Here is a 72,089-nt window from a genome sequence, read left to right as displayed (position 1 = left end):
CAGAAGAGACTTGGAGGAGGTCTCACCACACTGCCCTTAGAGACACACACAACCACCCCCACCCCCCTCCAGGCCAGGGCTGGGGGAAAGGAGTGGGACAGAAGGTCCTTCAAAAAGCCCAGGCAGAGGGTTAGGGAGACCCTCTGGGAGACAAATGCCTGAGGGAGAAGGTGGTTTATAGGGGTGAAGACCCTGGACAGCCACAGGCTAGGCTTCCTGATGCTCACCTTGGGGTTCAAGGCAACCGAAGCTGGCAGTCAGGGCACAGCACCAGTCAGCTGCTCCCTAAAGGGCAAGGAGCCAAAGGGGGTACCATGCCAGCAGGGTCCTTGTCAGTCAAGGCAAGCGGGCTGGGCAAGGGCAGCAATGTTCACTGAGAGCCTGGATCTCTAGGTGAGTTTGCAGTGATGAGATAGGCATAAGATCAAGCCAGGAAGCTAACCTGCAGGCCATGGTCACATCCTGTGAGAGCAACCACCAGCAGAGTCTATAGGAAGGTACAGCTGAGCCAGAGGCTACAGCTCCTGCTGAAGGCCCCAGACTGAGTTTAAATAGGGGTGGGGTTGGGTGTACGGGTGGAGACCCCGGTGACGGTGACGCTGTTCAGGGCCATTAAGACCTATCAGTAGCCTCAGGCCCCTGACACCTGTGAACAGAGCTGTAGGTGTACTTCGGTATTCACTTGATAATGCCCTCTAAATAGGATAGAGCTACTTATTATCTGCCCTTCTTTGCTTCTACTCATCTTTCTGTGAGATGAAGAAGTTACTTGGGATTCTGTATCATGGAGACCATCTCTGGGGAACTTGTGGTCTAACCAGTCTTCTGATTTCAAGCCTGCTGTTCTGTTCTCTATCTGTCCTACTGCACTGGACTTTTACCAGGGACTTCCTTTACCTCTTGCAAGCAGACCCAGCATAAGTAAGTAAATTGAAGGTCCAGAGGCTCAATAGCTTCCAAGTCCATTGCACAATATCCAGAATCATACTTGTGAGCACTGGGCACTAAAATAACTGTGCCAGCTTTTTGCTCGTTCAGTACAACAACCAGGACAAAACACAGTCATGTAAATAAAACCATGGTGAGGAGCCACCACAGCTAATTTCCGGCAGCTCTACTTCTGAAAGCACAGAACTGAACTCATGGCTAAAACAAGTTACTGGTTGTCACCCACCAGCCAAAAATACATTTAACAAAGACTTATGATGTGGGAAAAACAGGGAAAACTTGCTCGCTCTCCAGTATCCAAACCATTAGTTAAAAATGCTCATGTTATCATATAGAGCTAAATCTAGGCCTTACAGAAAAAGATGGGAATTTGGAGCAGCATTTCACTAGGACAGTTATTGGTGAGAGTACCTCTTTGGTCAAGGAAATCTAACACTTCATTTGTAATTAGTAAGAAGGTTTCAAGCAAAAAATTCAGGGGATTAAATATGTTGGTAAGAGGGATTTATTTGTGCTACAGAGCAGAGAAGGGATGCGCTTGAAGGTTTTTAATCATTACAAAGGGACTGAACAGATTTTATTAAGTGTCTCTGGAGAAGTAGACCTAGGATGAAAAATATCACATTGTTGTATCACTAAAATTGAGGAAGAGCATGGTACTAGCACTGTGGGATGCTTTTGAGCTTGTACAAAGAGCTGTATAGGAGTTATGGTATCTGAGAGATTCTACTTGCTTACCAAAACAGAAAAGCAGAAAATATATTGTTTCCCATTAACTGAGACAAAACAAAACCCTATTAATGGAGAAACAAATTTCCTAGCAATTCAGAATAAACCAAGCTTCTGAGTTCAAAATCTAGATTAGTTCACCCAAACAAATACAGAATTACCCTCATTACAGACCTTTTTTTCTTACCATTTCCCCTGTTAGGCTGCATTAAGGACCAGTGATTCATATTTAAGATAGCTGTGAAATTAATTGGTCTTTGTCCATTGACACTCCCTTTGGTATACCATAGCAGGTCACCAGAGTCCCACTCTTACAACTTTCATGAGGTGTGACATATAACTTCGCCTAAAACTTTGAGTGGCATTCTTCCTGTAGATTTCTATGGACTTTTTATGTAGCCAAAGTTCGTTTATTTTAAACAGACTTCAGTTATTTGGTTTTGGCCTGTTCCTTGGGGTTTTTTTGCCTCCAATTACATTTTAGAAATATTTTGAACTTTAAGAATTTGACCCAATGAGAATTGATGCTGGATTATCAGATGGAATGCAGAAAGCAAAACAGAGAAAGGGGAAGAAATAAGCCATTTATGGGTTTAACTGAGTGTCATCTGGCTAGTAATACAAGAGAATACTGTGTGACTAGAAAAGTCACACAAGCTGTAACATAGTAGGGTATGCCAGCTACAGAACAGTTGAGAACTATCCTCTGGATTAAGCTGTTCCAAAATTAATTTGCTTAGTCAGAATATCCAAAAACCTGGCATGCATGGAAGGGTTTTTATTCCAAATCTGGGACAAATAAGCCAAATATTCTTAAAATATAAAAATACAACAGCAGCATTTTTTAAAAATCGGCAAATTCTCTTTATTTTTATTTTTTTTTAACAAACCTTGGGATCAGAGTGATCATTGCACAATTCCACTAGCATTGGCATTGGGGGAGAAAGGCAGAATCACAGGATCACAATGGTAGGGATTGGAAAGGACCTTCGAGGATGATCTAGTCCAACCCCCCTGCCAAAGCAGGTTCACCTACAGCAGGTTGGACAGGAACGCATCCAGGTGGGTTTTGAATATCTCCAGAGAAGGAGACTCCACCACCTCGCTGGGCAGCCTGTTCCAGTGCTCTGTCACCCTCAAAGCAAAGAAGTTTTTCCTCATGTTGAGATGGAATTTCCCGTGTTCCAGTTTGTGCCCATTGCCCCTTGTCCAGTCACCAGGCACCACTGGCCCCATCCTCTTGACACCCGCCCTTTAGATATTTAAAAGCATTGATGAGATCCCCTCTCAGTCTTCTCATCTCCAGGCTGAACAGACCCAGGCCTTTCCTCATAAGAGAGTCCCTTGATCATCTAATGAAATAAGAGCTGTAAACAATTGTTACTCCCATTCTGGGCTGCATTCTCTGTGGTTGTTGCCATTCATCTAAGAAACCTCATCGCACCTGAAGAATATGGTAAATAGCAATGATTTTGGTAAGTCTATAAAATTCGTGGTTTAATAAGTATATAAAATCCATGAATGGAGAATACCAGTGAGCCAAGCAAGTAAAGGCCTGCTAGAATAATTTCTGTTTAGAAGGTTTTAGGAGAACAAATAATTTCCCCCTTTTCCATTTATCTCCAAAATTTCAGCATGCATTAATAGCTTATCAGAGGTAGACATTCTCAGTCTAACATGCTTATGCCTTTCTTTGTTAGAGTATCATGGGTCTGGACGTTGATAAGAACAATTGCAGAGAACCTAGGAATATTAAGAAATAATCCCATTGTCCACATTGCCATAGACTGCTTCAGCTGTCCTTACTACCATCTCAACCACTGCCCGGGGAGCAACAGCAGCAACCATGCAGCTGATGCTTGGATATGAGGGAGTCTGAAATACTTGAGGGTTTTTTTTCCAACTCCCAGAAGAGACCTTAGAAGTCCTGTCCTTTGGTAAGCTAATGATTTTTTTAGATTAATAAAGCAAACCACATTCATCTGGCTTCTAGCAGAGCATGTGATAACAGAGGAATTTGGGATAAGTACAAGAACTGAGAAGGCAGCTGCAGAGGCAACAATAACAGGTTGGGCTGAAGTGGAAATAGGTTGGAGGACTCAATGAGCCACCAGCATGCTGCAGACATTAAGAAAGCAAAATTGACCTCATTGAGCAAGTTATTCTTAGTAAAGGTGGGAAGTAATGCTGCTCTGCAAGGCATATTCATGTTCAAATAGGAAAGGCACCAACAGAAGAAGGTCCAAAAAAAGGGCTTGTGAAAGATGGCAGCCCTTCTGCAGCTGCTTTGGGCAGGCACTGAGGCAAACTGGGGTCTGACCGCACATATCAACTCTGGTGAGTTGCACATGGGAAGAATGGTGAGTTTGGTAATGGAGCATTAGGACCTGGCTGATAAAGGCGGATGACTTTGTTCACTGCTATTTTATTTTATTTTCATTTTTTTGCATTGATGCAAAAACATACATGTGCAAAACAGAAGGCACTCAAAAGTAAGCAGCTTTCAGGGCTGTTTATATCTTTTAAAGTGTGGAAGAAAGGAGTGTGAACTCTAAAGGAGAGAGGCAGGGCAAAAATGACACTCATTGTAGGGGCAGATGAAGACCATTTTCTCTCGTGCTTAACATTAATCCAAAATGAAAATAATGAATAGTAGCAACTTTTTTAAAAAATGCATAGTTTTAGGATAGGCTATGTTTCTGTTTTCTCCTAATAGTTGTATTAGCAACTACATACTTCAAGCATTTTATAACATGATTATAATCCCAATTCTGCTCTAAACTGTGGTATCAGGACAAGGGAATTTGGGAATCACATTTAATACTTTACCTATCTGCAAATTTTGATCATAATAAATACTAGATAAACGATATTTAAGAAATGCAGTGATAGAAAACATAAGTAATACAGTTGCCTGGTAGTGCGTATCTCCTGAGCTTCCAGAATCTGTAGCTCAGAAGCAAAAGTTTCTGAAAACTAAGAAATGAGAAGTTATCTTCTACTCAACTGCAATTTCAAACTCCAACTGATGTCCAAACACACATATTATCCTGAACCTTTGAACCATCTTAGTGAGAGATGCTGATGCCTGCCTGAATTTCAATCAAAACACCTACTCTCTACAGTCTGTCACAGCCCCTTTACCCTCCACTGTGTGATATCAACTAATACCACATGACACTCTTGACACATCATTAATGCGACAGACCACACTTGTCTTCTAGCCCTAACTGCTGATAAACAACCACGAGAAGACAATTACCTACAGACAGATCCACACAATATAATACAGAGCTGACGCACACCAGATCTTTCAGGAGAAGCATCTCTCTTCAGGTTCACAAGGGTCTGATCTACCCTTTCTATAGGTGGGTGATCCAGCTGGATTTCTCACTGTGTAACTGCAAATGGTGTGCCTTCGTGGCTCAGTGTTCACGCAATGAGCACATAAGGAGGTTTTGCAAATTCCCCAGGACAGCTTCTGGCTCTGGACAGTCAGAATTAAGTTTGGTTTGGGTCATTCATTGCAATTTCTGGTTTGGGTAAGTCTGCATCTCAGGAAAGGTACCAATAAGGCAAACTTAAAACTTAAATGAGTTAAGATTTTGTCCCTCAAAAATAGATACAAGGGAAAACTACACAGAGCAAGAAGAGAAATAGATCATCGTGGAGGAGAACAGGAGATACTGAGAAGCCACTTAATGCACACCGATTGAAGTACGAGGAACAGGGAGCATTCAGAAGTGTTTAGGAATGAAGAAGAATATAACCAACAGTATCCCTCCCCCAAAACTGTCCTTCATATTAAAAAACATGACTTGAAATCATTTGGAGAAGACATTCTCTCTCTAAATCAGAACTTTAAGTGAAATATTTCTGAAATGAAAAGCTGTATGTTTATTTAATTGAGGTAATTCTATCCGAAGCAGCCCCAGATCATTGCAAATCCCCAGATCATCACAGACAAGGGGAAGCGATGAGAAACTATTAATTGTAGTGACACATTTTTCCACAAAAATGCAATCTCGCTTGAGAGGATTCTTTTCCTTTTATCTTAAATTTAAAAAATCACATCAATCACGGTAAAAGCAAACAATGACATCTCATCTCATATTTGAGTATTATTTTAATTTTGACTGCTGTTGAAGTAGCTGCCACATTCTTCTGCATGTTAGAATTTGAAAGCTTAAATTAGGCTTTGTAGAGTGGACAAGAAAGGAAATTTAGAAGTATATACAATTCTAATATACAGTCCTTGCATTCCCATATCTAGATTTTGATCTCAGTTGCACATTACCAATGAGTACCTGTAATGTGAAGGAAATTGATTTTCATCCTCCCCACTGCTACAAGCACTGGTAGCATCTAATCATAATTAAAAGATAAGCTGTGGCTCTTCAAAAGTTTTATGAGATTTCCTATCTTGCTTGCAAATTGGGAAGCACCGATGTGTTCAGCCATTTCAGAGTTAAAACACATTGCTGTTCTCTACTTGCATTTTTCAACAATTTGGAGACCAGAGGCAAAACAAGGCAGCTATCTTTAACAATCTATAGTGAAAACATAAAATCAAGAGAGACAGAAACACTCTTTCCACCAGATACTGAAAGATTTAAAATATTCCTTTCTTTATCATTTCCAAAAACTCACCGGTTGCCTCACACGGCAGAGCCAATTCTTCCAAAACAGAGCCTTGAACTGGTGTAGAGCATGCCCCATATCGTTTTTTCTTTCCTTCATCCACTTGCAGAGTGGCTTCTTAAGGACTTTCTAGCTCAGAATCATCTCACCAAGCAGTCTGAACGTATTATTCAGTAGCTGATTAATCCCAGCACTGCAGAATAATGCAAAAGATTTGCCTGCTTGCTGAGAAAAAAAGAGATTATGTTTCTGCCTCTTGTTTTGCATTCGTTGAGGAATCTCATCTTTCCATTTGCTTAGTGCAATGAACAGTAAGGGGATGGGTTTGTATAAATGCCTCCAGGGTGCTTTACTCCACACTATATGTTCTGCACTTGTTTCTACTTTTCTGGCATAAAAATGAATGCAAACAACAGGAAAAAAAAAGATATGTAACACACATTTGTCTTTTCCCAGAGTTTGGTGACTTACTGTCAACTGCAGTGTTAATGTCATTTTGCATGCATATGCTTAGATTTTTGAAAAAAAATATAGTAAGAAAATAAGTACACTGTTTAACCACGTAGCCCTATAAATGTCTGTATACTTCTAGAACACCCTTATAAGTACACATCTAGCATTGTGGTGGTCCCATTGCATCACCATATGACTATTTAATTTTGTCTTGTGTGTGTGTGTGTGTGTGTTCGACATTTCATTCTCCTTTTCCATTACATACGTAAAGGTGGAATATTTTGACGAGTCAGAAAACTGTGTTAATTAATTGCCACATGCCACCCAGGATGAAAATCAGCCTTCCAGCACTTCCTTCAGCAAAGAAGAAGGAGGGCAATGCCTGGAGTTGTGCCGGGGGTGGGGGGCTCTGCAGGAGGGGACCCTGCACATACCTGTGGCAGCAGGGCCACCTGGAGATGCGGCTGGTGTCTGGCAGTGCAGAGCTGTGCTGCTTTACTGGGGGGTGAGGATGGCTGCCCTACCGATCAGGAATGCCACCTTCAGCAGAAGGGTAAACTTTGTGTATGTTTTGTTCTACCCAAATGAATTGCCTGAGATAGAATCTGATCCCTAAAAGCTCTCTCTATGGTCAATGGAGACACATAACACAGCCATTATAGGAGGTGATTCAAACCATCTAAAATCTGAATTAGGACAGTGTGATGCCCGAACAAATATTCTTTATTTCTCATTATTGCTGAGTAAATGGCATCATTACACTTTCTACAAAATTTGTTACTAATGAATGAAAGAGACATCCGAACAATCATGGCTATTTTCCTACATTAAGAATAAAATCCCCCAAAATCTAAAAACTTTTTGGATACAGAAGTCACTAGTGAGGAATCCAATTTCCACTAGACTTGAGCTAAGGCAGGAATCTAAAACATTAATAAGTTTGATACTACTGCAATGAGCAGCTGCACATCTGCAGGTCTACAGAGCTCTGCCAGTTGCCGTGGGATGAGGTTCAGTCTTATGCCCAGTGCCTGAGCTTCCCTTTCCCAAATTTTGGATTTGGGTCACCCAGCTGCAGTTTGGCCTTCCAGAGCATGTTGTGAAGCTTAGTCACTCCAGTGGCACCAGGGAGGTTTAGGATGGATATTAGGAAAAAGTTCTTCACAGAAAGGGTTGTCAAGCATTGGAATGGGCTGCCCAGGGAAGTGGTGGAGTCTCCATCCGTAGAGGTATTTAAAAGACGTGTAGATGTGATGCTTAGGGGCATGGTTTAGTGGTGGACTTGGCAATGTTGTTTAACAGTTGGACTTGATGATCTTAAAGGTCTTTTCCAACCTAAACAATTCTATGATTCTATGATTTAGCTTCAAATAGAAATGTGAAAATCCTCAGGACGTACCAAAAACCAAAGTAGCTCAGTGTTTACCTGAATGATGTTAAGCACATTTGTACCTTTAAGGCAGGATTAATTAAGTTATGTATGAAGGTGGGTCCACTGAGCACATCTTCTGTTCTTCCATTAACCCGTTTCCCACTCCACTCCTCTGTCATGGTACGGGCAAGGTGCGCGCCTCCAGTGGCCATCAAGCACCTTACCATCTTTCTGCTTCCTCTGGTGCTGAAGAGCAGCCCCCATGCCATGCAGCAGAGACAGCAGACCTCACCTCTCCCATCGTCCCCGGCTCATGGCATGCCCTGTGGTGACAGGGTGTATGTGGGCAAACAACCAAAAAGGAAGAACATACCTCACCAAGGAGCTCCATTTCACAGCTGGCTGGCACCTGCATAAGGGATGTTTCTGCTTTTAGTCAAGCAATGCTAAAATCCCTGCTGTTTCAGAGTATATACAGTAATTTTTCTCACCAGGACCAAAGATGAAATTCTGAGACAGCTGAGATGAAAATTCTATGCATGGACAAAGTATGCATTTTTAAACAAATATTTGTCAATAATTGAATATTGTGAATCTATGTATGGGTTCACACAGCTATTTTGGAAAACTGGGGAGCAGAATCTATAGTGTGTGATTTGTAGGAAACGATAAACTAATCAGTCAGCATAATGAATTACAAGCAGTTATCAAAGCAGCTGATACAGAAGGCAGTTCCGGATTAGTATGTAAACTAAAACAGCTCACATAAACCATTTGCCAAATTATTTTGAACAAGTAATTCTGCAAAATCTCTGCTCATCCAAGTGTGTGATGTGCCTAATTTATTATGCTCTATATAATTACATACTCATAAATGTTGCATTCCATTTTTTAATGCTAAACCCCTTTTCATGGACGCATGTCATGGTTTAAATGCGTGGTTTAACTATTTTGTAAGCAATTAGTATTCAGGACTAATGAACTACTGACTCCTCATTTTACTGGATAAGACACCCAGTAGACAAACACCTTTCACCAGCAAGTTCTGTTAACTTCATTTGCCCCTGTACATCATTGTCCTTTCCTAGAGAAATTCATTCTTGCCTAGTATGGTGTTCTCCAGTAGTAGAGCTGCTTTTTCAACAAAATATATGAAAGTAAAAGATACCTCATAAACGTTAAACCATGAACAATCCCTGCAGTGACGTTCTGGGAAATTACTTCTAAAAGTAATTTTAGAAGAAACAGGATGTATGAGCTTGATTGTATTATTTGCAATGTTATAGAAATATGAGAAATATGAAATCAACCACCCACCACCACCCCCTGCAACAAACCCTTGGCACAAAAGAGACAATAATATTGAAAATTAAGCACACAGGCAGGAAAAGCAAATAAGTTCTGAATATTTTTCGAAAGACGAATCAGCTGTATTGCTGCCATCCTGGAAGCTCTTTTGAGTGACCTGGGTTTCATCAGTACCTTGTCAAGCAGTGTGCTGTGCAAGTACCAGCCTTAAATAGCAACTTTATTTAGGAGTTGCACGTACAAAGAGCTTAAAAAGGTTCAAACACAGCACAGTTGCTGGTAGGATAAATAAACTATATGCTTTTAGGGCACCTTAACAGGGTGGCTGCAGTCAACAGCAACATGTTGAATATTGCATGGAGAATTAGAAGGTCGTATATTTCATCATGTGCTCCACTCATTCCTTCTGGAATGGAAAACAAGTATGCTCAGAATTGGGTGAGGAGAAGATAGTGACTTGCCCTTTTCTGCTTCTGCTTAGCTTAACAGGCTTTGTCTCAGTTTTAACTTAAAAGTTTACTCTTATCAATATGCAAGATATCCAAAACCACTGGGGCAGAAAAGGCAGAGAACCTTCTTCCAGCATCCATCTCTGGTTTTGAAACTTGGCTGCTTTATAATATGACACCATCAACACGCCACGTCTAGCCTACAGTTTTAATACAGGCTAATTAGCGTAGGTTGGCAAGCATGTTCAAAGACACATAGTTTTATATGTTAAATAGTTTAAAGCCCAGGAGCCAAAAATACTTTTTGGTAGACAGGAATGCAGTCAAACCATGTGAGAATATGGCTGGGAATCTGGTAAACTAGCATATTTTCCTACCACCACCCACAATTTCTTTCACAAGGTTTACTGTGTGATCACAAGGCTTTCCTTTTAATAGTATTAGCAGTGCTACTTGTAAATATTTACATGGCACAGACCTGGTCTGCAGACAAAGCGCCTGCAGGATGACATCAATTAGTAGCATCCTTCCTGGGAGACATTTCCAGTGTGCAAAGTTAGGATACGATGAAAAATGCTAGTTATGGGCAAGGTTAAATAATAGGGTTAATTAAAATAGAGCTACACATTAAACAAATAAAACAGACCCAATCTCACAAGGAGGCCAGTGGTTTGTTTGAGCTTCTGGGCAGCTCTAGGAATTTTATTCTTGTAACATGACAGGCTGATAAGTAAACTGAAAATTTTCTCGCAGTTACAAGCTCAGCACTGACAAGAGAAGCATCTGGAATCAGGTTTCTCTGTCGTGTAAAACCGGCTCTGTCTGTCTTTTTCTGCTGCTGCATTTTGTTTGTAGCCTGAGCAAAAGCATTGCCCCTGTCAGCATTACTCTTTCTTCTATTATTGTACCATAGAGTTTCAGATTTAATGTTGCTCTGTTCAGTGACCTCCTTTCTCTTCAGGCAGAAGACTTTTTTAACTGTAATTTAATTCATACTCTGGAGTATAATATTAAATGGTAATTATTTTAGAAAGAGAAAGCACATAAATTTAAGACACTACAACTTACAATCTGAGAAACTTTCAGGGAAAGCAAACCTCAACATCTTGTAGCAAACCGTAATAGTGCCATCAAATCACAGGACTGTGCTTTTTTGTATGCGGTTGTTGCACGCAGATCCAATCGCCAAAGCTGAGTTTGCTGTTCGCAGGATTGAGCGCTGCATTCAGAACACAACTGATTGCTGATGGGCAAATCTAAAAACATACACGCTTCAGTTTCTTGCACCTATCTTGTCAATAGAAATGAAACACATCTCTGATTCAACTGTATAAACATTTTATTTAGAAATATATTGAGCTCCAAACTTGAGAAGAAAATCCAGCTGTTTGATAATGCACTGAAAATCCTTTGTGAGGACTTAGGAAGAATATTACAAAAAATATGTTGCATATGACGTGTACATTTTAAAGAAATACTGAAATTACTGAATTATTTGCTTGGTTTTTGAAGGATGGATAAAAACATCCTGGATAAAAACAAACTCACTGGCAAGGACAAAAGATGCAACCACACTACCCTTGACGCAGAATGCAAAGACGAGGATTGGGAAAATGGAGAACCACCCACTGCAGATGAAGATCAAGTACGAGACCACCTGAGGAATCTGAAGGTGCACAAGTCCATGGGACCTGATGAGATACATCCACAGGTCCTGAGGGAACTGGCAGACCAAGCTGCTAAGCCACTAGCCATCATATTTGAGAAGTCATGGCAGTCTGGCAAGGTTCCTGCCGACTGGAAAAGGGGAAACAAAACCCCTGTTTTCAAAATGGGAAACAACGAAGACTCAGGGAACTACAGGCCAGTCAGTCTCATCTCTGTGCCTGGCAAGATCATGCAGCAGATCTTCCTGGAAACTCTGCTAAGGCACACAGAAAACAAGAAGGTGATTGGTGACAGCCAGCATGGCTTCACCAAGGGCAAGTCATGCCTGAAAAATTTGGTGGCCTTCTACAAAGGGGTTACAGTGGCAGTGGACAAGGGAAGACCAACTGATGTCATCTACTTGGATTTGTGCAAACCATTTGACACTGTCCCACACGATATCCTCCTGGTCTCTAAATTGAAGAGACATGGATTCGAGAAATGGACCTCTTGGTGAATAAAGAACTGGCTGGATGGTCACACTCAAAGGGTTGCGGTCAACAGCTCGATGTCCAAGTGGAGAACAGTGACGAGTGGCATTCCTCAGGGGTCGGTACTGTGGCCTGTACTGTTCCAACATCTTTATCGGTGACATGGACAGTGGGGTCAAGTGCACCCTCAGCAAGTTTGCCGATGATACCAAGCTGTTTGGCGAGGTAGACACGCTAGAGGGGAGGGATGCCATCCAGAGGGACCTGGACAGGCTGCAGAGGTGGGCCCAAGCCAACCTCATGCAGTTCAACAAGGCCAAGTGCAAGGTCTTACATCTCGGTTGGGGCCATCCCAAGCACAAATACAGGCTCGGTGGGGAATGGCTGGAGAGCAGCCCTGAGGAGAAGGACCTGGGTGTGCTGATTGGCGAGAAGCTCAACATGAGCCAGCAGTGTGCAATCACAGCCCAGAAGGTCAACCGTATCCTGGGCTGCATCAGAAGTGCGGCCAGCAGGTCAAAGGAGGTGATTCTGCCCCTCTACTCCACTCTTGCGAGACCCCACCTGGAGTACTGCATCCAGCTCTGGAGTCCCCAACATAAGAACATGGACCTGCTGGAGCGTGTCCAGAGAAGAGGCACGAGGAAGATCCGAGGGCTGGAGCACCTCTCCTATGAGGAGAGGCTGAAAGAGTTGGGGCTGTTCAGCCTGGAGAAGAGAAGGCTCCAGGGAGATCTTATTGCAGCCTTCCAGGACCTAAAGGGGGCCTACAGGAGAGCTGGGGAAAGACTGAGGGGGGATGTCTTTAAACTGGGTTCAGATTGGATATTAGGAAGAAGTTTTTCACTGTGAGGGTGGTAAAGCACTGGAACAGGTTGCCCAGAGAGGTTGTTGAGGCCCCATCCCTGGAGATGTTCAAGGCCAGGCTGGACATGGCCTTGGGCAAGCTGGTCTAGTGGGAGGTGTCCCTGCCTATGGCAGGGGGGTTGGAACTCGATGATCTTCAAGGTCCTTTCCAACTTAAACCATTCTATGATTCTATGAATTATCCTCTAAGCACTTCTGGCAATAGGTCATTCCAAAATGTTCCTTTTCAGGTTTTCTCATACCTTCCATTAAAGAAAATCTTTTTCTGAAGTATATAAAGATGCCAAAAATAAAAATCCACTTCTTCAAGTCACGAATCAAGTTACTGCACGCGCTCAGTCTCTTGCAAATGCGAATAAATGCATTCTAGCCTATGTCCATTCTTGTCTCAACCACTTATTTAACAAAAAGGTAGGAACAGGCCAGAAGAACACCATGAATCACAGAACAAACCATTAGTAAAAATCACCATTTTCTCCCTTCATACTTCTATCCTATTAATATCTTCTGCCTTCCTTCTTTGCTTCAATGCCTTCTGATCTCTGGACTAAACCAATTCTGTAGTGTATTGCTAGGTGTGTGGTGACATAGAGAACAAAAGTGAGCGCTTGAGTTGAGATTGAGGTTTCCAGGGTTTGTGGATCTACCAGGAGACACTGCATTATGTAACATCAAACATATACTTAATATCATATATGCTTTTAAAAATATCACCACTCCAAATCTGGATTCATGTTCTGCAGCCTACAGATGCTGCTTTTCTATGATACAGAAATAATGTGAATAGCTAATATTAAAGAATTGATTTGCATATAAAAGCCTGTTAAATATTTTATAATTCTTTATGGACGTCTTCGTAAAATCTACCGGAAGGTGACTTCACTGCCGGATGCACACAGCTGAGTCATTTCTTTATCTCTCTGTCCACTTGCAGTCACAAAGGAAAATACAATTGTTCTTATCAGGGTAACACTCTGGCAAGTTTCCTCTGAAGCTAAGAAAAGTATTTTATTGCACGTAAGATGTGTCTATAGAGCACCCTCTTGCATTAGGAATACAGCATTACAGGATGGTGACCGGTGGAAAACAGCAGGATACTTGCTCTCCTTTGAATTCTAATTTTAAGTTGCCGTACATCCCTTTACTCTGTCTGGTAGGAAGCAAAGAAGTATTGTAGCAGAAAGAAAAATACAATGTCCTAAGGAACAGCAGGAAGGAGAAAGGACATATTGGCAAACAGTGAATGGCTAGAGACTTCCAGGGGTTGCTGCTAGGGTCTCGTGTATTGATTTAATAGAATAGTTGCATCACTCAGCTTGAACTTCAGCTCCAACTCGTCCAGGCTCCAATGCTAGTTACATTTTGACACCTAGCACATAAGAGCTTTCATATTAGTTATCAAAATAGAAGTGCCTACTTTATATGACTGTTAATACAAAAGTAGTTCCTTAATTGAAACTACACAGCTTCTTTTTAACCAGTTGCCAGATTCTTGCTCCCCTTCTTTTGAAAAGACAAATCACACCATCTCAGATTTATACCTCCAGGATAACTGCAGTAATACGCTTCCCCAAAACTTCACATAGCCACATCAGATGTTTGTTTTCCTGATAAAATATTTCTTCTCCTTTTTAGGTAATTCATAGTAAGTATTTCTTTTACAACAGCAAACTGTCTCTTCCAAACCGATCCTGGTCAACTCGGTATAAGCTTTTCTTCAGCCTAGAGTGCAGCACATTGATTCTTAAATGATCTTTTTATCTCCTTGCTACTGTTCTGGGAACAGGAGGTTGCAGAGCAAGGATGTGCTTTGTTGCATGTTTCCCAAGGGAACTCCAGGGCTTTGTGCAATTCCCAGGCCAGCACTAAACAGAGTTAAGCATAATAATAAAAAAGAAAATAAAAATTTATTGTTTAAGTAAGAAAGGAACAGTCCCAACAAAGTGTAAAGCCATTCCCACCTGACTCTTCTCTTAAGTTTGAGGAAGAAAAAGCTTTCTCTGAAAACTTACATTCATTGTATATCCCAAGCATAAAATGAGAAAATGTGGTTTTAAAATTAAAGGAAGACTAAATCGGTAAATTAAAGGTATTTACACCATGGGGTTTTAAAATAAACAATATTTTTATCTTTTCCACTATGCATCTCCTCTATGTTCCACAGTTGAAAATTCATTACATTTAAGTAGATTAATCCTCACGGGCAGTTTCCCATTCACAACAGTCATCTCTTCCTTTTTTAATGTTCCCAACACATTGCTTCCAGTTTCTGCCACTTAGTGAATGTGCCTACTGCTACATCACTCCCTCTTAGATCCAACTCTTATGCTTGTTAACAGTCTTGCAGACTACAGTCCTCAAAAAGAAAATCTCATTTAGCTGGATCAGCAACAGCTGTTCTGAGAGTTCACTCAGACTCTTCTACCTGTAACTACTCTTTTTCTACTGCAGTAGAAAACAAGATAAATGCATTTTTCTTTAGTTGACAACATAATTATATTCTAACCACAGCAGCAAAGAGCATGATTTTAAAAAGAAGCAAACACTAGGCCAATGGTAGAGGAAAAATTGCTGAAACGGTTTTGATGGCAGGTACAGTCGATAGGTATTCTCCATTTCTTCAGAAGAACTGGGAACCATGAAACAATGAGTGTTATGTCCTCAAGACATGGAGATGAAAACCAATTTAAGAAGAAACAAAGTAAAAGGGAAAAAAAAAACCAAACTACCATAATGGAGACCTGTGACCGTGCTGTACATCTTCTCCATGCCTTTGGTTTCTCTTCAGTAAGCAGGAGCCTTGATTCAGCAAAAGATTTTGAGTTCTTCAGTGCAAGATTACTTAATGCATAAATGTTTCTGGGGTATTGATTCAATCATATAGTTAAAATGGGATATGAATTACCCTGCTAGATCAATATTTAGGAAGTATAAATATTCAACAGCTCAGTGTCAAGTCCTTAATGCTTAGAAAATTCAGTCCCACACTTTGCAATTTCATGAAATTTTAATATATGAAAATAGTACTGTTTATTTGTCAAAGTTTGCAAAAAAATAAACTGCATTCACTTTAAGTTTTCTTTACAAGTGAAGCAACAAAGAATTATAATTTATATAATTTTTTATAACAACAAGAAAGGGATTAGCATTCTTAATTTTAATTTGGTGGTTTGCAAGTACTTGGCAATAAAGTTTGATTTTCTTTCTATTTTTTCTTTTACAGCAGGGATAAATAAAGATTTCTCATATATTACAGCACACTTGTCCTTCACAACAGATCCGCTTTCCAATTCACAGAAAAGTAAGTCTTACATTCAGCAACGCATAACTAAGCGCAACTTACTGAAGTCCATTCAGCACATTCAGTTCCCAAAGCACAGTGACATAAATGATTAACTTCCGTGGACACACAGAATGCTTTAAGCTATTCTGAGGCAAAAGACCTTTAATGCACACAACTCATGACCATGACCACGACCTCAGCTGTGCGAAAGCCTTCTGCTTCTGTAAAACAAAGATGGACATCTCATACCTTCCCAAGACTTTTCTTAATGAAATAACCCACTAACTTCTGTGGTCTCTGCTGATACTCCACAAGTACATCATGTGAGCTACTAATCTGATCCCCTTCAAGCCGATTCAGAAGAGTGACACACACTACGGCAGCTAGAAATTAAAAGACAGCATTAGTTAGGAATGACATTCTGGCACTTCTACAGACCAAAATCATAAGCAATTGAACGAACAGCTAGAAGATTAAAAATATGAGAGAAAATAAATCTCAAAAAGCGCTGCACAATACCATAAGATGCTAGGGGACTAGCATGCTGTGGATGATATAAAAAAAAATGTTACAAATAGTTTAAAGACAACTGATCACTACATTAATAAAGCAAGAGCTCTCAGGAGCTGCAGGTACTTATTGTTATACCATGATTCTTATGTTTTTCTGGATAGGAATTGTATTTCATAAGTATCCAGGACCAGACTGGTAGGAAGTGATCAGAGATGCTATTCTAGAAGATGTGGTTATAGCCCTTCACTATCTACCTTATCCCCAACTCAAATCCCTATACTGTAGATGCCATCCCTCGGGAACCAGCAGATGAGCCGCTTTGACATTCGTGGATGGGGAGAACTGCAAATGCATGAGGATCTCATGGATTGTCTCAGGCTCATCTGCTGCCTTTTGGTACTCAGAGCCCCAAAGGTAAAATCCCTCCTTTCACTCCAGCTGAGCTCTACCATCGCTCTTCTGTATCTGGAGTTTCTGCTAGTGGCAATTTGCAGAGCACAGGCAGTGATACACATTACAGACCTACAAAGTAGAGACAGCAGAAAGGACCAGGCTCCCTAATGACTCAGGGATACAATAGGTCGGATTTTTTCATCGTTCTCAAGTCAGTCAGAACTGAGGATGCTTGATACCCAACAAAGCCAGGTTGGATGGGCCTTTGAGCAACCTGCTCTAGTGGAAGGTGTCCCTGCCCATGGCAGAGGGGTTGGAACTATGTGATCTTCAACTTCCAGCTCTAACCATTCTATGATTCTATATAACTGTTGGCCTTTTTCTTATTTTTTCTTCATTTCGTCTTCCTTGAGTTTAAAGAAGTTTGAGAAACATCAGTGGTTTAAACTGGCAAATTCCTTGCCAAGGAAAGTGAGAGACTACAGTTAACATAGTAAGTAGAAAGGCACTAGATTACATTATTTGTAATTGCCTAATTTTTTTTCTGATCTTTACTGAAAATTAGTTAGCTTGTGTAAAAAAATGAAAACCTCATTTTATGATTAGGAATGGTTTATTCATGATGCTACTAGAAATCTTCAGCTGTTTAAAAATTAAAGCCATAAATCTACGCAAAATACTTATATTTTCAATTTGATATGAAAGTATAGAAAGTGATTATAGTTTTATGTACATGAGAATCACCTGGTTGCTTAAATTAACCAGTTGCTTCCTGTAAACTTCAAAAACTAAATGAAGAAAACAAATTAATGCTACGGGGTAATTAGGTACTTTAATTATTTATGTGCTTGCCATGGGCTGGAATAGCAAATGACGGAACTAAACTGTGTAAGAACTACGTGAGGAAGTTTGTTTGATTTGTATCATATGTATTCACAACTTATGCAATCATAGCAAAAAAACTATAACCAAAACTGTTGGGTTTGTGTTTGTTTTTTTTTTTTTTCACATGCAGAAGGTATGTTAACACCTCATTCACAGGTTTTACCACAAATCCCCTGCAATGCAGAAAACTTTGTGTAACTTGAATAAAATGACTTTAAGTTAGTTTACCTTTGACACCGCTGAGATTACACATTGCAGCAAATACAGAAGACTCCATCTCTATGTTTCTGACGCCAGAATCATAAGCTTCCTTCAAATACTGCAGTTTCTCTTCTTCATTATATAAGCAGATTGCACCATCCAACCTGCCCTGTCCTAGAAAGCAATTTTGTAGAAATTTTCAGTGATGAAGCCACAGAACAAATTCAGTTTCATAAACATCTAATTATTGCAGTTTCCCCTATACAGCGTCCAGCTTTTACTACTACTCTTTATTTTCATGCACAAGACAAATAGGACAAAGTGATTCTTAGTTACTGCTAGAGCTTCTACATTTTACTTGTATTTCTTATAAAGCGAATCATGGTAATTTAATTGCTCTTCTCCAGCTTAAATTCTCAAATTCATAAACAAAACCAAAATAGTAGCTTTCTGCATGTGCAGCATACTTCAAAATTCAGCAACAAACTTTAAGCTGTATGGAAGTGCTGCATTTTTTTTCTGTTTAATCATTGTCTAGAAAAACTGCCAGGCTTGAAAATGTTTTCCTGATACTTCCTTAGACAGATGAACACTCTATTACTTACAGACTCTCTAGGGTAAGAAATGAAGAGTCTTTTATGCTAACTAGCTAATATTATTGTAACTTTTTGAGATTAGTTTATTCAAATTATTCAAGAATAATACCTATAGATAAAACAGCAGCAGGTTGTGTACAGTAAAGTTAAATTACACTGTGTTTTAGTATCTTTTTTGTTTTCAGGAGATGTACTCCTAAATTAATGCCCTTGAGCCTGTTTTCAGTTTTCGCTGTATGAGTTGAAAACATTCCTGACACTTTTTTTTAGTGTTGCTTGCACCCGCGATTGGTGTCTGAGGAGATACCCAAACTGACAGTGTCTGCTTCTGACCAAGCCTGAGCACTGGTATGAAAACCACGTGTCCCCCTGTGCATTGCACCCTTTGTCACCTATCCAGTAACAGCCAGAGAATGTAGTATCAGGTGCCACCTACACTCTGTTCTCGCAAGATTTGAAAGATGCTTCTGAATAGACTTGGGACATCAGAAAAGCACCTGAATGCCCACACGTTTACCCAAAGTAAGCCTTGGAGGTTTTCCTCTCCTACGTAGCAGCATTGACACAACTCAGCAAAATATTGTCTTCAGTTGTCTGATCACTCTTTTCCTCAAAATGTGCACAGGAAACAAGTTCCAAAACTTTTAGAAAGATTTACTTTAGATACTTAACCAGTGAAAATAAACCAAAGAACAAACAGCAACAAATAATTCTCTAATCCTCTAGGATGCCTCAGTAAATCACAGAAATTTTGTGACAATGATACCTAACTGATGAGTATGTGAAAAGTATATAGTAGACTACATGTATTTCAGAGGAGGTATTAGAGCTGGGGGGAAATAAACCTCCACAAAATTATACATTCAATACAGCGAACTGCTTGATTTTACATATATGAAAAACAGGTTAATTACGGTTGACAAGACAACTCAAAGTAGGGAATGCGTTCTATTCAGTGAACTGGAACCTTCACATTAAAAAAAAAATCACTCAATATTTATCTGTTGCCACTTACCAACATACTTCTGTTAGTCTATCTCCAGCCTTACCTTCATAGAAATCCAAAGTGCACATAGTGTTTCCAATGACTGTATTGAATTGATTGATTTCTCTACTGCACTGCATCAGTTCCTTAGCTAGCTGTTCATCTAGGTTTGTACTGCGAATCACAGTCTTTCCCAGAACAACCTGTTCAAACTGAGGTTTGAAGGTGGCATCTACAGACTGCCTAGTTATAACCACTGAGCCTGGCTCCAGACCTGCAGGGAAAAAGAAAAAAAAAAAAAAAAACCAACAAAGATATAGCTTCACAATGCAGTTAATGCTTTGTTTCCACACACATAAAATATACATCTTGACCAAATCCTGCTTCTTTTAAAGTTGGCAATTTTGCCCCTGAATTCACCAAGAGAATTTATTTGTGCATGCCTAGATGCTTCAGTTTATTATTACAAATAATTTTTGAATGAACGAAATTTTACTTTTTCACTACATATTCTTTCTTATCTCATACAGGACAGGAATGTCCTTCTCTTCACTTTGTCAGATCTCCTAAGTATGTTTTCTCTATCCAGAGAGGCTGTGCAAAACTGTTCTGACCATCAGTCACTCACTTGCAGAGAGATGCTTTACTCTCCTACAAAGATGTATTGGTTTGAAGAAAAAAAGAAATCAAGATGGGAAATACCTATTCCACCAGAGGTGCCAATGCGAATAATGGTTATGTTGGAACACTTGGCATGATGCAACAGTTTGATCAGCTCATGCAGCATGATTGAAATAGAAGGAATGCCCATACCATGCTGAAATGAAAGCAGAAATTCATATTTGACATTCACAGAGACAATGCAAAATATATACAGAAGAAGGAGCTGGACAATACCTCCATCCTGCTATTTTTTTTGCAAACGTCACTTAACTCACTCCCAAAGAAACCCTAACATATGAGCCTACTGAAAGGCTACTGTGGATAAACAGAAAGATCCCCACTGGCTTTCATGGACTACAGATGAAGTGCAATATTTCTAAAAATCATGAATTATGAAATATTTACATTCTCAAAAGTATAAGCAGTGTCCTTGACTAATAGCTGACAAATGCACTTCATCACAGAACATTTCTTAAACACAAGAAAAACCCCACTCTGATTTTTTTTACCAACCTGAACTGCTAGGGAATAGTTAAGCTAATTTTTTTTCAAAACACAGACACTTTGGTTTAGTCACAAAGTTCAGCAAATATAAGTCAACCTTAACTTGCATGATAATACGGTAATTACAATTCAAAAGAAAGAATGCAGAATGATACTACAGCTATGCAATTGCAATTGAAGTATGTAATCGTATTTACAAATTCAAGATATTAAGTTTTAAAATGCATACATGAGTTGGCAGCAGAAGTCCAATGGAATGCTACTCTTAAGCTATGTTAGCACATTTGACAATGCCACTACAGATACTTAGCTCTGGATGTGACACAGCTGTTTTTTCCAGTTCTCCACATGCATTGAGTGACCTTTTTTTCCCCATTACTCAGGATACAGAATAGGGAGAAGGCAACAGTAAGTCTGCTCTAAAAATTTATACGGCCATTCCTGCAACACCTCAGGGGTACACTGAGGAAAAAGGAGGCAAGAAAGGAATAAAGGTCTCAGAGATTTGCCCTCTTAGGGGAAAAAGGAATTCTTAATTAGCTGACTGCACTGTTTTGAGCATGGCTGACACAAACTTAAAAATCTGCCTCCGTCTATTAAGTGTTTAAAAGAAATGTGCACTCATATTTTCTGCTTTGAACAGCATTATTGAACTGTGTCCCATACCTGATTAAGTGAGGTACTTACACTGACTGACAAAACAGGTCCCACTTTGTACATTGCATAACGGTCAGTTCCCGCACAGATGTTAGGATAGTCACCACTGGGGCTACCAAGCCCCAGTTCTTCAGCTATGTAGGCGATAAAAGCTTTCATCCGTGAAGGACTTCCTCCAACACATACAAACTGGGCGGACAGTATTCAACAAAACAAAATCAATTGCCTGTTTCAGTATGTCAAAGAACATGCAAGATCAACATGAGTATGCAAACACCCTCAGTTCACACAAAGCTATTCCCAGATGTGGTTTTTCTCGTGGTTATTATAAAAGTCCATGAAGAAAAATCTGGGGGGGAGGAGCGGGGAACACACATGGACAAACCCAAAACCTTCTGAATAGCACTCAAATGCCTTCATCCCATTCAAACTAGTACAAGACAGATATTGGCTTGAAGGCCCCCCAAAAGGGAGTACTACCTGAATGGAGACTGCAGCATTTGCCTTTTTACTAGATGAAAAGACGGAGTCAGAAACAATTATTCCCAATTCTGATCGATATTGAAAGTGACAAGAACCCACAAAATCTCCTCCCCTTTCCATTCATTCCTCAGTTGCTGGTATGCTAACACATTTAGTCTTACACTTCCACCTTCTGCAGAAAAGCTTAGGCTTGCTGAATGAAATGAAGCATTTTACCTTTACATCTCCAAACAATGCCGGAAAATCATGGGTACCAGTCCCAAGAGCAAAATGGTACAGGATGTCTTCTTTCATTTTCTCCAGGTGAGGGTTGCAGAGATGGATAAAATTCTCTCTGCCAGGACAGCAGCATTGTGAAACATATAGAGTATATACAAACCCCTACACTGAATAGATGCTAATTTTGCAAAGTCAAGTAGCAAAAGTTGGGAAATGCCACACCTAAGTATGCCTGCACTACCTTATTTTGGTTCCTCATGCATTACTTTAAGGAAATCCTACATTTCATGACTACCTTACATCTTGTAATAAATAACAAGTTATATTTAACATAACATTCATTGCAAAAGATGAAATTGCCGAAGAAAAGCCCAGACATTAGGATGCATTTGCAACAGCATAACCTTTATCTTAAACAATATTAAAGCTGTGAATCAGGGTGGGTCTTTATGGTGAGCAGAACGATAGAAGCAGGACCAGGGAATATTCAATAGACCACCTTACTACACAGACAATTTATAGCAAAGCTGAAAATCAAAACTGGCCTCTGTATTTTGAGTAACCCTGCTAGCCACTTGAGAGGGGTGGGGAGATTTGCGCTTTATAGACAGGCCCAAAGAGAATTTTTAGCAATTTGGCTCAGTGTAACTCTGTCATCCAGCCAGCAGAAAAAAACTCTATGGCATGAGACTGGTAACAACAGCACAGAGGATCTGAAGCAGGAGAACAAAAAGCAAATGGAAATCTGGAGCAAAGAAAAAAACATGGAAGAGGGAAAAAAAAAAACATGTAAGAAAAAGGGAAAGAGGAAGAGGTCAAAAGAATTCACTTCCTCTTAAGTTGCTTCCTGTAAGGAAGTGATACAGCTTAAAAAAAAAAAAAGAAAATTAATCTTTCTGAAGAACCAGCAAGCTACAAGGCAAGAAGGGAAAACTGAACTACTTAGCATGTGGAATTGCCTTCATGGAAAATTTGGTAGTAGACTAAGTAAACTGAATGATTCATAAAATGTCTGCCTTCTGTGCTTGATGTTTTAAGTTCAGTTGAAACAGGTAGGAAAGACTAGTCAATATTCACAAGCCTAAGCAAAATACTGGCCAATACTTCAAAGTAGTTCCCAAGAGTTGAAATCAAGCAACAAATATCCTCCAGACACAAGAAGATGACTTAATAGCTTAATGAAGGCTCACTGCAGTCACAGCATGTCTCAGCAAATTCAAAGTGCTTTGTCAAAGGGACAAACAAGAGAGTTTGCCTGGAGTGTATGCAAACAACTGTTAAGACTTTGCAGGAACAACTCTGAAGCCTAAACATAGGTGTTTAGTACTACTTTAGATGTTTTAGGTTATCTTGTCTGTCTTCTAATGCCTCTCCAAAAGGGCAGTGCTTTTCTACAGGTCCTATCTGCCAAGCCTATGCAGGATGTACATGTTATCTTAAGAAGCCTAAAGTGACACAGATGCCCCGACTGAGGTCGCTGAACTGTTCCTTGGAAAGCAAAGCTAACAGTTACAACCCCAATATTCTGAGTGTATCAATTGTTTCTGTTCTTGAAATTCTCTCTCCAATGTCCAGCAGCAGCTACGCAACCCAAGAAAGAGGTATCATCCCAATCCACCCTCTTGTCCCTGCCCACCAGACTAACACCTTCAGCAATTAGAAAAGCAGCCCAACAAAGTGGGTGGTTCATTCGCCCCTTCAGTAGTAATTTCTCTCCATCTCCCACATGCCTCATTTGCCTCTCTTTGTACAAATCCTGCCTGAGGTAGAACCAAAGGCTTTGGTCCCCTTTCTTCTTCCCTCCGAGAGACCTGTTCAAAACCCTGGGAGAAATAAAGAGCGGGTTTACAGCTCTGCAGAAAGGTGCAGACAGCCCAGGAGTTTGCCAGCTCACACAAGCAGAATTCCCAGGCTAACTCCTCTGAATTATTCCTGTTGGGTTTTGTGGGACTCTCTACCCATATTTAATGGATAACTCACTAATGCAGATCAAATAGCTGGCTGTGCTGAGGTTTAATGGAATGGCTTTTACATGCAAATAGGATATGATTTGAAATCACTTTACAATTTGTTCTCAGGCAAGCAAAAAATATTTCCTTCTTTATGAGAATACCAGCAATAAAAGCTTCTCTACAGGAAATAAACTGGGAAAAGGCGAGGCCTCTGCTAAAAGTACAGGGAAATTAATGCGGTATGTGCCAACACCACTGTCTCGTGCCTGGCCTAAATACTTCCCAGCAGTGCCTGTATTTCACCTTTTTCATCTCATACCCTACCAGAAACACTCTTCAACCCACATGTCACTGCAGCTAGGGGCTGTTACTAACTTGCACTGGTTATCTGCCAGATCTAATTGCAGACTTGGACCCTGGGGTAAAATGGGCAATAAAAGTAAGCATATTACTCTGTGTACACAGGACCAATGCCACCAATTTACAGTAGAGGCAAAGTTTGCCTGATAAAAATCTTCGGCCTGTAACTCTAAGGAGCAGATAATTTATTCCCCTCACACTCTTGTAAAGCACCTACAACTTCAGGGGGTTTAACCAAAACCTGAGTATCTGAGGCCTAAATGTGCATGTGTGGTTTTACCAAAATAAGCTTAAAGTACAGATTAGAGAAACAAACTGAAATATTTGTTCAAACTCTTGAAGCATGTAGGTCTGGCCATATGCAGCAACCAAAGTCAACATTTCAACAGCTCACCGGATTAAAAAAATAAAGAAATAAAAACATCACCTATGCTTGGAAAAATTCACTGTAGTGATAAATGAAAATGGCTAGCCAGCAAAGGCCCTCTCTGTAGGTGTGTTTAAAGCAGATAAAGATTCCATTTGTCAAAACAGCTTCTCTAGATACTTGATGTTATAATCAATATTTGTATCATAAACTAAATGAGAGCATAATGAGTTTGGGGAGGAAGGTAAGTGTAAACTTCAACAAGATAATTCGTTTCTGAATCTTACTTTGAAGACTGTTCATCATCAGTTTTCTTCTCATTTGAGATACCAGGAGCCATGTATGCTTATACCTAGAATTATATTTAAAAAAAAAAGATAAGTGCACCAGAATAGTCCCATCTGTAAAGTCAGCATCATTAATAGCGATAGAAACTTTCTATGTAGATGATACTGTCATGAATATTAACCCCCCCAAAATAATTCAGCCACAGTACAGCATTTATAACTGTAGCAAAAGGAGCATCTCTGATCTTTTATGGCCAAGCATCACCACTTCCAAACCACTGAAGCTTAAACTAACCCCTTGCTAAGGTAACCCCCGTGTCACCACTACTTCTGTTCTGTGGTATACGTAACACCTGGCTGATGGGCCAGAGAGAGGTAAGTCTCAAAGCTAACTAAGTAATCCTCTTTCTTCTGTATCTCCCACAGCAACAATGGCCGCTGAACTAGCTTTAGCCCCCTTTCCCATCTGGCTCCAGAAGGTCTCTAAAGCTCATCTCTAACCGTCATATGCCTGAAACCTGAGTCCAGGAAGCATTTTACTCATAATATCCTCTTCATTAAACTCCTCCTACTGACCTTACGAGCATTTCTATCTGCCCCAGCCTGAGGGCGAGGAGGACTAAACCAAACACGACTCCAAAAAGTTACAGCACTCTAGTTTATCATCCGTCTTGAATATCTTTTTTTCCTAATCCATTACCCTAACCTAAAAAAAAAAAAATAATTCTCCTTTCTGCATTCTTCTTTACACTTAAATAGGCAAATGTATCACTGAGGCTTTGGTGCTGATATGATGACAAAACTCTAATTATAGAACAATTTGTTTGTTATCATTTTCAGAAATTATTAAGGCTACGTGCCAATGTTGGTACTTTCTGGAAATGCCCTTACAGGAAGTACTGAATCACAGTTTTGCTCTACCCTGCCTTACAAATAGCCTGACAGCACATAGATTATAAAAGAGACAGGATTGTAATCCTTAAAAACCCCAGGACTACACTACAAGGAAATAGAAAGAAATTAGTCTTGCAATAGAATTACGTAACACGTGAATTTTGAAAGAACTGAAGAACCAAACAAAATAAACCTGATGTCTGCCTGTTAAAAGCCACTGAATAATGGAAATACATTAAAGTTTATAAGGATGATTAGTTTTCTTCATTTAAAATATTAACCTTTATTAAATAGACTTCACATGTACTAGATGTACTAAATGTATACTAGAATCCATGCTCAAAGAAGTAAAGTATAAAAGTTGCATTTAGAATCAATTATGCATCCTTATGGTCATCTGATTAGTCAGTTACTACAGGGTATCACTACTATACCGTGTACATTATGGAAAAAATGCATAATTTTTTCCAAGAAAACTACAGTGCCACAAGTCCTAATAGCAAGGAGTTAAAAGATAAGAAGAAGAAACACCAAAGCGATTTTTATGCACTTAAGATGATAAATAGCTGCAAATAAACTGAGGATATTCATTCAGCTGCTGTACATAGTGTTAAGCAACCACGTGACTTTTAACAGCGTTCTTGGTTCTGTGATCCCCTAAGTAATGATGTATTTAAAAAAAAACCTGAGAACAAAGTTCTGACAGTCCAAAGGTCCAGAATACCCTCTCCAACAGCGCCCAACAGGAGATGCCTTGGCAGGAACAGAAGAAAGGAGCAAGAAGAAAGCAGTTTTCCCATGGCAGACCCTTCCGGCAATCAGGTAGCAGCTGACAGGCAGCCAAGTAAATATAAAGCCACATAATTTGCACCCTGGCTAAACAAACGGAAATTTTGATAGCCACGTTGAAAGTTTCAGCAGCCTTCCTCTGCCAAAGCTAAAACTGATGTTCAAGAACAACATGCTCCCAGCAGGACTTGGCTCAAGACAGGGCACGGCCCCCTTCAGCACCCGTGCAAATGCTCTCACCGATGGTTTACAACTATGCAGAATCCATTATCATTACGACCCCTCCTTTTTTTCTCTCTGCCCCCCCTCCCCTTTCTTTTTTAAAAGTAAAACCTTAGTGAACAGCATCTTTAAGGAAAAGCTCTCGTTTGGTGTCGATCCATCCCTCAGAAAAACTGGTGCCCCGCTGCCAATTCGATTTTCACCCCGCGGTTTCCCTCTTGAGGCCGCACCGCCACCCAACCCACAGCCCACCCGCGATGCACATCGCTGCCGGCCCAGCCGACCTCCACGGCCCCGCTCCCGCCACCCCCGCCTCGGACACCGACGGCGGCACCCACCCGGCGAGACCTCTGCTGCCCACGGCTCCCCCTCCACCCAGCCGGCGGCAGCCACGTTTCCGCCGCTAATCCCTCGTCCCGCGTCCCCCTTCCGCGGGGGTTTCGCCGCCCGGCGGTGCCGCCGCGGCCGCCCCGCCACCTGCCCGGCGGCCGAGAGAGGACGGCGGGATGCGCCCGTCTCCCCGCGCCCTGCCGTGCTGTGCGGCGGCCGGCGGGGCTCGGCTCTCACCTGGGGCGGCGGGGAACCGCCGCTGGCAACCGAGGAGGGCCTTTCGCTTGCAACCGGACGGGCTGCGGGACGCGCCGGCCGAGCCGCCTCCCGGCTGCGCCGGGCGGACACCGCCCCGCCCCGGGTGGGGGCCGCCCGCCCCACCGGGCGCCGTTAACTCCCTGCGCGCCGGCGGGCGGGAGCGCAGCGGCGGCGAGTGGCCGCGCCGGCGGCGGGGCCTGCGGGGCGGCCGGCCCGGCTGCGTGGCCATGGCGGAGGCGGCGGGGGGCTGCGGGCAGCGGTGAGGGGCGGAGGGATGTCTGGATGTTGCTATCTTTGTCGATGTGTATTCGTACAGACTGCCCTTGTGTGCACTCCTTGTGCCAGCACTGGGAGAAACCAGCACTGATGACTTCTGCTAATAGAACGGAATAGAATAGTTCAGTTGGAAGGGACCTACGACCAACCAGTCCAGGTGCCTGACCAACTCAGGGTGGGTCAAGTTAAAGCATGTTGTTAAGGGCATTGTGCAAATGCCTCTTGAACACTGACAGGCTTGGGGTATCGACCTCCTCTCTAGGAAGCCTGTTCCAGGGTGTGACCACCCTCTTGGTAAAGAAAAGCTTCCTAATGTCACGTCTGAACCTCCCCCGGTGCAGCTCTGAACCATTCCCACACATCCTATCGCTGGGTACCAGGGAGAAGAGATCAGCACCTCCCTCTCCACTTCCCCTCCTCAGGAAGCTGTAGACAGCAACGATGTCGCCCCTCAGCCCCCTTTTCTCCAAACTAGACAAGCCCGAAGTCCTCAGCCACTCCTCACAGGGCATTCCTTCATCCCTTTCACCAGCTTTGTTGCCCTCCTCTGGATGCATTCAAGGATCTTCACATCCTTCTTAAGTTGTGGGGCCCAGAACTGCACAAAGGGAGGCTGCATCAACACTGAATACAGTGGGATAATCCCCTCTTTTGACCGGCTGGTTATGCTGTGTGGAATGCACCCCAGGATGCAGTTTGGCCTCTTGGCTGCCAGGGCACACTGCTGACTCATATTGAGCCTGCTGCCCACCAGCATCCCCAGATCCCTTTCTGCAGGGCTGGTCTCCAGCCACACCTCTCCCAATTTATACCTAAACCTCCTCCCTAAATCACGACATTGTGCCCAGCTTTACTCTCCTCTAGGAGCAGAATCTGGCATTTGGACTTGTTAAATTTCATCCCATCAATCATAGCCCAATGCTCCAATCTATCTAGATCCCTCTGCAAGGCCTCTTGTCCTTCAAGAGAGTCAACAGCACCTCCCAGTTTGGTATCATCAGCAAATTTGCTAATAATGCATTCAACTCCTGCATCCAGACAGTTGATAAATATGTTGAACAGAACTGGCCCTGGAATTGAACGCTGAGGAACACCGCTGGTGACAGGTCACCAGCCAGACATAGCCCCATTCACTACAACCCTTCGAGCTCTACCCTTCAGCCAGTTCTTCACCCAGTGCACCACGAACCTGCTTATCCCATGGTTGGACAACTTGTCCAGAAGGATACTGTGAGGGACAGTATCAAAATCCTTACTAAAAAAAAAAACAGAAAAACTACATCTACCACCTTCCCTTCATCCACTAGGTGGGTGACCTTATCATAGAAGGATATCAAATTAGTTAAACAGGACTTTCCCTTTATGAACACACGTTGATTCTGCCTTTAAATGCCTTTCAATAGTATCCAGTATAATCTTCTCCATATTTTTTCCAGGAACTGAGGTTAGACTTAACTGACCTGTAGTTCCCTGAGTCTTCCCTCATACCCTTTCTGGAGATTAGAAGAACACTGGCTAGCTTTGAGTCAGCGGGGACCTCCCCAGACTCCCAAAACCATTAACAGATGATCGAGAGGGGTCCTGCCATAACATCTGCTAGCTCCTTCAGTACTCTGGGATGAATCCCATCAGGCCCCATGGACTTGTGAACATTCAGCTGATAAAGATGGTCCCTTACAATTTTAGTGTCCACAAATGGGAAGACACTATTCCCACACTTGTGGTCCTCTAACTAAGGGGACCGGGCAGCCCAAGGTCTATCAGTATTATTAAAGACAGGCAAAAAGGCATTGAACACCTCTGCTTTTTCTTCATCCCTATTAGTCAGGTGACCACCTTCAACAAGTATTGGTCCAATGTTTTCTTTAAACCTCCACTTGCTATTAAAAAAGCCCTTCTTGTTGCCTGTCACAATGCTGGCCAGGTTCAACTCTAATAGAGCTTTGGCCTTTTGTGTTTTCTCCCCCCATGTACAAACCACACCTCTGTAATCTTCCTGCAAAGCCTGATCTTGCTGCCAGAGATTATACAATTTTTCTTATTCCTCTTGAGCTCCAGGAGTTCTCTGTTCAGCCAAGATGGTCTTCTGTCCTGTCTGTTCGACTTACAACACAGTGGAATTGCCTGCTCCTGTACTTCTAAAAGGCGGTTCTTAAAAACTGACCAGCACTAGCAGACCCCTAAGCCCTCAGAAGCAGATTCCCAGGGTAGTGTGCTCCCTGTACAGCTTAAAGTTTCCTCTCCTGAAGTCCAGGGTAACAACTCTGCTGTCCTTTTTTCTCATTACACTGAAAATTTTGAACTTGACCATTTCATGATCACTGTGGCCAAGACAGCCACCTACCATTGCATCTCGCACGAGTCCTTCTCTATTCACAAATAGCAAGTCTAGGAGGGCATCTTTCCTACTTGACTCACTGAGTACTTGTTAGAAGAAGTTGTCTTCCACAAACTTCAAGAATTTCCAAGACCTGCTCATCACAGCAGTGCAATATCCCCAGCAGATGTCTGGGAAGGTGAAATCTCCCATAAGGAAAAGGGCTACCAATCCAGAAATTTCTCCAAATTGCCTGTAGAGTAACTCATCAGCACTTACATCCTGGTTGGGCAATCGGTAGTAAACACCCACTACAACATCTCCTTTGTTTTCCATCCCCCTAATCCTCACCCAGAGGCTTTCAACCACATCATCACTAACTGCCAGGCCTGTACAATCAAACCTCTCCCTTACATACAGTGCCACTCCTCTGCCTCGCCTGCTCCGCCTAGCCCTCCTGAAACCCTCCATCCCAGCACTCCAACTGTGGGATTCATTCTACCAAGTCTCACTAACACCGATGATATCAGAGCTCTGGGAGGTGACCAATGCTTACACTTCATCTTGTTTGTTTCACATGCTGCGAGTGTTGGTGCACAAGCATTTCGGATATGCTCCTGAGCCCTCTGTGCTCCCAGGAGCAGCGTAAATGTTCCCACCAGCATTGCCACTCTCAGGTGTTACCACGTCAATCCGTGGCTTACCTTCGGCAATCCTGTTGGTATCACCTTCCCCCACTGATTCTAGTTTAAAGCCCTCTCCATAAGTCCCACCAGCTTACGTCCAAAGACATGTTTTCCCCGTTGGGACAGCTGCATCCCATCGGGCCCCAGCACCACAACATCTTCCTCTACTTTCCTTGAGAAGTACTAACTCAGCTGTACCTAACTCAGCAAAGCAGGCACCAGTGTTTATCATCACTGGTATCAAATTCAGTGGGTCAGCAGCTACAAAGCACATAAAATGCAGATCTGCATTTTGCAAGGAAAACAAGTGTTAATACAAAGACCATCATGTGAAAAATTTCCTTAGAAACAGAACTAGTAGTTTACTTGGCCATTGCACCAGCCAGTGTAATATTTATAATAATAAATTATAAATATATAGTATTAATAAATTATAAAAAACTATTTACATTCTAATTTTATATTTCTGTGTAATTTTTAAAAGATCTACTCCAATCAAACCCACTCCACTGAGAGGTAATTTTCATTATAACAAAAACCTGATTTATGTCTGGCATCTGAAACACACACAAAACCTTAGAGAGTGTGATACTACCATCTTAAGTCAGCTGAACTTTTAGGGTTACAAGCTTGAGCACCAATCAACAGGTTTTAACATGCTGCAACACCAAAGCAGCTAACTTGCAACTGTTTTGTTGACTCAGAAAGTTCTCACAAGTCCCCTCTGCCTAAATAAAAAGAACAGATTCTCCACAACTTGCTGAGAAAGAGCTCCTAGCTAAGCTCAAGGAAATATAAAATCTACCCACAGCTCCTAAAGCGAGACAGGCGAGTGCAGCACGACTGTAGCCATGGCCTCTCCAGGGTTACAGGTTGATACGTCTGACCTTGCTTAGAGCTAGGCAACCAGCCTGAGAAAAATAAGTGAAACCAAGCTGTGAATTCAGCTCACACCCTTTTGCAGTTCTGAAAGAGTGGTACCTGTTCCTCATAAAGCACCAGTGAAATCCTGAACAAGGGATGAAAACATTTGCAGAGGGATCCAGTGCGTTTAGCTACAGAACTAACATTTGCAATGGAAAGAGAGGTACAATCCTACAAGTTTTGAAATTATAATGAACCTAAAAAGAGAGACTGCAAAATATACTTAGCTTGACACACACTTTCCTACGTCTGTCTTAGAGTCAAGTCTCCAATTTTATGTGCTCTATTAGGAGAGATGTAGGCCAAATGTTAGTTCTTCCAAGAGAAGCTATAGTCCGGCACAACTGGTTCAAGCTGGAAACAGACAAATTTAAAATGATTAAAGGATTATCCTTTTCCATCAATTAGTGAGAAATCTAAAGCAAAAATAAAGGAAAAAAATCATAAAGCATTCCGTAAGCATAAGTTTAACATTGTTCATACAGTAACTTAAAATATTAAACCCAGAATCCTGCAATACAATTTTTGACATCATTTTTCCTACCAGAACCACACTGTATTTTGTCATAGTAGGGAATTCTTGGGAGACAGAGCAACTAAAACCTTCTTGGTACATAACCTTCTATACATCAGGACGGTAAACACATTGGGCGTTAGACATCATCAAGATGTATTTATTACAAAATCACATATTGGGCATTTAGACTAAAATCTCTTAATATCCTGTTTCACACCAAAAGATTTTGTATGGGAATGTATGAGAGAGAAATCCTCTGCACATAGTTGCGTTTCTAGCCATGAACAGCATACATGAGAAATTGCTTAACAAACTAAGAAAAATGTCACCTGCCTAACTTATTAAATCTCTAATAGGGAAAATAGAAGCACAGCCTCCTAATGCGTTTTCATTTTTCTGTTCCTTGAATATTTGTCAAAACTTGAAAGCTGTGGCAGCAGACAATCCAAAATGAGCGCCTCAGAACAGTATTTTAATTCTGTGGAAGAAATTTTCCCTTTAAACAAGAATATTACTTACTCCTTCATCTCAGGGTCCACTGAAAAATCTGCTTGGGCTTTCAGGAGGTTTGTCATTCAGCTATGTATGAAGAGAATAATCAATGTAAATTACTTCTTTCGTAAATAAAGAATAATCAGGTTACTATAGTTACCTTGTCTGAAACGTTTAATAAATAATGCATCTCTACAAGTCTCATAATTGGTAGTAATCTTTGCTCTGGTATCTCCAGAAAACCCTTTTAAAATTTAAATTGGTTTTAAACGTTCTGCTTTTGTAATCTTTGGGGTTTCATTTTATTTTTTATTTTATTGTAGTGGGAAAGATACCTCAAGCAAAAATACAAAATATGTTCACAAATGTTATTTTAGAAGGGTGAAAAATAAACAACTACATACAAGAATTATTACGAAAATATATCACAAAACCTGCAACTGGCCTCACTTTCCAGATTTCTATATTGCATGGGTGAAAACTTGCATCTGTGGAAATTAAGGCTGTTGTTTTATAATCAAAAATATACTCCTTCTTGCTCACCGTGTACAATTTTTATAGTCAATCAGTCAAATAATTCAATGTAACTGTTCAGATGCTTACCTACTGCATTTTGATTCTCTGGCCATTCTTGATATTAATAGTTTTAATGATACTAAACAAGATGACAAAATGTGCTGTGACTGAACATCTACATTTCCATTTCTAGCTTTTTTCCAGCCTATAGCATATGAAAAAATCTGCAGAGAACTGCAAAAACAGAATATTAGGCTATTTGTTTACAGAAAAAAAAAACTGGGCTTCATCCTACATCTTTTACAGCTAAGTCTGAACATTCAGCACAGATGTGGGTAGTTAAGAAATTGATATGCTGAAGACAATTAAATTTTAGATGCATAAGAAATACATCGGCCAATTCAGTTTTTGTTGGCATTGCAACACAAAGGAAGTTAAAGTGTATATAGCCTTGATTTCTGAAAACATGTTTATATTTTAGTCTAGTCTAAAAAGACATAAGTGGTAAGAAAGAATTATATATTCGGTCACATTAAAATGAAAATAGCCATTAGACTTTTCTACAGTTAAATGGTTGCATGTAAAAGGAAAATTACTCTTCAGTACCTAAACTGCCAAGTAATTTAAAAAATATTTCTAAATATTTTTAAAATCTGTATCTGGAATTCTCTTTTAAAAATATTCACATATTCAGCATACTTGGATGTAATTCAAATTCATAAATGTAACTGCACTTTTGTTTTATCTTTGGGCTTGCAAAGCAATCAGTATTAAAAAAAAAAAAAGTGATCTCATGTATTACTTCAAGGCATTCAGGTCAGAGATAGAGCATAATACGATTAAATAAACATTTCAGCATTTAAAACAGTAAGACTAGATTTTGTAAGTAAGCACCCAGCTTTTGACTTCAGCATCTCTGAAGAGCAAACACTGACAACTCTTCTAGACCCAGCAGCTTCCACTGCTTTGACATGGAACTGCTGATGACTTTGAAAACTGCCAGTTGCATGACTGCATTGATTCAGAAGTAAATAAAACATAATTAGTGGGGTAAGGTGAACTCGAGCAATACACTTCCACCCTTGAATTCAGCTGGAACTCTGTGATTTGTTACACTACTTTGATTTGATGTCACTTGGAGAGCTGGTAAGTTATGGTTCTGCTGCAGCTCTCCTTTATTGTGAACGCACAAACACAAATTCCAGGGTTTTCCACCCACTTTTAGAAAGAGAAATCTTAGTCTGAAGCAGCACTTCAGGCTGTTAATATTCTAACTCATGGTATTCAAACTGTGATCCATGAAGACGCAGTTGGCCGACAGTGCAGATCAAACCCCACCTCCTCGGCTTGACTAAGGAAAGCTGAATATACATTAATGGCACGTTAGCAAACTGTTAAGAATTTGAGGAATGTCAGGTGGATATTACCTGTTGGTGACCAAGGTAAAAAGAGATAATTTTTACAATAGGATATGGGGTACTATTTCAAAATGTCTGAAAATCAGCATTATAAACACTTCTGAGAACACAACTACAGTAAAGCAAAATAACAGTGCTGAGTGACCAAGTCAGGATCTCAGTTGTCTTTCTGTCTCTGCCTCTAACAATTGCCTAAAAATATGACAGTTTTTGACACTGACAACATTGAGGAAGAAGTGTTCAAAAGTGAAGAGGACTTAGACATCAAACAACTCAAAGGAAGCTTTACACAGATCTTCATGAGAAAAGGAGACCACCATATAGAAAAGAATGATTAGAATTCTTGTGTGCAGATCAGCAGTATTGCAGACACACTGGAATTCTTATTTTATGGAATAGATCTTGAGAGCTTTGGTGCAGCAAGCACCTTCAAGTCTATGTGTACAGGCGATCTATAATTCTGTAAACACTTTTAACTGCCCATGCTGTTTTTCTTTTTGTCATAACATTACTGTCCCCAACTTTTTCAGTAAATTTGTGCTAAATACCTTTCAGAAAACTTTCTAAAAAAAAAAAAAAAAAACCCACACAAAACCACAATGAAATGGGTTCTATATATGCTTAAGAACAAAACGTCTTCTTGCTTAACTGATGAGCATTGAAAAAAAAAAAAAAAAAAAAGAGCTTACTCTTAAGCAACTTAACTCCAGAGAGTTTCATCATCATTGCGTATTTCCCCTTTCTTTTCTGTTTTGGCCAGTAAAGCATGTAACTGGAAACAGTATTCATAAAAGAAGGTTTTCCTACGGTAATAGGAGTCAGAAGATCAAAGCGGGACTGAAAAGTAGTACTATTGCTGATAGTTATACCCTTAAAGTATGCTACAAAGGCTGTCATACACAGAACTTATTTTACTGTTTTAGTTTACCATTGGTGGACACAACAAACCCAGCCTTCTATTACACCTTTTTACAGACACTAAAAATAAAAATCATGAACTTATAAGCTATCTTTATTTTAGAGTCTTTGAATAAGGCATGTTCATATAACTGAATAATTCTGAAAGATTCATAAAATGATATTATTTGTTGTAGGACATCATGCAGCTACTGGCAATTACTGCATTAGGTGTAAAATTTTATAGTTGAAATCCTAAGGGTATCAACAATTTGGCTGTTATACGTACACAATTTCTTCACACAAGTTTATTCTTTAGTGCTTCTCTATAATGACAGGTGACAGTTTTTCTACTGGTCAGGTTTTAATACTATGAGCTCCAGCTGGCATCCCCTGGTACTCTAGCCTAGAAAAGTAGATTTCATCAAAAACTCTGTTTTCACAGCAAAATTAATGATTTCAATGTATCTGAACATAATCCGCAATACAAATTGTAAGTGAAAACAGAGATAAGGTAATAATCCCCCCCCGATACAGCTTGATGTAAACTTTTTTATATTTGGAAAATTCTGCTGAATAGCCAATAACTGTACATTTAAGTATTTGCATATGTTTTAGCCTTTTATTTTTGTAAATACAACCGCGTTGAATTGTTGGTTAGAATGAACAGCAAAGATGGACTTAAATGCTGGGTCTAATAACAACAACAGCAAAACTTTCACTGAAAATTTTGAGGGTTCAGATTAGCAAGAGGTTTACCAATTTCCAATCAATTTTCATATCAGAGTTCTAAGGAAAAGCACTGTTAAGCCAAATCCTCTAAACATTCTATTCAAAGAAATGTATATTCAGTAAAACATTTTAAAATCTTCAGCTTTTGGATTCAGTGGCGTACAATGTAGAGTGCACTCTGAAAAGGAAACTAAAAACTACCATTTTACTTATTAAAAACTTCACTTTTCATAGTGTTAGCAAAACAGATCTTATTGGAATTGCTTCCACTTTCTAATGGGCTTTATAATAAATATTTAATTATTTATAAGATTTCAGGGATATATCCTAATTCAAGCAGATAAAAAAACAAGTATTAAAATATCAGTGTATCCAACTTTTTGAAAAAATTAAAATAATTTATATACATTGCTATTTCAAAGTACAAACTGTTTTGCTGGTGTGAATAAACACAGGCATCTAGCATATAGTATTTGTGTTGCAGGCAAAACTTCAGGATAAATATTTTTTTATTTAAACAGATGAAAGCGCAGACATCATCTATAGCCTAATCCACACCACTGTTACCCAATGATTCATCTTCTATACAACAAGACTACAACAGGAAATTCCACTAGGTCTTAATTTAATTATGCGGCTGAACACTATGACTGATCAACTAATTCTTGTGCAGCAGGCAGAGCAATAGAATCGTCCTGGAAAGCTAAATATCTGGTGTAAATAAATGCACTTTGGGGACTAAGAAGCCATCTTCCCAGTGAAGGTTTGACTTTTTTACTGCAAGTATCCATACAAGTTCAATTCTTTCTATTCACATTCATCCCATACCACACAGTTCCCCTTCACCTTCCTTTACAGCATAGGTCATAAGTATAACTGCAGTTAAAGAAACTTGCTGGTTTGGACACTACGATATAATGCTTGTGTTTAGTCAAATCAGCAGCAATATCGTAACCCTATTCAACAATAGCGAAGGCGCACTAGTCTGGTGTAGGACAGAATTTCAGTTTCACTTTATTTATTATATTAAGAAAAAGTTTAGAAACATGCACTGACAGCTATTGCCTGATCTTTAAAACTTGCTGTAATTAAGTGCAATGAAGTTCATCCGTGTTATAAACCAAGTTAACTTTTCAATCAGGGATGAGTTCAACTATAAAAAGTAATCTAACAAATATGTAAATAGTGGACTATATAAGCCATAAAAGGGTTTACTTTCCCCAGTGGTCTTTTAAGTTACTTATTATGTCCCTAAAACTGTGGCTTTGACTCGTTGCTTGCAGGTGCTGATTCAGACTGTGATGGCTCTGAATCTGCAATAAAAAAAGATTAAAGTTCTTAGGATAACTTTAACCATAAGAATAAAAAGGTCAACTGAAATTTTCAGTTTCTCTCTCACGTAAACATGCATACAAATTCCAGTACTTTTAATTTTTAACTAACAAGATAGACCAGCTACGTACAAAGTTTGCAGTATGATGCAAATCGACCCAACATAAATGGATTATAGATTTACATATGGAATGGGTCCTGTCTAATATGTCTTGGACTTATGCTGTGCAAAAGATAACAGAGAAAGCTCCATCTTGAAAGAGAGCTGCACAGTGCTTATGCTGCCAGTTGCTTTGGATAAGTAGACAAAAGTACTCAAGTCGGAAGAAAATACATGCACTACCTTCAGTGCATATCTGAAAGAATGAAAAGGACAAGGTCAAAACTGAATCAAGGTACATGTCTGGATGAAACCATACTGTTAAGAGCATAAAAAAAATAAATCTCCTTTTACATTGAGATACAGAATCAATCTCAATTGGAATAGCTATAATTGACAAAGGAGGGCAATACAAGCAAAGCAGGTATCATGTTTGCGAAAGAAAAGCATCTCAAAAATAAGATACCTCTATATATCAAACTATGCAGCATACTGACTTTTCAGCAGCCTTTACAGTATACCCACCATTTTGTTCTCTGTGCCTGTCGTATAACCAAACCAATATCATGATTACTCTAAAAAATCTTCAGCTTGCTTTATATCCCAAATGTCCCATTAGAGACACACTTCACATTAAAGAAATCAACTGTCACCAAATGAATGAATTTGAGGTTTTGAAAATCCCAAATCCTTTCATTTTACTCACAGTAATGGAAAAGAAAAATGTCAGTGCACAAGTTAAACAGAATCTGAAGACAAATGAAGAATATTCAAGGTTTTCTTTCATGCTAAGGAAGAGCACTTTTAGGCTCCATGGTTGAACTGTTAGGTCATTGCGCCTCCCAAGGAGTCATCCTCTGCATGATCTGAGCTTGGATACTTAAGTTGACTTTGAAGAGTGGCTTCTCAGGTTATGCACCCTCTTTCAGGTCCAGACCAAGATCTGGCTTCATCCCTTAGTTTTACAGCAGTTTTTTTTCTGAACAACACACAACTACTAGTTTTCTGTTTGCCTGTTTTCTTCTGATACTCACCTGGAGGAAGAGGTTCTGCACAAACACACAAAAAATATTACTGTAGATACATTAATGGAAGACACAAAGATGAATTCAGGAAGTGCTAAAGTGTCACAGAAACTAAATTAACTGGCCTCTAAGACTTCCACATACTGATATTTTAAGGTCAAGGGAGTCATGGCAATCCACAGTGTATACACAAGCATTCACTGACTCAAATAAAGAAAAGAAAATTCTGGTGCTTGTAATGTGTATGTTCAATAGCATTTTAAAAGGTTGCTACAAAAACTGATATTCCCACCATGGTTACCAAGTCACTGTAAAAAGCCTAAGCAAAAGGTCTTTGACAGAAGTAAGAGGAATTTTCCGCCTTTTAACCTTTATAACTGTTTTCAATTGATGCATTTCATGGCTATTACCATTGTGCATGACAAAGTAGGGTTTGAAATCATAGGTATACATTGGATAACTTTTTTTCCTTTCCAATAAAACTGTTGCAACTCCACTGTCTTCATTGATACACATATATTTATTTTGACAAATTTTTATGAACAGTGATCCATTTCTTAAATATGAGTATTGTTGACATTTGTCACAAGTTTTGAGAAAAATATTAGGGGCTAAAGACTGTTCACAAAAAATAGGCAACAAATATTTTACGGTCTGCTTAAATTTAGGCAGCAGGACGGCTGTGTCTCTGCAGCATTTTACAAAAACAAGTCACACAGAAGGCCTTGGATTGCAACAGAGCATACTTCTGCAATTGTAAGGATGAAAAAATCCATGAAAGTCCTTGCCTTCACTGACTACAGACAGGAGCACCCTTTTCTTTAGCTGGTTATAGGGTATGCATGGTAATTCTGTAAGTCTCACCATATTCAAAAAGAACCACACAAGTTATTCAGGCTACCCTGTGCTGCTACCTTGAGATCCCAATTCACTTTAGAAGAAAGAGCTTTCAATAATTTTACCTTTGGACTGCTGACTATTTCCTGATGTTTCATGAATCTTTTTTTCCCACACAGTACACTGGTGAAACCAATCAGTCCCATAACCGTTGCTAATTAATTTGCTAAAGTTTACTGCTTCGCTTTTTCTCTGAGCAGGCCTGTAAGTCCAATATTAAAGAAAACAATGACATAAGTTATCAAAAACTGGGAATAGGTGGGAAAATTTTATTTTGCACAGAAAAGGCCATAGCCTTATAACATAATTTACTTCTATTTAACTAAACATATATTCTACGTGTAATCATGTAAAAAAAAAAACACAAACAAAAAAACAACAAAGCACACAACTACACTTGATTCAGTAACATGTAATTTTACATGAGAAGAGCTATCCATTTTATTGGAACTTCACATGTATAATAGTTACACAGCTTTGGTCTTAGATGAAAAAGGGAAATCACACAAAGAAAGTGTAAGTAAAAAAGGCTGACTGTGCTGCATGAAGGTGAAACTTTGCCCCAGATTTGCTCCTAAGTTCATTAGACAGCTTAATCACTTATTTTGCACCATTAACATATTTCTAAAACATACTGGGATTACTGATGACTCTGTAATAAATTTTTAAGACAAAGTATGCAGAAACAATTCAGTTGGGCACACAACTGATGATGCAATTACATCACATCACAGGTGATCTAATTTGCTTAAAAGACTTATCTCCCAGGTGTTCATTACAGTATTTTTTGCTGTGCCTAACCTTATATAAGCTACAGTTTATGTGTTTTCTTAAAATGGTGATCCTACCATCTCTGTACCTATGCTTACAGAACTAACAATGTATGTTATAGTTTGCATCTGTTCACTGGTATTGAGAAAAAAAAAAAAAAGACAATTTAGAATACAATAAAAGTGTGCTATATGAAGACATGCAATATATGCTTAGCTTTCCTAAGCAAAGTTATAACAAATAGCTTTCCTGTACAAGTTAAAGTGCTATTATTTTAGCTGTTTGTAAAACTATTTTACTATTGCACAATAGCAAGTTTAGTAGCAGTAAGAATCCACAAGTCCATACACATATCCATTGATCTCTGCAATTTCACAAGAAGTAATATTACTTGCATGCACAAATAGTTGCAGGCTTAGGAGCTTAATGAATTTCACGTGTGTACTACTTACATAGGTGGGAAGGTAAGCTTATTTTTCCCACTAAATTCCTTGTTTGTAGAAACATTCGGCATTCTGCTTGGATATTTAGGGTTTATAGCTGGGAGCTTTACCTGTGTTAGAGAAATCTTAACTTAATAAAAGTTAAGTTATGATAAAAATAACCAAGAAGATTATATGATATAACCTTCAAAAGTGAAGGTTACATTAAAGGCCCTAAATGTCTTCAAATTTTACTGTCTTACCTATATTATTTCCATAGGTAAGGGTACTGGAGTATAAGGGAATAGCAAAAGATATAGCAGCACCTTAGTTAGTTATTCTAGATGAGATCAGTGGTTTATTCAGTATGTCAATAATGCAAAATGGGCTCTCCACAAGCTTTTCTCCTCACAGTACGTTTCTATCCAAAGTTAAGCTTCATATTCAAACGTACCCACTGCAACCTCTCATCTTGGCTCATTTCTCTATATGCAGTGTATGAAAAAATCCCAGCAAGACCAGAAATTCATTTCCAGTTTAATTACTACATTATTTTTTTTTTTTATAAAAAACAAAAATATCCCATATAAAAAGAAAATAGTTGTGGTACGTTAATTAAATGTTTGAAATTTGAACAAATGCAGATATATTGGGAGAAGCCTACAACAGAAAGTATATTTTACTTGTATCATCTTTCACTTGCTAATGATAGGTAAAGTAACTCAGTGTTGAAAGAAAGAAAGATAAGACGACACCTAGAAAGCCAGTGAAATAACATCACTGGCTTTAGGACTGAAAGCTGGAAAACTGAAAAGTAATGGAGAAACATTAGCAATATGTATCAAAGCTGTTCATTTTAACTTTGATCAAAATCAACAGGGTCAACTTACTTCCCTCTCAAAGCATTAAATTAAATATCCTCAACAACTCCCAGCTATCTTTCACTAATAGCTGCTAAGAAATTCTGAAGTTAAAGAAAAAACTAAGTGTTTTTAAAGACTATTTACATCTACTTTCATTGCATGAAGAAAAGAGGGGGAAAAGAAGTCATGAAGATAGCACAGCATTTTCAGAGCTTATCAGCAAAGCTTTTGTGTTACACTAATCTATCCTTTTAATTAGAACCTAAGTATTATTTGACCATTTTCTCTTTTAAACATGCAACACAGGAGGGCGCCCCATAGGATAAGAGATATTACTGGCAGATTCTTTTAAAAAAAAATCAGGACAGGGTAACTGGAAGTGAAGTGTATTGCTCTGTAAATTTAAAAGTAAAGATACTTTTTCACCTATGTGGACATACCTACTGCAATACAGTTAGCAGAGAAAAAAAATTATGAACAGAGTGCAAAAATTAGATGCATCATCTGCAGACACACTTGGATTGCAGACACTACAAAACAATTCCCATAAAAACATCTGCGAGATTCCAAAACAGATGTAAATGCACCATAGACTTCTCATGGAGCTTGTGCACATTTAGTATGGAAAAAGCAAAAAGTATAATAGCATTTGAATACATCCGATCAGTAACAAGCCACTAAAAGCAGCAGACCTGAATAACCTGGGAGAAAGTGATGCCTAGGATAGACAGTTCTACTCATTCTGAAACAGGATATCAAGGCAAACCAACGTGTTCAGTCAGTGCTGAAATCCCTACAAACTTCAGGGGAGTCAGAGTTTCACCAGAAGAAAAATTTCAGAATCTGGTAAAGAATAACTGGATGAGCTGCTAGAGAGCTGCTCTTCTCCCTGGCGACAAGTGATAGGACAAGAGGAAATGGGTTCAAGTTATGTCAGGGCAGGTTTAGATTGGATATTAGGAAGCATTTTTTCACTGAAAGGGTTATTAAACATTGGAATAAGCTGCCCAGAGAGGTGGTGGATTCACCATCCATGGAGGTGTTTAAGAAAAGGGTAGATGAGGTGCTTAGGGACATGGTTTAGGAGTGGTGGTGTTTTTATCAGGGTAGGTTAATGGTTGGACTTGATGATCTTAAAGGTCCCTTCCAACCTCACTGATTCTATGATTCTATGATTTCAGCCTGCCATGTTATATTGAAACTTAATCAGTTTAAAAACTGGGACAGTTGTCAAAGACGAAGAGATGAGACTAGCAAGGGCATGCAGTGATGTCAGAGGAAGGGGGGGGGGGGTCTGTTGTCCAACCTGGAGGTTAAAAAAACACATTAGCTGCTTAGAACTGCTTTTCAAATCCATTAACTCTGCTGAAGCAGCCTATTTGTGCTTTACATTTCAAAATTCTATCCTATTGTGCAAAAAATGATAGTGCTGTTTTCTGTCTATCATTAAACTGCACCATTTCAAATCTGACATACTATGGAAGTTTCAGATCCAGGACACAGTTACCTACAGTTTCAGCTGATAAAACCAGTTTAATTAGACAAGTAGAAATCACCAATCTCGGGTAACTTTTATCACATATTGAAGGCATGATGGCACACAGGACAACACAGAAACACAACTTGATTTGATAGGCAGGATATATAAATAGTAAAACAGGTGAGACTCTTCTTAGCATTGAAGAGAAGCATAAGAAAAGGAAGTCTAGTAATTGAAGAGTTAAAGGGGCAGGGGGAAGAGAAAAGCCTAAAGAGATTTTGTCTATAGATAGACAAAGGCACAAATGTCAAAACTAAAGTCAAGGAAAAATGGGGAAAGGAAAAGCAATGAGGAAAGACTTGAAGGGTGCTAGCAAGTGTCACACATTGTTTTAAACATTGTCTTTCTTTTCTTGGTATTAAATGAGACAGGTTAGCATAACCTGCAGGTATCAAAACGTTCCCTAATGTTCAAATTGGCAAACAAGTGACAAAAGGAGCAGGGAACAGATCAGAATTTGGTTTTGGAGGGCACCTGCAATCCCATCAGGTGCTGTTTGTTACTTTGCTGTGCAAATTCAGCATTAAAAGCAGACCCTTGTGGCACTATGCCCCAATGGTTATAGCTGAGGAGTCATTTTCGCTGTGACATGCCTCTAACAGCCATCAAGATAAAGCAAACTATGTAGGACATTTATTACATGTTCTTGGTTTAAAGTGTTCTCTCCCTTTGTGAAGGGATGGCAATGACATACCCTAAACATTACTACCTAAATTTATTATACATCCACATTTATTAGTCTCAGATGCAAAAAACATGAAAGCTAAAAGCCTTCAGATGAAATCCTGGCTCCCCCGCGACCAAGGGAAAAATTCTAGATTACATTCCAAATCTCTCTCTGCGGTAAAATCCTGACCTCAGATGAGTAATCCTTTTGCTACAGGACATATGTATGTATGCATATATACACACACATTTCGGGCAAGTGCCTGAAAGAGATGAGTTCAGACACAAAGTACTAATCTTAATGGTGCTACAGGAAGATTGCCTAATGCTGATGCTAACCCTGATACCACCTCCAGCTGATCTCCCACCCATATACAGGCCTACCTCTTTCTTAAGGTCACAGCATTTTCAACCCAACCCAGCTCGTCCACCAGGCAAAAGGATACTTCCACCTGGGCTAGTAGTCCATCACTTTGCCATGAGCATAAAGACTAAATCTTTCATGCACTATCATGTCTTTGCTGCTCTGCAAAATTCCCAGAACGAGAATTATCCCTTTGATTAAGGCTTTAGGGAGGAACTACAGGATCTATCCCGAGGCACGGAAAACCATGTCATGGTCCCCCTGACCTCCAATCCTCCTCTACACAGTGACAACCATAGCCTGAGGAGCAGTGGAGATTCTAATACTTAGAACAAAGTGGCATAAAGGCTTAAAGCTCCAGAGCAAGGGCCCACTTGGGAACAATGTTTTCCAAACTGAGTAGAACAGGTACCCTTAGAGGTTAAAATGTTTTTGCACTTGTCCCTAAGGGAGTCCTTTGGGATTTATCTCAGTGATTGCATCACGCGTCTCTCTTCCGAACAAATGCTTAGTCAGACTGGACTGAAAAATATTTTCAATATGTTCAGTCCAACACTTGAAGTAGTTTGCTACTGCAGTGTCATCACGTAGTCAAACAAATTGAATATTCCTTAGAAATTTGCCTGTGGCATTCTGGAATACAACTCTTACAATTCAACATACAAGATATACGGTGAAAAAACTAAAATGAAGGTTGTTTGGTAGGGCTAGTTCCATTGTCTTACTTGAAGACTCTTCACTAAGGTACTCTTAAAGTACAGGATAGAAACCTCCTACAAGGGGAGATACAAGAAATAGCCGTGAAAGAAGCACCAGGTGATGTTTCAAGATATATGAGAGACACTTTTCAGGGTACAAGAAAGGTACTGTGAATGACAGCCACTTCAGAGATGGTGGTATGGAGGTAGAGCTAAGCTAAAGCTATAGACCCAGGATGTGCCTTCTCAGGCACCTAATCTTAAAGAAAAAGGTTTGGTAGATTCAGTATCTTAGACAAAACTCAACTTCAGCTTCTAGAACAGCAGTGTAAATTATGTATCAGGGCCTCAGCAGATTTGGAATCTGAGCTCAATATGTAACATATATTCACTTTGTATTTGGTGATAAATAAAACACATGGGAACTTTCGTTCACATGACTGAATGAAACTGGGTCTTGATCAAACTCCACCCAAATAGAAATGGACCTCAGTCTCACTTTACCAGTTACCACATGGACCTGTATTACACTTACTGTTATCAAAGTTAAATTTGACTCTTAGAGCACTGAAGATAATTGGTTCTTAACTAAGGGAGCAAGGGACAGCACTTCTCCCTCCTAGCTGGATTCTTTAAGAGAGTCTGTGGCAGGCTAAGTTTCTATTTTCAGTGCCTTAAATTTTTGATTGAAAAAAGCTTCACCTACAAGCATCAGGCAAATTATAGTTTAATTATACGTTACTTGTTTGCCCATTTCTGCAGATTAGGTAAACATTCCCAAGCCTATTCAGAAATGAGGTGTTCCCATTTACACAAGCCATCATTCTGAATTTGTGCTAGTTACTCATCTCAACAAAGGCTAAGGACTTTTTTTCCTAACATGTCCAACATCTGCCCCTCCATTCAAGAAGGGAAGTACTCATGTTCAAGTACATCAAATGCCTTGCCATGGATATTCCACAGACAATGAGGCAACAAAGATTATGGAGGATATTAAGAAAAATAAGGCTTCAGCATCTAAATTGGGCAGGGAGGATGAGAGAGGGATGTTTCCAAGACAAAACGCCAAGATCATCACAGAAAGGTTTGTTCTGGGCATAGCTTGTGCTATACTTATTTTGTCTGGGATACATCTTCCATTCAAAGACAGGTAGTGCAGTATCTTTGGGGACTCCTACATTTCAAACTAAAATGAACCCCTTTTTGGGAACAGTCTTCTGTTCCTTCCTCCTTCTTCTTTCTTCCTCTCCCAAGATCACTAAACAAGAATTCTGTTCACCAAATGTAATTGCAGGGGAAATAAAGCACAAGAACATGGAAACTATCTGCTGGCTTTCATTCACACTTAAGTATACACACCATATAATGTGACTGGAAACTGCTTTTCTGGTTCATACACTATAGCTGTGGCACTTAAGAGAAACACAGCTTTCTTCTCATTCTCTAACTGCAGTATAAAAATTGCTTCTGGAATACAGAAAGTGGTGTGGACTACAGCTTCGCTTTCTATAAGAACCCACAGGCCCAGCTAGAAGTGTCTTCACAAGCTCTACAAAGCATCATCACAGATGATCTCCATCATACCTTCTTTTTCTCTGCGTTTTCTTTGACCTCAGCATCCCGCTGCCAAACACTTTTCATATCAAAATCAAAAGGCCCTCTTCTTGTCTCATAACTATTACCATGATGGTCATCAGCCTTAAACTCTCTGTGAACCATATAATCTGGTAGAGAGGAAACGTAGCTCCTGCAGGCAGAGATTTAACACTTGTTTGTACAAGGGATACATATCTTGCACTTTAGTACAAAAGTATTCTGAAACACTAACATGGGAAGAGAGAACCCAAGAAGTTATGTGGGGTATCAGCAGACTTACCGTGGCTCATCAGTTGCTGGGGGATTGGAGCAGTGTGAGTACCAGTCAGGTGCTGCATATGCTGCTGGAGAAGACTTCATTGTCACAGGAGTGTAGTGCTTCAGTAGGTCTTGAGAGAAAAAGACAAAAGCCACTACTTTTCTGACTTCTTATCTGTTTGCAAAAATATTGCCTTTGTTTTCAGGTTGCTGTTTTGTCAGGAAGAAATGCTTGCTTTATTCAGTAAGGAGCATTTGTCTCCCTTGATAAAACAGACAGTCAGAAACTTGCAGCATTGCGTTCCACTTGTACATTGTTTATCCTGCTCTAAATGCTTTGGCGTGTTTCTACCGATGTTAATTCGTATTTCTGCATTTGTCACCCTGCTCTAAGTGTCCATGCAAGACATCTGCTCAAGTTCCCCAAGCTTCCTTCTTCAATAAAGGAAATGACAAAACCATAGATCACCTTGGTACAAGAACAGAATACATACAGCACTGTAACAAACTGAATGTCATCACAAAATACACTTTATAAACCTCTAACAAGTTTTCTGATGATGCTTTCTTGTGACATCATTTTCACCAGACTGCTACTTAAACAGCTCAAGCATAAATTGTGAAGATCTCACTCAAATGCAGCTAAAACATCATCTACTTAGATCAGATACAGTGCAAAACTACACATTTTGCTAAAAGGTACCTATATACAATAGACTGCAAGGATGTCTTGACAAGGTGACCTCTTATGTCAGATTTTCAGGCGCTCATTTTTTCTATAGGTTAATTTCAAAACTCCAGAGGATTCTTCTGTAGTATCTACCTGCACCTTCTACCACCACACTCAAGCAAAGCCAAAGAAAACAAAGGAAAAACAAACAAGCAAGAGAGACGCTCACCAGGTCGGCCTCCTTGCTTTGCCAGCCTGACGTAAGCTGAATCGGTCTCTTTGATCCACTTCCTGCGGCACCCCGGCACAGCTTCACAGGGAGCTTTTGCAAGGTCACCAAGGCCCAGAATCTGGGATGGTGGAGGCCTCTTCGAGGCTACTGACTTCTCTAGCCGTTCCAGTGGCATGTGGTATTACCATCCTGTGATAACAGAAAATATTTATGGTAAAAGCTAACTGCTAGTATCCCTTTTTCAGGCAACTAACAAATCGAGCCCACCTGAAACTTGAGCAACATGCTGCATTTCAGTTTGGAGACAGAAGACCAGGCTTGCTTATTCTGGGAGATACAATACATGCAAGTTCTAGAGGATTAGACGCAACACAGGAACACCTTGGTTTCAAACAGCATTCAAGTTTTCACAGAAAGTGTTCTAATACAGGGCATCACACATCTTCATGCAGAAAACTATTTCCAAGGGCACCAAGAGGCACAGAAAACAGCAGGAAATGCTTAAGCCTTTGGTTTCCTTTCCTTCTCCCCCCATTAACAAAAGCAAAGACAGTACCTGTCTGTTTGCAGGTCGTTATTTGTAAAACAACCAAACCCAATCCCTGAATCGCCCACCTCCCCAAATAAAAATAAAAATGAAAAAAAAAAAATACCCTACCTCCTGATACATTCCTTTCTCAATTTCTAGTGAGCAAAAAGAAAATATAAATAAATCCTCGTTAATGGGAAAACGAAGGGGCAGAGAAGAAAACCAGGCTAAGGAATGATGCCATGGAAGGTGCACAGGACACTTACTGAAGCCACTCAGAGCGCAGAACACGCCGTTTGGTGGCTGTAAGGAAACCACCTGAAGGCAGGCACCCCATCAAACAGCTCCTGGGCAGAAACAAGCGTTTGCTACACCGAACCGCAGCTCCAAAAGCAAAAACCACCGCGACCACCCAGGGTAGAGAAGCCAAGGGCGGCAGCCCCCGTCGCTCGCCCGCCCGCCCGGCGGCCCAAGGCGGGTCGGCAGAGCGGCCCGCCTTGGGAGCACGCTCCGAGCCCCCTTCTGAGGGGGGACGAAAGCAGGCCTCAGGGCGGGGTGAGGTTCAAGCCGGAGGCAGAGCAGGACAGCCCGGCTAACGTCGCCTGCCCTGCCGCGGGAGGCCGAGGGCAGTACCGGCGGGCCAGGGCCGGGCGGCGCCCGCTGCTCAGGGCCGGCACCTGGCTCGGGGGCCGGCGGCAGGCGGAGAGGGACGCCCGCCAGCTGCGAGCCGCCCGCGGCGCCGCTGCCTCCCGACGCGCGGGGCGGATAACGGACCGCTCTGCAGCCGCCGGCAAGCGCCGCCCGTCCCCATGGCAACAACGCCCAAGGCCCGCCCCGCGCCCCCCCTGAGTCTGGCGAGCCGCCGCCATCTTCCTCTGCCCCGGCTTGCCCAGCGGGCAGGCGGCTGAGTCTTTCTGCCTTCCCTCGCCACCTCTCCCTCTCCCTGCCCTAGGCTGGACAAGGGATGTGTTTCCCACCAGTCGGTCGCAGAGGCTGTGGGGGAAGCTGGGACCCCCTCGGGGTCCTGGCTGTGCTTGGGTCAGCCCTTCGGAGCAGGGGCAGGGTTGTGGGGTGCGAGGCCTTGGGCACTGTGTGGCTGTGCTGCAGGCTGTCATGAAAGTGGCCCTCTTCTCTGGGTGATCTCAAGAGGCTGCAAAATAGGGCCATTCCTGAGATGCATGCAACCTCTTTTATGTATTACTTATAGTTTCTCATCATCCTAGGTGGCTGGACTATTATTGGGCAGGTTCCCGCTACACTTACAAGTGTGGTTTGATTACAGGTCCTTTCTTGACACCACCCTGAGAAGTACTGTTGCTGTGAAGCTGCTTGCTGAATTATGAATTTTGAAGTGGTTGGCACATTGAAGGTTGGAGCAGCAAGCCTCTAACACCAATCAAAACCAAAGGGCTCAAGTCATCACATGCAAAGGCAGTGTTGTGCGAAAACCTATGCAGGTCCAAATCTGCCTAATCATTGTCAGCCGGAGAGCACACCTGATGACATCCATTGTGCTCTACTGCAGGTGATAAAGCTGTGCCTGAAGCTTATGCAGTTGTTCTTCCAGGACCAGGGTTTCGCTCAGCACTTCTCCTAACTCATCACAGTGGACCCTGAGTGGATATAAGGCAGGTGTTGTAGCTCAGGGTCCACGGTGGCTCAGCAGTTGCACCCTGATGTAATTCACGAATCTGGAGAGCTCGTTCTGAAATGAGAAGAAATGAGTGGCCTTTTCCTTTCTAGCATGTGACCACTGACAGAGTAGTGCTGCAGTGATGGACTTGTTCAACAGCTTACTTCCAGCTGTCCTGTGAGGTCTTTTGACCTGTCGTGGTCAAGATGTCCTTATCCTGCTCTACCTCATTTGGCCATAAGAACAGTAAAGGAAGGAGCAGCTACCAGAAGCTTCAGCAAATACATTGGTAAATTCTTCTCACCTGCTTTGAGGCACCTGCTTCCATAGTCAGAAGACCCAGTGGTGGTAGTATAATGACTTGCTGCCTTCTCTAGAAAGTCACTGAAACAGAATGGCCTCTCCTGCCCACCATTCAATTGGTATTTATGCCGATGTTGTTCTCCACTACCTCTCAAGAAAAGCTTTGCCTGCAGGAGCTCTGTTTCCTCTCTACCAGATTATATGATTCACAGAGAGTTTAAGGCTGAATACCATCACGGTAACAGTTATGAGCCAAGAAGAGGGCCTTTTGATTTGGATGTGCAAAGTGTTTGTCAGCAGGATGCTGAGAAGAAAGAAAAAAGAGAAAAAGAAGGTATGATGGAGAGGCACCCTGTGACGACAGTATATGGTACATATATTTAAGTGTGAATGAAAGTCAGTAGTTAGTTTCAATCTTTTTAGGCTTTGTTTCCCCTGTAATTCGCTCTTGGTGAACAGAATTTTTGTTCAGTTATCCCAACCTGTCCATGGGAGGCAGGCAATAGACATCTGCTGTGGTGTGGGTGCTGGCATGGGTGCCCTGCCGGGGGTGTCCTCACACTCAACTCTGGTCTCCCCATGCCTTAGGGAGCAGCCAGCCCTCAGCCTGACACAACCTGAACAGTACTGAGAAACCAAAGAGAAAACTGTCTCTGTAAAGGCTGTGGTTTTCACAGGCTATAGGGAGCCATGGGAACAGTAGAGGTGATGGACTGAATCTCCTTCAGTAGGAAACATGTGCATGGGATGGACTGCTTTCTTGGAAAGATACTGCCCTGGTACAAGGACAACAAGAGAAACATTAAAAAAAAAAAAAAAACTAATTTTCCAATAGGCTGGGCAGATCTTCTGTGAGGCTTTTTCTAATGAAGTTGAGGTTGCTCACTCCTATCAAAAGAAAGCCAAAAAATACAGTTAGATGCCACTTGAGGAAGGAAAATATGGCAAACAGTTGTATGGAGGTACCTTCGATGACAGGTGCTGTCATGCAGGGTGCTGTTGGGTTGGCAAGGAGCCCTGGGCAGGGAGGGGCTCATGAGGATTTAAGAGGATGGTGGTGATGCCAGTGGGTGCCGAAGGTTGGCAGTGAGGCAGCTGGGACACTGAAGCCAGGAGATGAAGACAGCACCCTCATGAGCAGCCAGAAAGGAGATGGGACTGTCTGTGCAAGGATAGGAGGCGCTTGCAGGGAAAATGGATCCTGGCCCACTTGTATGACAGGACTTGAAGAACCCCATGCCCGTTCCAAGGATGGCACTGGGCTGCCCCTTTGTGAGGGGGCCTGGTGAGCGCCCAGCAGGGAGAGCAAACATGGGAAAGCAGGGAAGAGGTGGGCAATGAAAGGGGTCATGGCAAGGCAGCAGGCTGCTGGTCTATACGATTTTCCTGCTGTGCCTGGTGATTGCTGTCCATTCTGTAAACTGTATTTATAACCATTTGTGTGAGTGTATGTGATCTCCTAGGAAAATAAGGTGGATTAGCTAGTGAGTAGGTGAAGAGCTAGGTACCGGAGATACTGAAGGTTTGGGCAGCAGCTGCAAGAGAGGCCTGTGAAAGAAAGTAGGTGGATGTTTGTGATCCACTGGTGAACTTCCAGTCTGATGAGGTGGTGAGTAGCTGCATTACTGGGCCATTTCTATATTCCTGTTTAGGTAAGCTCTGGTGTCCCATGCCGGTGTACTTGTTTACTAGTCCAAATTGCAAAACAATTGAAAACGTTCTGGTATAATCTCCCTGTGTCCCCAATATAGTTAGGGTAGCTAGCAGTTTAAAGAGGTGAAAACAGCAATGAAGAACATGGATTCCATGATGAACAAGGGACTTCCAACATACTTCTGTGAGGAGCACATTTCATTGTATGAATTTCACAGCTACCTGAAGGGCTTGCAAAAGACATCCTTTAAAAAATCTCCAAAGTCCTTTATCTAATGAAAATGCCTGAAAGATAGGACTTCAGACATAAGGTAGTAATCTTGTGTAGCAGAAAGAAGGGAAAAGGGGAAAGATGCTGTGTGCTGGCTACTAAGCAGTTGTCTTAGAGCAGCATCAGATAAGACTGATGACTTGAAGGGGGAAATTTTACAATGGAAAAAGGAAAATGAGGATAAGGAAAATGGCAGGAATACTTGGGAATTAAAGTTTGGACAGTTAGAAATGCAAACTAAATCACTTTAATCAAAACTTTATCCCCAGCTAATTACAAATTCAGAAGGGCACAAGAGGTAGTAGCTGGAATTCACTGTGATTGATCCAGTTAAAATCTATTGTACCTTGTGTGGTGATGATAAGGTTGGGAGTATGTGGAATCAGATTTTGATCCATTCTCCTCAGGGCCAGGTGATAACTAGGATGATTATTTCTCCTCCCCTCTCTGCTTCCCACCCACCAGTTTTGACACCAGTAATCAAGTCCAAACAATAGGGCACAAAACCCACCTCCCCTTAGAACAGCTACTGGAGGATTTACTCTCTTGGAATTAAGCAGTCTATAGGGGAAGATACCAAACTAACCCAAGCGAAACACTCTTGGCCTTTCTATCACAAATCTGGACAGCCAGAGCTAACCAACTCCACCTTACCCCAACTGAAGCTTGATCATTAGCGTTAGGTTCAGTAATATTTTTAGATACTGTGGGGCCAAATAGTAGAAATCCTTGGACTTGCGTTTTGTGTTGGCAACATGCTTTACATCCTGCTGAGCATGACTGGGCAAGCGCATGGCAGTGGACCTCATCAGCCAGCCTGCAGGCTGCCTTCCTGAAAACCCGTATTTCAGCTGAACTGAAAGGACCAGCATCTGTTTCCTAGGTGCTGAACAAACACCTCCCACAGAGCCCATTCCCTGGGAGGTGGTTTCTTATGGCTTCTCAGCATCATAGTAAAGGGAGCAGAAGGAGCATAAGAAATTAAGAAAAATGTGTTTAGATAAAGGACTCTCACCAAATCAGTTAAATGGGCTTCTGATTCATGTTTTGTAGCAGTTGGTCAGGTTCCTCTCATTAACTCATCAGGATACTCCTTTGGGGTCATGATCAGGGATCCCATCAAGGGATGGGAGTGACACTGAATGATTTAAGAAAGTAATGCCTAGTGATCTGGAGGATGATAGGAATGTAAACTTGGGGGAGATATCCAAAGCTATCGGCACTGACCCTAGACCATGAATACACAGGGAAGTAGGGTGGGGGCTTGATCCGGTGGAATTACTTGCTGCAGCTAGTCCCACTGCTAAGGAGCCAAGATCCAAGATGATGGTTACAGTTAATGATTGCTGATTTACAACATTCCCTATTAATACAGGAGCACACATGTTGATGGTAAGTAAGGACACTTACAGAGGACACCTTCCACTTAGCAAACTACTAGTTTCTAGTAGAGGCATCAATCGGCAAGTCACTACCCCCACCCACTGGCCTGGGCTAAATTAATTCTGTCTAATGAATGGAGAGTCCACCTGACCTTACTCTTAGGTTCCTGAAATCTCTTATGCACGGATGTATTTAAGGGCCAGTTGTGAGTGGACTTGTGGTGAAAATTCCCATTCCTATTACCCCTACCGTTCTCCTGTATGGCCTGTAAAAAAACCTGATGGTAAGTGGCAGCTAATAGTAGATTATAAAGCCTGGAATGCTGACAACAAACTGCTCTAAGTCTAACTGATATAGTCAAATCTCTTAATTAACATACCTTTTCATGGATGGCAACTATAGATGTTAAGGATATGTACCAGATGCATATAGGGAGAGATTTTCTTCCGCCTGTCAGGGATTCCACTATATACATTTACTCCCTTCGTGCATGTTTTAAACATTCTGACCATTTTTCGTGATGTTGGGTCTAAAGAACTAGAAACATTGAAGTTACCACGGGAGGTCACTGTTGTGCAGTATATACATATATCTGGCGGGTGATGAGCACAGTCATTCCACTTTTGAAAAGGTACTGTTAGCAGCTTACAAAGTGCTAGTAGTGACTGAACCCTTCACGCAGGGAAAGAGTTAAATCTATTTGTAAACCTATGCTTGCTGGTAAACCAGTACCTTTAAGTGTACCATGTAAGACCCCTGTATAAAGTTGCGTACTGTATATCTATCATCATGAAACTGTACATGGCTTAACTGAGTACAAAATTACTGAAGTTGTGGAGTGTATAGGAATGCCCATTGAATAAGTGGAGCCTCTTTGCTTTTCTGTCCAGGATGCCCCTGAATTCAACACCTGTCAACCAGATGGTGTCCGGTTTACTGACAGGAGCGCTCACAAAATACAGGGTAAATGGCAAGGAGTGGCAACTGCTGTATTTGTAGCCAAAGAACCTGTAGTAATTGAGTGAATAGAAGCTTTTGCTCAATTAGCAGAGCTATATGCCATATGCTAATACTGTTAGCTTTTAGAAATGGTGCACAGGCCATATGATTCCTATGCTGTAAGGGCTAGTGCTACACACAATGGCTAGGAAATTGGGCAAATTCCCCATATATCTCAATATATAGGGAAGCAAATACTGGGAGTAAATATAAGATACTGCCAACTGTCATTCTATTACTATAGGTCATATGTCAGCACACCAGAAAATGATGGTATTTACCTAGTGACCTGGTTTGAGGTAAAACAGAACTGATTTTCTTTTCAGTAATTTTGCTTTTCAGTTAAGTCTCTTCTAACTGAACTGTACTGTCTGAAATCAACAGCATATTTTTCAGACAGTGTCTGCTTCCAGAGGGATAAGGTCTGATGTTTATAGTTAACACCAAGGAGTGGTATGCGGAAAGGTTCTTGCTTATACTTACTGCTATAACACCCAAGACCAGCTAACTTGGTTATGTGCCCTGTTGGAGGGTCGGAAGCAGAAAAGCGTAGCACAGTGGTGCAAGTCCCATTGGAAAACCTGCACAGTTAGGGATCTTTCCAGGGGATTGGGAACAGCTGGACTGGGCACAGGAGCCTTGGATTCTATCAACTCAGAAATCACTAGTAACAAAGTGTCCAGGCTAGGACCATTAAGCAAACAAGCTATAATTGGTCAGACCATGGATACAATAAATGGAATGGATGCAACTACTACTAGCCTAAATGCTTGGAAAAAACTCCAGAAGATTTTCAAGGAAATGTATGCTGGTGTTTACAAATTTATTTCTAGTATCAGCAGTGCCATTGCTTGTGTTACCATGCAAATCTTTATTATAAATTAATACGAACAACAAACCAATTGGATCCATAGTGGGAATCCTGCTATGTTAGGGCTATTGGATTGGTGCCAGTATTGTAAACTCCATTTTATCGAAGCTTAGGGGTAGCAAGCAAAAGTAGTTTGTTGAGTGGATCTATTTATTACTGCACCATAAACAGGGAAAGAAGAACCCGTTTACAATACGCCCCACTCCCCATTACCGTAGCTAATAGAATATGGCTGCCAGTTCAAGGGAGCAAGTGCATGAATAACAAAGGTAACCTAATCAATACTCGTGTGTGTGAAATGGGGAAACCATGCACAGTACTGCCCTGAATATTTAGTAATACAAGACCCTCGTACAAGTAATATGACCTCAGGTACCTGCTATTTAAGCTAAGTGTATGATAACAGTATGGTTGTACTTATAGAATCATAGCATCATAGAATCATCTAGGTTGGAAGGGACCTTTAAGATCATCATGTCCAGCCATCAACCTAGTACTGCCAAAACCATCACTAAACCATGTCCCTGAGCACCAAGTCTACCCATCTTTTAAATACCTCCAGGGATGGTGACTCAACCACTTCCCAGGGCAGCCTGTTCCAATGCTTGACAACCCTTTATGTGAAGAAATTTTTCCTAATATCCAATCTAAACCTCCCCTGGCGCAACTTGAGGCTATTTCCTCTTGTCCTATCGCTTGTTACTTGGGACGAGAGACCAGCCCCCACCTCACTACAACCTCCCTTCAGGTAGTTGTAGAGAAGGATAAGGTCTCCCCTCAGCCTCTTTTTCTCCAGGCTAAACAACCCCAGTTCCCTCAGCTGCTTCTCATAAGACTTGTGCTCTAGACCCCTCACCAGCTTCTTTGCCCTTCTCTGGACACGCTCCAGCACCTCAATGTCTTTCTTGTAGTGAGGGGCCCAAAACTGAACACAGTAGTTGAGGTGCGACCTCACCAGTGCCAAGTACAGGGGGATGATCACTTCTCCAGTCCTGCTCACCACACTATTCCTGATACAGGCCAGGATGCTGTTGGCCTTCTTGGCCACCTGGGCATACTGCTGGCTCATATTCAGCTGGCTATAGACCAACACCTCCAGGTCCTTTTCTGCCTGGCAGCTTTCCAGCCACTCTTCCTCAAGCCTGTAGCACTGCATGATGTTGTTGTGACCCAAGTGCAGGACCCAGCACTTGGCCTTGTTGAACCTCATACCATTGCCCTCAGCCCATTGATCCGGCTTGTCCAGATGCCTCTGTAGAGCCTTCCTACCCTCAAGCAGATCAACACACCTGCCCAACTTGGTGTTGTCCACAAACTTACTGAGGGTGCACTCAATCCCCTCATCCAGGTCATTGATAAAGATATTAAACAGAATTGGCCCAATACTGAGCCCTGGGGAACAGCATTTGTGACCAACAAGGTCACAAGGTGTGGGGAACACCACTTAAGTAAAAATTGGGTTGTATATGTATTGGTTTTGCTTTGTGATGTTCTGTGTAATAACAGAATGACTTTATAGAAACCAAAAAGCTAATTCGCATTGATGCTGGTGGAATATTGGCCTACAACTTGGCCAGCACCCTTAGGACCGATATGGGACATGGTACATTCTCAAACTGAAGAACTGGAAATTTTAATCACCAATTATAAAAAAGCAATTGCTTATCAAAAACATATGGCTGTTGCCATCAGGTATGATACTGACCGGATTGTCAAGATTGCAACAGGAATTGAACAAACTGCTAGACTTCATTGGTATAACATTTTTATAGGTTATGCACCATCTGCAACTGACATATTGCATCATATGATCATTGTATTATTGTTCCTTATTTTATTTGCTTTCTATTAGTATGTTTCTATATCCAGATTTATTGCTAACATCGCCATGTTGAAAGTATGTTACCTAATAACAAACTGTAATTCTAGTCTTCCATGGAAGTGCTCACAGCCTTCCCCTACCCTCACCCTCAACGAGGCAAGAATAACAGTTCCTCCAGTCACTGAGCCATGGGATTTACTAGACTTTTGGCCTATACCAGGTGGTGGAGTGTGGGCGTTCACTTGATTCCTGCACAGCTTTTGGCCTAACACACAGCTCATGCTAAAGCCTGATGTATGGTGGGAGCAGCACCATAACACTAAAGCAAGAGCAACATACACACTGAATGAGAGAGTGCATTTGTGAGTTAGTCCTTTGTGAGTTAATGAATTTGTGAATTAATGAAGGTATTATTTAGGGAATTATCAAGTTAGACTAGTCTGTTGAAAGGGGATTGAGCCCTTGTTTGATTTTTACCTAATGAGTAATGAAATAAAGATGAGTACATGGAATAGATTGTCCTTTAAATTTGAGAGACCTAAATGAACTGTGACATGCGTGTCATCCAGAACCTGCTACATCACATTGCTGGCACTCCATTGTTCATTTAGGAAGGGAGAGGTTTTAATTCCATCGGTTTCTGTCCCCTAAGTATCGCTTACCTATAATAGGACAGAAGTATTTGTAGGGAGCTGACATATGTAACAGTACTAAGAAAATTGTCATTGCATGTTGACAATAAAAGAAAACTTATTTCTGCTTTTGTCAAGCTCTGATGACAAGCTATGGCTTGCTTTCTTCTCTGTATACTCCCACAACATTAAACATAATAATTTATTAGCGCAGGAAGAAAAGATGAGAGGAATAGAAGAGCATTGCATTTCTTAACTTCATTTCCTATTTTTGTGCTGGGCGGCTTACTGAGATATCAGCTTTCACTGAACAAAAAAAATTTCCTTCCTCTGCGAGACTGGAGTAATGCCATCATACTGCTTCTTGCTTGACAAGTGTATATTAACTCAAATGGTTTGTTTCATCTGCTCCTTCTGCTGCCTTTGTATTAACACCAAGCGATGATTAAGAAAGGTCTCTTTTCTATTTTCTTCCAGCTTTAGAAGTCACAATCACAGAAATACTGTATGGTAATGAAGTATATAATTTCTACAATTTTTTTTTCCCTACCAAAAGAATGAGAGAGTTAGTCATATGCTAACCAACAGACTTAATCTCAACAGAAACACTATGGAAAAGCATAGTCAAACTCTTAATTTCCCATACATGTATCTCTTTTTTTCTGTGGTAGCCTACGCCATTAGCAATTAATGTTTCTCTTTTTTATAAAATATATTTTTTTTACTGTCAGGTGAATGAAAGCATGTCAGTTTTCTGTGCAGCGTAATTTTCCTGAGAGAAATTACATAACTTATCAAATTATCCCTACAAAGAGGAAGGCAGGCAGAAAAGCCAGAAGGCCTGCATGGATGAATAATGAGCTCCTGGGCATGACCAAAAGTAAAAAGGAGGCCTATAGGGAATGGAAACAGGGGCGGGTTGCCTGGGAAGAATACAGAGGAATTGTTCGAGCAGCCAGGGATCGGTTTAGACAAGCTAAAGCCCAGAGAGACCTAAATCTGGCCAGGGACATCAAGACAAACAAAAAATCCTTCTTTAAGTATGTCAGCGAGAAAAGAAAGACTAGGGAAAATTTGGGCCCTCTCCGGAAGGAAATGCAAGAACTGGTTACCCCAGACAGTGACAGAGCTGATGTACTCAATGACTTTTTTGCCTCGGTCTTCACTGGCAAGGACTGCAGCCTCACTGCCCATGATGCAGAATGCAAAGGCGAGGATTGGGAATATGGAGAACCACCCACTGTAGGAGAAGATCAAGTGCAAGACCACCTGAGGAATCTGAAGGTGCACAAGTCCATGGGATCTGATGAGATACATCCGCAGGTCCTGAGGGATCTGGCAGACCAAGTTACTAAGCCACTTGCCATCATATTTAAGAAGTCGTGGCGATCTGGCGAGGTTCCTGCTGACTGGAAAAGGGGAAACATAACCCCTGTTTTCAAAAAGGGAAACAACGAAGACTCAGGGAACTACAGGCCAGTCAGTCTCACCTCTGTGCCTGGCAAGATCATGGAGCAGATCCTCCTGGAAACTCTGCTGAGGCACATAGAAAACAAGGAGGTGACTGGTGACAGCCAGCATGGCTTCACCAAGGACAAGTCATGCCTGAAAAATTTGGTGGCCTTCTACAAAGGGGTTACAGCAGCGGTGGACAAGGGAAGACCAACTGATGTCATGTACCTGGACTTGTGCAAAGCGTTTGATGCTGTCCCACACAATATCCTGGTCTCTAAATTGAAGAGACCATTCGAGAAATGGACCACTTGGTGGATACAAAACTGGCTGGACGGTCGCACTCAAAGAGTTGTGGTCAACGGCTCGACGTCCAAGTGGAGAGCAGTGACGAGTGGCGTTCCTCAGTGCTCGGTACTGGGACCTGTACTGTTCAACATCTTTGTCAGCAACATGGACAGTGAGGTCGAGTGCACCCTCAGCAAGTTTGCTGATGATACCAAGCTGTTTGGCAAGGTAGACACCCTAGAGGGGAGGGATGCCATCCAGAGGGATCTGGACAGGCTGCAGAGGTGGGCCCAAGCCAACCTCATGCAGTTCAACAAGGCCAAGTGCAAGGTCTTACATCTGGGTCGGGGCAATCCCAAGCACAAATACAGGCTCGGTGGGGAATGGCTGGAGAGCAGCCCTCAGGAGAAGGACCTGGGGTGCTGATTGATGAGAAGCTCAACAAGAGCCAGCAGTGTGCAATCACAGCCCAGAAGGCCAACCGTATCCTGGGCTGCATCAGAAGTGGTGCGGCCAGCAGGTCAAAGGAGGTGATTCTGCCCCTCTACTCCACTCTCGTGAGACCCCACCTGGAGTACTGCATCCAGCTCTGGAGTCCCCAGCATAAGAAGGACATGGACCTGCTGGAGCGTGAGAGAGCCACGAGGAAGATCCGAGGGCTGGAGCACCTCTCCTATGAGAAGAGGCTGAAAGAGTTGAGGCTGTTCAGCCTGGAGAAGAGAAGGCTCCGGGGAGATGTTATTGCAGCCTTCCAGGACCTAAAGGGGTCCTACAGGAGAGCTGGGGAAGGACTTCTTACTAGGGCATGTAGTGATAGGACAAGGGGGAATAGCTTTAAACTGGAAGAGGGCAAGTTTAGATTAAACATTAGGAAGAAGTTTTTCACTTTGAGGGTGGTAAGGCTCTGGAACAGGTTGCCCAGAGAGGTTGTTGAGGCCTCATCCCTGGAGGTGTTCAAGGCCAGGCTGGACATGGCCTTGGGCAAGCTGGTCTAGTGGGAGGTGTCCCTGCCTATGGCAGGGGGGTTGGAACTCGATGATCTTCAAGGTCGTTTCCAACCTAAACCATTCTATGATTCTATGATTATTTGCAACCAGCATTTTTTTTCTCAGAATTAAGTCTGCAGTGTCATTGGGGTTTATGCCAGGAAGTGATTGTTCCTGAACCAGTTACTATGCACCAGTTTTTCTTCATATTGTTCATTGCTAGAGTAAACAGCACAGTCTTACTGAGCACCCCTGGGAGTGAACCATGGTTTGGTACTTCTGCAACAGCCCTTATGGGTAGATGACTAAACTAAATTATATGAAAGAGTGACCCTGGAACCTATTAACTGACATTACTTTGGTCCATACTCTATGCTAACTGTAACTAACATTAGCTCTTTATTAATGTGGTAATATTTCCCTTCCTACAGCTTGGAAGTTATCTTTGTCTATTCCCTGTGTTTCCCTCATGCTATTGCTCTCATGCTGCTGTGGCCATGGCCTGGCACCTGCAAACTCCAATGCTCTTGTTATGGCAAGTTCTCATGTAAATGGTTGCCACCAGTGTGAGAATCACCCCTCTTTCCTACTTTTTCTACTCCTTGATGTAGCTTTTGGGTTGCGTTATGGGGAAAATACTACCTGGTGTGAGGAATGGAACAGGTCATCTTTTTCTGATCATGTCGGTGTGCTGCTGTTGGTTCACTCCTTATATCTCACAACCTCCAAGTGCATGGCCAGGTAAAGATCAGCAGGGCTGTGGCTGGTCTCTATTCAAAGAAAAGACTTTAGTAGAAATAAACACATCACCTTCCCAGAAGCAAGGACTACCACAACCCATTGAAAGAAAAATGAAGGATGGCACAGGGCAGCAGCCTGGTCAGGACAACAAGGAGAAAAAGAACAACAAGCTGAGCCAAGCCATGCTAAAGAAATGGGAAACCCAGAAAGCACCTAAGGTGCTGTGCATCAGGTCCAGCTTAGTGTGAGAGCTGCTGTAGGTCTGTGGTAAAGTAGCTATAGGCTCTAATTTCAGGCAGCTGGTCTGATTTATAAGTCCAGAACTGATTTATAAGCCAGAGATGCAGCTCTTTCTCCTACCACTCAGTCATCAAGTTGTCTCTCAGCTAGAGCTATGTCATTCTATCCACACACTTCATAGTTTGTTTTTTTTCTTCAAAGACACATCTGGGCAGGAGGAAGCTCTTGCTGAGTGGTGGTGTTGTTGATCAGGGATTAAGCAATGCTGAGCTCTGATGGTCCAGAGTGGAAGGACTGTACTGTTGGGATCCCTCCACAGTGACCCATTCTTTCAAGACAACTTTATTGAGTAGTGTGGATGTTGAAATTAAGCTGATGCACAGCAGAGACAGCTTTTGCTGTGTGCTTTTGCTCCCTGGTGGCAGGTGCTTGTAAGAAGGTGATCACCTGCAGCTTGGTGTCTGTGAAGAAATTGCAGGTGGTACCTGGGACACTATTATGCTTATCGGTATTCAGATTGTACCTCAGTTACACTTTTTGTGATCCAAGATTAAACATTTTCTACTTCAGTTTTTCCTTTTAAATGAAGGTGCTCAATCACTCCTTTGTTTCAGCTGCTGCAGATTTTAACTGGTACAATATGTAATCATCTGAAAGAGGTCTACTGTTCTTTTGGTTGAGTGAGGCTCAGACAGAAAAGCTTCAGCAACCATAGCAAAATGATGAGGTACAAGGATATCCTTATTTTCGGTTTGCACAAGAGGAAGAACTTAACTTTCTGTTCAGCTTTAAAATTTGTTCCTTCTGCTCAATACACAAAGTGTCTGTATATTAACATTTTCCTATTTTTTCTGTCTATGCAAGTTAGTCTAATAAAAAAATATACTACCTTCTCTTAGTTCTCAAGAACTTTTCAGATCTTTCACTAACACCCAACTTTCAAATTCCCCAGGATTCATGTTTGGGTTGTATCTACAAAATACATACAGTCTTTATTTGCCAGTTCTAAAAGCTTGGGGAAAATGGGCATAAATCCAAAATTTCTTGAGATTATCTCATAAGAAGGTAGAAATTTAGAAGTCTATAAGCCTTGCTTGAAACTGCTGTTGCCCACTTTTGGTTTGGGTGAAACTGAGTCTGCCCACACTGGAAGATCTGAACCACAGGATTCTCTCCAGGAAACACATTTATAAAAGCTTTAATGATAACTGCTGTCAGAGTTCTGAAATATTTATAATGAATCATTCAGTGCTACATATTGGCCTCCTCTTCTCTCACTGACTCATAATTTTCAGTAGGAGTAGGCATGGGCAAAATGAAATCTTATGAGCCCCTTTTGCCTTTCTCTGATGATTGGTCTACTGAACATCAGAATTAATTAAAAGGCTGCTAGCAGGAATTGAATTTGGCAATAAGAAAAGGGCAACTATCATTGGCTTCAGTGATAATGGCAATAATGAGAACGTACAGGAAAGGCCCTCAGTGCCAGATACAATATATAGATACATCTCAGGTGTCAAGCTTCAAAATTACAAATGAGAAAACACCTGCTTAGTTGCTTACAGAGCTTAAAAACATTTTAAATTCACTAGTCATCTCCCATATAAGCCTGCAGGTTCTATATACACTACAACTCAAGTTCTGCATCTGCTAAAACGTCTCTTGCGTTGGGATGCTGAAACTAGAAAGAACAGAAGCGAAGTCCCAAGCTATGTCCAGTTTTCCCTTAGACAGTGGTGTCAATGTCCATCCTTCTGTCATGAACCTGTGGTATGCGCACTCATTAGGCATGCTGAGGGCTCTTCTTGCCCTTAAAAGTAACTAGGACAGCTGCAGGGAGGAGGTATATTCCATAGATACATACATATTACAAGAAAGTAATGCCAAATTCCTGGAGCCAACAGGACAACAAGCAAGAATAGCCCTGAGTCTGTGGATCTGTAAGACAATTTTATGTTAGACAGCTTTAAGGACAACAGAGAACAGAGAAGATTTAGCAGAGATCAGGATCCAAAAGTCCCACTACTGGGCAAATGATGTAGGGCGGTGAGTCCCAGGCCTTCAGCCTTCCTTGTTTCAGAACCACAGAATCAGTGCTGTAACTGTGGCTATGGATGAGGTGTTCAGGGACAGTTCTGGCACTTTCAGCAATCCCTCTTAAAAAAAAAAAGGAGGAAAAAAAAGCATTGCTCTTCTGCAGTCTCTCAGGTGCCTTATGCTATTCGTGGAGAAAGACACTATGTTCGTTCTGTTATTAACTTTAAACTGTTCCCCGGTCAACATGCTGGATTTTGGGCTACTTTGTAAAGTGCCTAATTCTCCTTGTGCAGTGCACAGGAGTCACAAGTACATAACTCTGATAGCTTATATTTCTGGCGGTTTTATTACATCTAAATCCAAATTCCTAGAACCTGTCTCATTTCATTGCCTCTTCATAATCTTCAGAAAATGGAATGATTCATTTAGTATGCACCTGAGTATACATCATCTCTGTATAATCTTCAAAATGTGTACTCTTGGGCAAACAAGAAGTTTTACCAAAAAAATTGCAGGGAAAAAACACACTGTAAAATGTCCAGCTGCTTCTAAAATAGCATCCTGTAAGAGCTGGTATAAAAACTGGAGAACAAAATGATTCCAGTAAATTCTCTGTGGTGACTCACAATTGGGAAGGTTTTAGAAATTCTTCAGATCATGTTTATCTTTCATCACGTTCAAGTACAATCCTTTAAATAACATGGTTGCACTAACTCCAGAAAATGAAAATGTGTACTTTACCTTTTCCATGCAGTCCTGTAGCCTTGATTAAGAATAGTCTCTGATATATCAGCATGGTTTAGATTCATGGTCAGGAGCTAAGGAAATGGCTGTGCTGAGATGTTGAGTAAACATAAATTTTGTTACTCTTTTTTAGACAGTGCTGTTCCTGCCTTGACTTGAAGGAATAAGGATGATATAGTCTGAGAGATATTGGACCTTAGAATTATGAAACTTTCATTCATTTGTAGCACCGTACAAGTGTTTTACAACAAACTAGAATTCTAAAAAAGGACCACCTCCTGTGCAAAGTACTGATCCAACTACATAGGCTCTGCCTATGGCTCTGGTCCACCTGGGTCAGCCTCATCTGTCCAACACAAACACATGTTAGAACAGGTTGCCCAAAGGCAGAGTTTCCATTTTTGGAAGCATTCAAAACATAACTGGGCAAGGTCCTGAGCAACCTCATCTAAGTTGACCCAGCTTGGGGAGGCTGGTAGTGGAGGAATACATGACCTCCAGAGGTCCCTTCCAATATATATTATTTTATAAACTCAATCAGTGTAACCAGCTGGTAGAATATGAGAGCAATAGACAAGAGACTTTGTACCAGTGTGAGCAAAGTGATGGTCCTGGGCTCTTTCTAGATCCTTTTAAGCACTAGATTAACATTACAGTTCTGGGTGGGAACTAGTTTCTATCAAGGCAGCTGGGTGGGCAGGAGCAAGATCTGAGGTCTGTCTGCTCCTGCCGATGTTGAAGCATGTTATCAGCATAGGTTTGAGCATCACATTAGAATGGCTTTTTCCACTGATATAAACAGTGAAGGCAGACATTTGGAGTGCACCTCTGAAATTCATTTTGTCCCCAGCCCTGCTGTGAGCAGAAGAATTTCAACGTTAAGTTTCATGTAACTTCAACATGTTTTGTATGAGGGAAAACCTCAAGTTACATGGCAGAAAATCAGGAGTGGTATTCATCTCTTATCTTTTAATCTTGCAAGGAAATTTAGAATGACATTACATATTTTGCTACTTACCCTGAAATGAAAAAATAAATATTGACTAACAGACTAGAAATCACTTGCTGTGACTAAAGAGATAATAGATCATATCTAAGTTATTACTGGCGTTTGATAGTCTCATTTTTAGTTTGATTAATGGAATGTGCTTATATCAGAAATGATCAATTCTGATGGCAACACGGGCCAACAAAGAAGCTGAAATAATTCCATGAGTCTAAATATTAGCGACATTAATGAATATTTAATATTAACTGCCAAGAACCACAGAAAAAAAGTAAAGCTAAACATGAAATGCTGAAAGAATGAAGAAACTGCTGGGATTATGAGCTATAAATCTAAGATTAGTATGTTATTTGAATAATCTTGCATCTGAATTAATTTCAGAAGTATTGTTTCTGCTACTTCTGCTTTTGGGAACAAATCAGTCTTCAATTCTGGGCAAGTCAAAACCTCTATGAATCCTAATGTTTCTATTTAACTTCAATTCTGGGCAAGTTAAAACCTCTGTGAGTCCCAATGTTTCTATTTAATAATGCTGAATAATTTAAAGCATGACGTCTTCTCTGTTTACATCTAAAAATAGTAGTAATTTAATAGCAAGTATAACTCTTTTCATCCAAAATATGTTATGCCCTTTCTGCAAAGGAACCTTATCTGCCTGTGTACTTGAACAGCAGAAAAATATCTCTAGAGCATCTCTTTGGATGTAGAGTCAGGGAAAGGGTCTTTCAGATGGACTTTGGGGAGCCAAGAGACTAACTGGTGTTCACAGTCCTGTTTTGGGTTTCCATTAGCAAAAGAAACTGACGACCGAATCACTTCTTTCATGTACTCTTCTTTATCAGTAAAGACAGTTCAAAACATAAACTTTTCCTGAATATCTTGGGAACTAACTACTAAGAGTTTCCTTGTTTATTATACAAAATCTTCGTGATTGATGCTGCTGAAAGGTCTCTTCACCCACAATTTTAGTAGTTTGTTGGCTATTAACTCAGCTTTGTCTTTGGTGTACATCTGATAAAAAGTGCTTATGGCTGTTTGATACTGTAGGAGGCACTGGGACATTTCACAGGAAGCTAGCTGAGAATATTCTCCCCACTGACCATGATGATGGAAAGGATAGTTCGATTGCTCTGCAAGTTGCTGGGTCAGTGCAGGACACAGAAAACCATAATTGAATAGGTTTCCAAGTAGCTGAAGAATGGAAATAATAACTTTAAGTGCTACAGTACTTCAAGGGAACTTATTTCTGTCATTCATTTTTTGCATCTTTTGCTAGTATGACTCCTGTTTTTATTTTTATGTTCTTCCTGAATACCCTTTTCCCCATAACAGTTAAAGCTGGGGAATCTGATATAGAAAAATTCTATGAAATTTTCTGAAAGCAAATTTTTATTGGTCTAGAATAATATTGCTACAGTATGTGTTTCTTTTCTGTGATTCAGAAGCTCATGTGAGTCATCCATGATTTCAAAGGCAGTCCCAAGAGCTCAGTGAAGGAAATATTTTGGCACCATTTAGCTCTGCTCTGTCCTTTGAGTCCTAGATGAGACAAAAACAGTAAAAAGGAACACAGCAAATGAGTGCCCTTGGAATGAATAAAATGGCATGCATTTATGTCTTTTCTTTAATATCTTGAATTTTAATGATACTACTGAGAATGAGATTCCCTTTACATTTTAATTATAAAGAAGAGCAGATGGTGAAGGCTTAGCTTAAAGTGTTAATTAAAATAGCTTACACAGCCAAGCCTCTGCTTGAATAAAGTACATCAGGAAGATATAAGACATGAGTGAGTGCCCTATTCTACTGAATTATTCTTAAATAAAGCTGTCTTGGAGCAAATTCATCAGTGATACTTAATATCATGTCAATGAAATCTCTTCCTCTTGAGTTCATGAAGCAAGCACTAGACTACATATTCTAAATGTGTGCTTCTGGAAGTGAAAACAAGTCTAGATTCACTAGGAGGATTTGTATACCTGACTGCCTCAGTGGGCATTCAACTAAAACAAATGGATCTTCAAAAAACAAGGCTTCCTCGCTTGCTCTAGACGTTTGTTGGCAGGCACGTGCGGGATCACTTCTGTGCGGGCTGTGCGGAACTGAAGGAATGCCAATACTCCTTTGGGATTCATCTTGTTAATTCATACAGGTGACTCAACGTGAGAGAATTGGTTCAGAGATAGTGCCTAAGCCTCCCACCTTCGTAAAAAACAGGCTGAGGGTGGTAACTGTCAGTCTGCTCTACTCAGCTGTTGGAACAACTCTGGTTACAGAAGACCCAGTTTTAGATGCTTTTTTTGCTGGATTTGGGATAGAGCGCCTTAAGCCCTTGGCAGCACATCATAGCCACCTAGATATTTTGTAATCAAATATGAAGTTGTTCACTGGAGCAAGGACTCAAAGCCAGTTGCCCATATATCCTTTGAACTGATCACTGGACTAGTCATACATACAAACTTTTTTCTCATTTCATTCTCTGAGCCAGTACATTTTTAATTGAGCTGTAAAAAAATGAAAAGCAATCAAAGAGAGGAATAACGGGTATCTATTTTTAGTATTTGGTTTAATTTATTTAACCTGATAGTATTCATTTTACTATAAGACCTCAACACTTTCTAACACATGAAACTAAACCATAGCAATAACATGGTTTATGGTCTTTCTTTGCACCCAGACACAATCATTTGATGTTTGTTTTAAACATAAGTTTAGTCCAGGCAAGCCCCACTTCTCATGTTCTGCACTTCCACAGTTTTTTAACTTAACCAAAATGCATTGATTTGAATTTAAGCAGCAAGTATCTGATACTTCCGAAAATTGAGCCACATCTTATTCACCTTCTCATATGCCTAAGATGACTGTATTAAACATTAAGTATAGCTGACAATGAAAAATTCAGCATAAGCTGTATCAGTCAAACTGTGTAAGAAATTCTTTAAAAATACTGTGACACCTCTTTTTAATATGAAAGGTGTGGAAGTTTTCACAGAATAGCTGTGTATGTAAAAGATAGAAATCTTTTATTTTTCACTTCCTATAGAGAGCTTCATCTTTTCATTAGAATTTTTTGGCAAAGGGACTTCCAAACAGCTTTACTAACTCCCGATAGAGCAAAGCGGTCAGAAAATCCTAATCTATCTGTATTTCTGCTTTTGGAGAACATGACAGATGGGTGCAAATGTTGCTGATGCAACATTGTATGGCCATCTTTGGAAGACTTCGAGAACAAAACAACGGGGGGAATGATACAGGGAAATATATCTCCTCTCCCTCAAACTCCTGCTGTGTTCTACTCAGTCATCTTTATCACTCTCCTTTTAAAATAATGTCCCCTCTACATCATGAGGTCTTCCTGTTTCCCTTCTTCTCCCTTCCTCCATTGCCATTCTGAACTGCTATACCGGTAACATCAGAAGCAATGAAAATTGTGACTGGGCTGTCCAGTTCATTTTTGTGCTGTAAACAGTTTTGAGCTCAGGGTTAAGAGTATGAGAAAAATATATAGTAACATTGATGTATGCCATCTTTAGAGCGTCACCTTAAGGGAAGAATTTTTCCCCGACCAGGTACTGTAAACATATATGTAGAGCTCTGCTTTTTAAACAGCCTTTATTAAAACAAAAAAGGTGGGGAAGAACAATATCCTTGTCAATCCTTTATGTCACTTATATTTGGTAAGTCTTGGCAGTAAGACAGAAAATGTTGAAGATCATCTGGTAAGAAAACAAGATATCAAATGCTTTGACTGCCTTTCCTTAAGGGCTTAAGCTCTCAGACCCTTTTCTTTTCTGAAAGGTTACTGAATTATGTGTGTGTTAATAGCTCATGGTTTCTCCTTCCAGTTAGAAAAATTGTTCTTATGCTTTGACTTGCTTAAAAAGGCAATTGGGTACAATCTAGAAACATAACCAGTTAACTGCCTTCATAAATGTAGCTGTTTGCTCATCAATATGTGAAACAAATACCTGTTTCTTTGAATGTTTCTTCCTGATTTGTTTCTCATTGTCTGCACATAAGATTTCTGTTAGTCTTACTGAATATCCAGTAGAGATTCACGTGTCAAAGAGATTACTCCTTTCTGGGCAGGGTTCTCCTATCATCTGCCCTTTTTACTTCACGTCATTGAATTCTCGTTTGTCTTCAAGTGCTGAAAAATTCTAGACGATTGGAAATTGAACTATGCTAAATGCTTCTAATTGCTCCCTGAGCACAACAAGACCTAGGAGTTAACAAATTCCAGGCTGGAAGCTTCAGTGTTGAGGCATTATGGTATACCCTGAAGGTATCTTGGCCTAACAGAAACTGGAAGGTGACATGGAGGAGGTGGCTGTGGTTCATGGTGGAGGACAAGTGAGAGAAGCACAGGAGAGGAAGCCTTCTTTCTGACTAAGCACTTCAAAGCAATTTCGTTGTTTGAAAGCAACCTACCTGCATTTTCTTTTGAAAGAATACTATCCAGAGCATACACAAGATGGAGAACTGCATTTTCCCTTCAAGCTGTTTTCTTTTTCCCTATGTACTTTGATCAAGTGCTGCGATGTTACTGTTCTTACAGTGTTCACCCTCCTGTAACAAGCTACAGTTATGAGTAACTTCTGCTGGGTTTTGTCTGAGCTCTAGGAATGCCTTTTAGATGCTACAATTATTGTCAGAAAGTAGTCTAGATTTCAGATTTTGATAGGTTTTTATAATGAATGAGTACAAATTGGGAGCCCCTTCTATTTTAAAAACTCTCTCTGACAGACTCAAAATGTTAATAATATCTGTTTTCAATAAAAACAAGTATCCACCAGGAAGAGAATATTCAGCTTTCTACATTTTAGAAACTGGGAAGGAGGCTATTTATCCTCTGTCATTTCCTACTACGTCCTTTCATTCCCAAAAGGCAGTCCCTACTGTCTCTTTCAGATTGTAAGCAGGAATTTGACTACTATGATTTTAGTAACGTCTAAGCTGTAAACAAAACTCTCCTACCTGGTGTTCTGCACATTCAAGCCTGCTGGGAGCAAATTAAGTATTGCAAGAAAAAGTCTAAGATATTGCCAGATAACTTGATATGAAGAGTTTTTGTACTGTACACTGTGTGACTTTTTTTTCTCCTTTTTCTACAGAATGAAACAAGCTAACAAAAAGCCACTTCAGAGTGGTATTACTTCAGACCTGTATTAGGTAGAAAAATTGATGTGTGTGCACCCAAAAACAAAAAGGCAAGCAAGCACAAGTGTATTTCCCCCACAAAACACCAGCTGTTAAGCAGATTCTTCCTAAATATCACCTGATGCTTCTATTTCACTTTATTATGGGAAGAATAACAATATTAAAAAAAAATACTTTATAAATTACAAGTTTATTGCAGAGTTTATTCGACCATTACTCCATGCCATTAGTTAGCATCCAGTGAAAACATGGTTCATGTAGGCTTAATGCGTAAAGGATGTTCTTCCTCCTTCTTCATTTAGTGAGAAACAAAAGCTGTACAATGCTCCAACTTCTGTCTGATCTCTGCAATGTCATCTGCAAGTCTGAGATGACATAAAGAAACAAAAGCCCCTTCCATAGCCCGTCTTCTCAGTTTGTCAAAAGCAGACATCGGAATCAAGTCATCTTGTTATGATGAAGCAATTATGAATGAATTAAAGTAAAAATGAAGAGCTAATTGTTAAAGTTTGGCTCCAATCCACATTGCATACAAAGAAATTGTCTCCATTCAGAAAAGTTGATTCTTCTTTTAAGGAATAAATCCTTAGACACAGGAATGTAAAACTCAAACCATATTTTAAGCACAGATTTGCAAAATAAATTCATGACATGAATATTACTTCACAGAAAGTGAAGAGGAAAGCTGAAGAATACTTGCAGGAGGCATGGAAAGTAGTGCATCTGAAGGAGGCTAGAAGAAGGTTACTAGCAGCAATCTTTGAAGAATATTTTATTTTCCTAATGATCTTGTCACAGAACTGTGAGGTCACAGAATCATGGAAATGTTGGAAATGTTACAATATGTGTTCAAAAAGCCCATCTCCAGACACAGGAAGGAGCAGAGGCGTTCAATGGTAGGTGGGGAATGCCAATAACCCAGTCAGAGGAATGGACACACTTCCCCAGTTCCTCCAAGGGCTTTCCCAGGAGGCACTCAGTCCCATGATCTCAGCATCACAAGTCAAGAGGAGAGGCTGTCACCGTCACCTTACAGGATGAGAGGGGTCATGGTTTATAGGAGTATGGGATACATTATGGGATGCACAGGCAGAGCATTTCAGGATTGCCCAAGACTTGCTATGGGATGTTTAGGAGAGAAACCAAAGGTAGGGGAAGGAAGGGATTGTGGTGGTTTGTGGAGGAACAAGCATGGGAGAATAGAGGGATAAAGAGATAAATGGGGCTGGTTGTGTTTAAACAGGTCCATATGCTTGCTTGGCCATGCCTAGCAGCTGACCACTGCAGTCTGTCCTGTCTTCTCATTAAACTCCATTCCTAACTCTTTTCCTGGGTGCAGGGCTCCCTATTCTGTGTGAGTGTGTGTGCGCGCGCGCACGCATGG

The 72,089-nt window shown here is 40.9% G+C and overlaps 2 protein-coding genes across 2 annotated transcripts; both read right to left on the bottom strand.

The window, feature by feature from the left end:
- Nucleotides 1-15,893: 15,893 nt before the first annotated feature.
- Nucleotides 15,894-27,803, bottom strand: UPP1 (uridine phosphorylase 1). The gene is made up of 8 exons (XM_082479978.1): nucleotides 27,726-27,803; nucleotides 25,254-25,318; nucleotides 22,285-22,402; nucleotides 21,616-21,774; nucleotides 20,464-20,578; nucleotides 19,826-20,035; nucleotides 18,208-18,354; nucleotides 15,894-16,571 (listed from the first exon to the last, which is right to left on the bottom strand). Exons 2-8 carry the CDS (start codon nucleotides 25,304-25,306, stop codon nucleotides 16,432-16,434), a joined length of 942 nt encoding a protein of 313 aa, XP_082336104.1. The 5' UTR covers nucleotides 25,307-25,318; nucleotides 27,726-27,803; the 3' UTR covers nucleotides 15,894-16,431.
- Nucleotides 27,804-37,772: 9,969 nt separating this feature from the next.
- LOC309686493 (uncharacterized protein C7orf57 homolog) lies at nucleotides 37,773-48,130 on the bottom strand (the record flags this gene model as incomplete). Its single annotated transcript, XM_082499201.1, has 7 exons — nucleotides 37,773-37,834; nucleotides 38,988-39,002; nucleotides 39,941-40,077; nucleotides 41,099-41,199; nucleotides 46,784-46,946; nucleotides 47,076-47,184; nucleotides 47,953-48,130. The coding sequence occupies 7 exons, from the start codon at nucleotides 48,128-48,130 to the stop codon at nucleotides 37,773-37,775; spliced, it is 765 nt and encodes a 254-aa protein (XP_082355327.1).
- Between the last annotated feature and the right edge of the window lie 23,959 nt (nucleotides 48,131-72,089).

This window comes from Vanellus vanellus (assembly GCF_965231255.1).
Source record: "Vanellus vanellus genome assembly, chromosome: 2".
In the NCBI taxonomy this organism is placed as follows: Eukaryota; Metazoa; Chordata; class Aves; order Charadriiformes; family Charadriidae; genus Vanellus; species Vanellus vanellus.
Note: the sequence above shows the minus strand (reverse complement) of the source record. Positions and strands in the feature narration are given on the sequence as shown.

Coding starts and splice junctions, on each gene's coding strand:
- UPP1 (XM_082479978.1), bottom strand. CDS start 25,306: ATGGCTCCTGGTATCTCAAATGAGAAGAAAACTGATGATGAACAGTCT. Junction 20,579..21,615: donor GACCTGTTTTGTCAGTCAGT/GTAAGTACCTCA, acceptor CTTTCATTTCAG/CATGGTATGGGCATTCCTTC. Junction 16,572..18,207: donor TAATCTCAGCGGTGTCAAAG/GTAAACTAACTT, acceptor TTTAATTTCTAG/CTGCCGTAGTGTGTGTCACT.